The 72,089-nt window shown below is 37.2% G+C and overlaps 1 protein-coding gene across 1 annotated transcript; it reads left to right on the forward strand.

The window, feature by feature from the left end:
* The first annotated feature begins 1,050 nt into the window (after positions 1 to 1,050).
* On the forward strand, positions 1,051 to 57,557 carry DHX15 (DEAH-box helicase 15). The gene is made up of 14 exons (XM_032854025.1): positions 1,051 to 1,283; positions 8,361 to 8,796; positions 13,046 to 13,239; positions 28,547 to 28,706; positions 30,966 to 31,184; positions 36,034 to 36,201; positions 42,862 to 42,948; positions 44,240 to 44,389; positions 44,781 to 44,889; positions 45,377 to 45,568; positions 48,466 to 48,588; positions 53,661 to 53,851; positions 55,615 to 55,784; positions 56,980 to 57,557. Exons 1-14 carry the CDS (start codon positions 1,213 to 1,215, stop codon positions 57,095 to 57,097), a joined length of 2,388 nt encoding a protein of 795 aa, XP_032709916.1. The 5' UTR covers positions 1,051 to 1,212; the 3' UTR covers positions 57,098 to 57,557.
* Positions 57,558 to 72,089: the final 14,532 nt, after the last annotated feature.

The following is a 72,089-nucleotide window of genomic DNA, read 5'->3' on the forward strand; positions in this document are numbered from 1 at the left end:
GGGAGGGGCAGAGGGAGAGGGAGAAGCAGACTCCCCACTGAGCAGGAAACCAGATGTGGGGCTCAATCCCAGGACCCTGAGATCATGACCTGAGCCAAAGGTGGACAATTAACCCACTGAGCCACCCAGGGGTCCCTGAGTGAGCCACTTCTGCAGGTACAATTCTAACCTTTTCCCTCATCATTTCTTTGAAATTTTAAAGTACTTAATAGTAGCCCGTAAGCTGGGAAACTGATATGCCCTGGGGGCAGAGATCCGCAAAAGTTCGTAAGAGTCATTTAACCCTAACAGTTTGCTGTGGCTTTAGGGACAGCTATTATGACAACGTGACTTACCTTTCTCAGCCTTAGTGTCCACATTTATAGAATAACACCTACCTTGCAGTGTTACTTTAAGACTGAGGTCAGAAGTAGGGTTAATACTGTGGAATCACATTACAGTCACACAGAGGAAAAAGAAAAAAAAAGCGAATTATGCCCTTTCTGTTCCAGTAAAAAACATCTACAGGTTGAACGTATGTTATTCTTGCTGGGCAAAAAAAAGGGCAAAACGCATCAAGGCAAGTCCTTATATTTTCTCACCTCAGTTTCCTTAATATAACTGAAAGGGTCTAGGTCAGTGGCTGGAAGTTCAAGATTGAGAGTTACAAAATACTGGGTTCCAATTTGACTCCGCACCTTATCATCTAGCTGTATGATCTTAGTTTCTCAACCTCTCATGGTGTCAGATTCCCCTGAAGCCAGGGTAATAGAGATGAACAGACTTTCTTAACTGGGACTAGACTTTCTTCTCTTTCAATTTCCTAAATCAGAGGGGAAAGAAGGCCATAGGGGTTTACTCCTCTGAACAGCCACACGGCAAGCTAAGAGGCCACGGAAGAGGTTAGATGCCGGAGAAGCAGAAGCAGGGCGGATCACTGAGACCGCGGCAGGAAGGGCCTGGAGTTCCCGCCTCCGATGCGTGCGCGCGCACCACGCACGCATGCACGCACGGCACGCACAGCACGCTGCGGAAGCGCGCGCGCGCAGGCCCAGCCCTCGTCGCCGCCGCCATTTTAGCTCCTGGTTCCGGCCGCACGGTGTAGGCTGTTGTAGCGGGGAGGGGTGGGGGTCCTCCAGAGTTAAGTAGCTGCCCTCGACTGTACCGATACAGCCGCCAGCTTCTTTTTTTTTTTCTTCTTCCTTCATAACTGCCCGCTCGCAAAGTCCGAAGATGTCCAAGCGGCACCGGTTGGACTTGGGGGAGGATTACCCCTCCGGCAAGAAGCGTGCGGGGACCGATGGGTAAGCCAGGCCGGGGGCGCGAGGCAGCGGCTCGGGCTTTGTTGGGGTCCCGGAGGAGAGCGGGCCAGGATCGGCCTAGCCACGGGCCTTGGAGCTCGACCCTTTGTTTCCTTCTGGGCTCGGCTCACTAGCGGCGGGTCGGTGAGAGCGGCGCCACTCCCGGTGTTCGGCTGGGCAAGGGCGCGGGGAGATGTGTGGCGCGGCCGCCGCCCGGCCCAATCGGGAGGGTGGAGAGGCCTGCGTGGCCACGAGGGCACCTCCTCTCGGAGCCGAGCCGGAGTCACTTCGTGGGGAGCAAGAGGGAGGGAGTCAAGCACCTCGTGGTCTGGGTTCCCGGGTGAGGTCTGGAGCCGGGGGAGAAGGTGGGGGAGGGCTCGGCGGGAGTATTCGCTTCCAAGGGCAGCAGGTACTTCTACGGCAGAGCGACCGCGGAGAGGTTTTTGGGGGGCGGCTGGGTGCCCCCCAAGGAGAAAGGCAGGGGGCAGAAAGTGAGGAAAGCGCGTGGATTCTTGTGTAGGTTGAGATGGGGGTGGCGGGAGTCGAGTGAGGCGTGCAGGAGAGTTCTCGGGGAAGGGAGAGTGGAGGGCCTACAGGGAGAAACGAAAACGTGGAGTACACCTGATGGGTTGGAGGGCTGGTAGTTTGGAGCCGCTGCATGTGTAGTTTGGCGGGAGAGCTTGTGCCTCAGTCCATTCAAACACTTCAAAGTAGATAGTAGGCAAACTTCCGCTCTCTGCCTACGCTCCCGCCATCTCCTTTATTTCCTGCTTTGGCTGAAACAGTGGTTATTGGGCAGTCATGGGATGGGAATTAGAAGGGATTTTTTTCCCCCTTTAAGAAGTTTTTGTTTTATATCCCCACTCCTTCATTAGTAGCTTTGGAAACATGCAGGCACTTCTCAAAAATGTCTTTAGTATTTTAGGAAATTGTCGCCCGTGGGGAGATTGTTAGGGAGTTGAAACACTTAGACTCTTGGTGTTTCAGATTGCTTTTCCGTAGCATTTTCTGAAAGTTACAGAGGAATTTAACAATTTACTAGCAATTTCATCAAAATCATTTCTCGACCGTTGTGTGTTTTCATTCCTGAAGTTAAGAGAATTACTTGGGTAGTTCAGGTCAGAAAACAGAAGTGTGCATATCCAAAAACTTTTCCATAATTTAATTGTGTGTGTGTAAAGAATGTAAGGAATCACTGTGTCACGTTATCTATATAAGTTGTATGAATTTTTGTTCTCCCAAAGTTTTTCATTTCTATTGGTTTCCAGTATCTGAGTGTCTGTGTGTCTCTGGAGTGTAAGCCTGGGAAAGGGTGTACTTTTTAATACCTTCCTATGTATTGAATGTGGAAAGCAAAAGTATATCACATTTTAATCTTGTAAAATTTTTAGTTTGCAATGTTAGACATTAGTTTTCTTTCTTTTTAGGTTATTAGTTTTCTCTCTTTAGGATCTTCTCCTCCCCATCCCCCAGCAAAACTTCAGCGTTTTTGGTTAAAGACTCCTTTAGAGCTGGAAGTTACTTTAGAGAGTATAATCATCATCCACTCAAGGGATGACAAAGGGAGATGCAGAGTTGATAAGGTGGCTTGTGCAACCTTACACAGTGTACAGCTCTATCTAGAACCTTGATCTTTTCATTCTCACTTTTAGCCTCTTGCTTTTTTCCATTACAGCATAGAATATGGCTGTAGTTAAGTCAGTGCCACCTATTTTAATGACATTTGTAATGGGTTGGTAAAGTAGGGAACACTTGGTTCTTGGTTCCTGGGAGTAAAAATAAAGTCATGTCACCTGGCTAAGATGCAACTGATGTCTCTCTCAAGAGTTCAGATTGGAACAAAAGACACTGGGATGCAGTGAATTCATTTATTTGTGTGTGTGTGTGTGTGTGTGTGTGCGCGCGCGCATGCGTGCATTCATATTTGTGTGTTTGGGATCAGTGGCTCTGTGTGTGTGTGTGTGTGTGTGTACCTATTGCTCCCTTTTTCTTGCAAAACAGCCTTAGTAAAAATAAGGATTTTTTTTAGGTATAGGATGGTGACCTTATGATTCTCTTGGATATTATATCGTATCTGCCTGTTGGTAAAGGAGAGTTCATCTTTGAAGTAAAGTCCAAGTTCTGAGATAATTCTGGAGAGAAATTTGTATAAACGTTTCTGTATAATTTCTCATACAACTAATTCTTTAGCAGTGGGTTACATTTGTTAATGGTACTTGGGTTCTCCCCTCCCCCTGCCGCCGACAGTTGGATAATTTTGAAAGTCACTTTTGTTGACTGCCATGCAGTCTTTTTTTTTTTTTAATTAACATATAATGTGTTATTAGGCCCAGGGGTACAGGTCTGTGAATCACCAGGTTTACACACTTCACAGCACTCACCACAGCACATACCTTCCCCAGTGTCCATAACCCAACCACCCTCTCCCTACCTGCCATGCAGTCTTGAAGTAGGGGGAGTGTTTTTTTGTTTTTTGTTTTAAACCCTCGTAGTTATTAACAAGTGGTTTTATCTGAGGGAGAGAAGCTTACCAGTCCTATGAACTTCACTGCTGAGCATGGCTGGTTCGTTCCCCAGTACTGAAAAGGAAAGTAATTTGGTGGGAGATTTCATTTAGATTCAAGTCCCAAACTATATGGCATTTCTTATTCTTGCTGTATTTTTGTTTGGAGGTCAGGTAGAGAAGTTGAAAGCTTCTGTTACATACTGACATTACTATTTTTTCATTATCCCACAAATTTTGCTTTAGAAAATTACTTTAGAAAATTGCCCCTATTTCTCAGTCAGCAGGTAAATCTTTTTTTTTTAAAAGATTTTATTTATCTGTGTGACAGAGATCATAAATAGGCAGAGAGGCAGAGAGAGAGAGGAGGAAGCAGGCTCCCTGCTAAGCAGGGAGCCCGATGCGGGGCTCGATCCCAGGACCCTGGGATCATGACCTGAGCTGAAGGTAGAGGCTTTAACCCACTGAGCCACCCAGGTGCCCCAGTCAGCAGGTAAATCTTTGTGTCCTTAGGAAAAGACAACTGACGTATGGAAAACTTTGTGAAAGTAAGGACACTTTTCATTTTTATGTTTGTTTTGGAGAGTACTTCCTAATAAGCGCTTTTTTCCTTAATTGTGGAAAAGTGAAACAAATATAGCATATGTAGAGTACATACCGTGCTCCCAAAACTATTCTGGGTGCTGTATATATATAAGCACTTTTTCATTACAGCCCTATGATACAGGTGAGGTTAAGTAATTTGCCCCAGGGAATACAGAAATGTTCATACATAAAGAAATAAAGAAAAGCAAAAATTTCACTGAAATCCTCATCCTTATCTTTAACCACTCAATGAACATTGTTTTTAGTCTTTGCATGTTTATTCACAAATACAAACTGCAATATTTAATATAGATGAAATTTTTCAATATGGGTTGTTTTGTGCTTTGATTTTTAATTACTAAGAGATGTATCAAATTAGAATAGGTGTACATTATCTTTTTCATTTGCTATATAACATTCCACTCATAAAGGGGTGTCGTAACTTACCTACCCAGTTTTCTCCTCTTTGGTGTTTAGTTTCCCAGTCTTTATTGTTTTACAAGTGAAAGGGATGGAGGATATCCTTGTGTATACATATTTGCATACTTATATCCTTCAGGAAAGTTCTGGGAGTGAAATTGCCAGAGAAAAAGCAGTGTGTATTTAAAATATTCTGATTTTGGGATGCCTGGGTGGCTCAGTCGGTTAAGCAGCTGCCTTCAGCTCTGGTCATGCTTCCAGATTCATGGATGGGATGGAGTTCCTGTCGGGCTCCTTGCACAGCGGGGAGCCTACTTCTCCCTCTGCCTGCTGCTTCTCTTTCTTGTGCTCTCTGTCTGACAAAAAAAATAAATAAAATCTTTAAAAATAAATAAATAAAAATAACCAGTTTTTACATCTTCATTAGCAGTACTGTAGTGCCTGTTATTCCATGTAGAATTTTAATACGGTATTGTAATGTAATTTAAAAAAAAAAACCCTTCAGTGATATGCAATATTTATCAGGCATTTACACTGTCCCCGGCACAACTTTAAGCACGTTACATGTACTGACTTAATTCTTGAAATACTGCGCAAGATCTGTGAATAGCCACATTTTATAGACGAGGAAAGAAATAACTGTGGTCATATAGTTAGCTTCAGTGCTGAGCCAAGATTGAGCTGAGATAGTTAAGAAACATGCTTAAAAATTAAAAACTGTGTCATAACTGTGTCTACCTGCCAGGATTGTGGCTGTGTGATCAATAAAGCACTGTTTTTTAGTCAGTTTTTAAGCATCATATCTCAATGAGTAAATCTTTTTAACAGTAAAACTCCTGTATAATGAAAGTGCCTGTTTAAAAAAAGAAAACAGGCGGGTTGCCCAGGTGGTTCAGTGGGTTAAGCCCTGGACTCTCGATTTCGGCTCAGGTGATGATGTCAGGGGTTGTGGGAGCCAGTCCCGAGTTGGGCTCTATGCTCAGCCAGAGTGCTTGTTCCTCTGTCTTGTCTCTCTCTCTCTTGAATAAATAACTTTAAAAAAAGGAAAAGAAAACTTATACATGGTAGTCTATTCATTATTTATGAAGTAATGGATTTGAGAGAGCCCTCCATAGCTGCATTTTGATTTTTATCCTCCCGCATTGAAAGTAGATAGTTTGAATGATAGGCAAGATGATTGGATTTGGTTTCTGCATCCTTCCTCTTGCTTTCTTATTTTAATCTCAGGCTAGTTTATTAAAACTTATCTCTTTGCAGATAGTAAGTTGAGGCTTACATCTTGCCAGTGGTTGTACAGCTGTGATCTCAGTGCTCCTTTTTTATTCTTTTTGCCCCTATTTCTCAGTCAGCAGGTAAATCTTTGTGTCCTTAGGATGTATTTTATGCTCCCTTTGCTGTCGTTATTTTTGGTAATGAAGTTTCTGGTGAATAGGCCCTTTAAAAACATATCTGTATAGATACTACTATACAAAGCACTGTGTTATGATTTACTTTGTTGATCACTCTCCCTTCCCTGTATTTTATAACTCTGGAAAGGTTAGGTTCATATGTTAAGTGCCTGGTGCTAGGAGTGTAGAAGTTCATAAAACTTATATTTTTGTCGTATTGTTTCTTGGTGGTTATATAATGGTCTTCTGTCCCACCCCGCTCCTAGAGTACTAGAAATATGAATCCTTTGCATTTAGGCCAGATGTTCTTTAAGGGTTCTTTTATGTTCTGTGACCTTTAATATACATGGTCTTTGAACCATTCATGGCTACAGTGCTTCTCACTTTGCTGGGCACATTTCTGTGTACCCTGTTAGAAACTTTGTCATTCACATTTGGGGCAATATAAATAATTAATGATACTTTAGACCAGAGGCAGAATGAGGTAAACAAAGCAAGGATGGTTGATGGCATATTTCAAAGATAGTCCAGGAAGTTGTGAGTCCTGAGACTTGATTTTATGTGTTTATTAGGTTATCTTTTGGGTTTTTATTTTTTCCCCCCTTTGACTTCCTTTCTCTTTGCGTGAAATGGGATGAAAGACTTCAGTCATGGCTTATATGTCCTGTGATTCTGTAGAAGGTGAACAGCGGGATGGGAGAAAGGATCACTTTTTATATATGTATTTTATATTTACATGAAAAGTATGTATATATGGCTCTATGAAAGTATATATGTGAAAGGTGTGTGTATGTGTTTATATACATAATAAGGCTTTTCTTTAAATTCCTCTGGAATGCAATTATATTTTAGGAGGGACAAAATAAAATACAGTTGGTCTGCTTACTATTTCTGTAATTGGGGAACCAACCTAATTCCTGCTGGCTCTAGAATTTTAGCTGTATTTTATCTAGGGTTTTCTGTTGTTCTGCTGATGTGCTGTCATAGAGAATGAGTGGTCTTTCCTACTCGGCTACTGATAATTGGTGCATGGAAAATTTGTACATCTTCTGTGGCTTACGGATAAGGAGTAATGACGTGTTAAGTGGCTTGTCTTTACAGCTCTGTTTTGCCTCACTATTTCAGTCTGGGTCCAGATACTTTGTGGCAAGTTTGCTGTAGGATTTGATTTGAAGTAAACTGGATTAGTAAAATAAATAAGCAGAGATTATTTAAAAATTATTATTTTATTAGGAATCATGTGTGGTAACTGGAAGTAGATAACTAGCATTGAGTACTTAAAGTTGACCTAGAATTAATACAGTGGCCATCTGCAAAATTTTAACATTTTAAAACAACTTACTTTTGTTCAGTGAAGCTTGTTTTTAATGGTTGTATTTCACTTGACTAATGTCCAAAGTATACATAGGTTTACAAAGTTTTGCAGTTGCTGTTAAGGATGTTGTGCAAATGAAGATCAAAGAATGCGAGTGTTTCAATTTTAGTTTTTCTGTAGGACAAATACGTGCTTAGTAAATAAAACTGGGAAAGTGCTCTGAAGTATAACTCGAAAGCAAACTCACCTACAGTCTTTTATTAACTCATATTTGTATTACCATTAGGGAAATAGAATTGTCTTTGTGTCCAGAAGCTGTTTTGAATTTGCACATACCTTTTCATGTAACTTGAAGGAAAATCTGGGGAAATTTGTGATGCCATCCTTTTTGCTTTATTTATTCCTACCTTTTCCCCACCTTGCCCTCAGTCTTTAACTTCTGCTAAGTAGGAAGGGATTTTACTCCCATCAAGTCTGATTTCTCAGACTTGTGTTACCTCAGCTGGTGGTTAAAGGTGTGGAAAGAGACTGTCCCTTAAGAGAACTTGAGGTCTCATTGAAGAGGGAAAGATGTTTATGGATGAGGCATGGAGAATTCTTGATTATAAGGTCTTTTTCATTATTTTTGAAAAATTATTTTTATAAACATATAATGTATTATTTGCCCCAGGGATACAGGTCTGAATCATCAGACTTACACACTTCACAGCACTCACCATAGCCCTACCCACCCCAATGTCCATAAAGTCTTTTTCGTTACTGAGTTTTGCATTGGTTTATTGGTTGTTGCATATTTCTGTTGTGACTATAACACTGCCAAGAACATTTTGGTAAAATTCAGAATCTGAATTCTAAATTTTTATTTTTAGGAAGGATCGAGATCGCGACCGGGATCGTGAAGATCGGTCTAAAGATCGAGACCGAGAACGTGATAGAGGAGATAGAGAGCGGGAGAGGGAGAAAGAAAAGGAGAAGGAATTGCGAGCTTCGACTAATGCTATGCTTATCAGTGCTGGATTACCACCTTTAAAAGCTTCCCATTCAGCTCACTCAACCCACTCTGCACATTCAACACATTCGACACATTCTGCTCATTCAGCACACACCGGCCACGCAGGCCACACATCACTCCCACAGTGCATTAATCCTTTTACCAACCTACCCCATACTCCTCGTTACTATGATATTCTAAAGAAACGGCTTCAGCTCCCTGTTTGGGAATACAAAGATAGGTTTACAGATATTCTCGTTAGACATCAGTCCTTTGTACTGGTTGGTGAGACTGGGTCTGGTAAAACAACACAGGTGAGTTACTATTGTATACCATGGTATATACTATATTAATGTTCATGTTTACTAAATGTTGCTTATTTGATCCTAGTAGTCCTTTACATTGTCTGGTAGAACATCCCGAAGAAGAGCTACTTTGATGTTTAGCACTTTTTAGTGACTGACACACAGTGGGAATCTTGTCGGGAGTGTCTGTTTTCCTGAGTCTAGAGGAAAATAGCGGTGCTGTTTTGTTACTGTTAAGTGTGGCAGAATGATGCTCTCTGACCACTTTGACTCTTGGGTGGTACAAATTTGGAGGTACAAGTTTTGTTTTCCATCGCTTGAGTGTAGAGGTTTGAACCATTGAGGCAGTTTTATTTTTGTTAATCTTGTTTGTTTCTTTGTTTCGTTTTGTAATTGTCTTGAATTGGGTGAATATTATCCTTTTTTAAAAAAATGGAAGAGCTAAATGAAGTCTCTTTACCTATGATCTCCACATATATCTAGTTACACACTACCCCCAGATACATAGCAGTAAGCACTAGTGTCTTTTTAGTAATATATCTAGGATATTTTTCAAAATGGATGAGCCGTGGTTTACTGGGTCCATGTTATAGACCTCTAGGCTGCTTCTGATGGTTGTTTTTCATGAGCAGGTAGATCCAAAGGATTATACTATGGAATTTGAATTTTTACAAATCTGATTGGTGAAAATGGTATTTCAGTAATTTTTAATTTGCATTTCCTGCTATGAATGAGGTGTTAACCATATTTTTGTATGCTTGAGCCTAACCACCAGTTAAAAATTTCAAGGAGATTACAGAAGTAGTAGTCCCTGGCCATTGTAGAAAATCTGGAATATCCATAAGTGTTGAAATGAATTTAGTAAGTCCTCTTACTATGTAGAAATCAGTATTACTATACTGTGTTTTTTCCTGGCTTGTTTTCCATGTTTATTTACCTGTGATACATGTTTATAATAATTAAGCATACTGCATGTGCAAGTTACCATTGTTGTTGTTGTTTTTGTTTTTTAAGTTCCATATGCCACAAACCTATCAATTTGGATATACCGTGGAGACATTTTGAGGGCTACAGTGGCAATCAGAATAGAAGGCTTTTAAAGACTGAGCCTTAGTGAATATAGTTTTTCTTTATAAGAAAAGAAAACTTAGTGTTGATTTAGGAACTGAAACTGATAGGTTTATTTTTATCATCTTACGGAAATTTAAATGTGTGAAAAGATACAGCTTATTTTGAAGATTTAGTATTTTAAAGAATTATTTCAGCTGATATATCTGCTTTGCATAGTACTAATTTATTTAATTAGGAATTGGATAAAGCTAGGCACAGTATCCTTTGTATTTGTTTCAAGAACACTATAAGGAAGTTGTTAATCACCATTTTCCAGATGAGCAAAATGAGCCCGAGATTCGTAAGAATCTTAGAGGTTTAGTGAGTTGCCTGTGGTTACATAGTAGGTTTAGGTGGGCTCAGTATTTAAAGCTTTGTCTCTTTGTTTTATAGCCAAAGTTATATTTATTTCATTTTCCTGTTCTATGGTCTTACGTGGTTAACTTTGTTTCAGAGATGAGTTTCTTTAGTAGCAGTTAATGTGGAAGGTCAAGTGATTTCAAAATGAGAGGTTTGTGATTATTTGGATGAATATTTGTAGTGTTTTGTGTTGTTTGTTTTGCGTACTTAAAATCGCAGGCCATTTCGGTAGTTCAGAGGAAGCTGAACAGCTTAGTGAATTTCACCCAAGTGTTTTTTTGGCGTGCTCCTATTAAAGTTTTTTACTCAAAACCATGAAGAGCAAGCCATTTTGGTTATCTTTTTATGCATGTCAGAAAATGAGACCCTCCAAACAGAATCTAAAGTATTGACTCTAACTTTTGACTGAGACTCACAGTAAAAGTCATTTTACATTGCAACTTGGTGTGTTCATACTATTATCCATGTGTAAGAAACTAAAGCCAGTTCAGGGTGAGCGGAGGCACAAGTTCAGAGAAGAGAAAGCTTTGTATGTTCTGGCCGGTATATAGGGTGTGTATAAAGAGGGAGATGGGGCAGGTGAGACTGGAACAGCAGGCTGAGCCTCAGTGTATCGTGCTATAGATCGGGGAGCCATCAGAGCTTTTCAGTAGGGATTTTTACAAAAAATGTCCTGTCTAGTGAGAAATGTTGATGACAGACTATGTAGGAAGTCATAACAAAAATTTGACTCCTCATAAGGTAGTAGAATGGAGAATAAAGAGTAGATTGGAGTTAGAATGTTAATATTACTTATGGGACATAGGAGGGATTAATAAGTATAGGAGGAAGGTGTGAAATAGTTTTGGTTTTGAACTTGTTGAATTTGGGATACCAGTAAAATATTCATTCCTCAAGTGGAAATGACCACTAGGTTAGGATGGGAAACATATTTAAGATTGTCAGTGTATTACAGGTAACATTAGAAGTCAGGAGAGTAAATAAGACCAATCAGGATAATGTTCTTAGAAATGTGAATAGATGCATTGCCTGCGCCGTTTTCCAAATATTGTCTGGGAAACCTGGAAGGTTCCTGAAACTCAGAGGTCCTGGGATTTTCTTTATATACTTCCAACAAAACAAAAATAGTGCAGTATATTCAAAATTGAAACCGGTAAGAGAATCCAACAGTCTTCTATTAAGCCAGACATTAGAGATATGCAAAAATGCAAAACAATATTCTTTCTGCTAATTTTTTCTTCTCTTTTTTTGTTTGGAAGATGTAATTATTTTTCATAGAAAATGTTTTTGTTAGCATAGGATGGGTTTTTATTGTTAGGAATTGATAAATACTCTAAAAGTTTTTCAGTTTTAATTTCCTCATATAGTAAAGTCTGTTAGTTATTTGGCATCCTTGATTATTTTAAGAGTAAAAAGAAGTCCTGAGATCAGAGTTCAAAAACTGCTGAATTGGCCAAAAATGTTTGTATCTTGATTTTAAAGTGGAAGCAAGTTATCCATTTCACTGGAGTGAATTTTAAAAGCTTTGAACATTCTTGCCTTGAGAATTCCAAATGGTTTTAAATAGCTTTAACTGAATGGTAAATGTTTGTTTGAATTTCATTTTGTTTGGTCTTATAAAGTGCATTTTGCCTTTGCAAAAGGCTTGCTGAAATGAAGATAAATATATAAAACTTAGCTGGAAAACCACGTAAACTTTGGTTTGTGGGTTTATAGACCTAGAGAGACCCTTCTCTTTTAGGGTAGTATTTATTTCTGTTCATTTTAAGTCCTTTAAAGATACGCATTGTTAAGTTCTTCAAGAAGTGATATGGTCACCTTTCTCCCCTTTTAGATATTTGTAAGTGAAAGCAGTTATCCCCAAATTGCAGAAGTAACCTAACTAAAATGTGGCAATGGTACGACAACCAATATTCTTCAAGTGTCTTTGTAATCCTTTACCAAAACCACCCCCACCTGCATTTTCTGTGGCATTTGAGTTTGACAAGCTTTTGGATGCTTTGATGGAGGCCCATCATGACTTTTTAATGCAGTGGATTCCCATTTAATATAGTGATTACTTAGATTTTTCCCGTGGTTCTTACCCAGGTGAGTGAGTGAAGAGCCATGAAATTAGAGGTTCTGTTAGCTTCTGTTGATAATGGAACAAGGGAGAAATGCGCTGTCGTCATGGCAGCCAACCAACTTGTGCTTGTTGGTGTTTTTTCTTGCTTTTGTAGGTGCCATCGAGTTTGAGATTGACAGTTACTGAAATTGGCTTTTAAGATGGCACCTAAGGTATTCCATTGTGCATACTTCTCCCAAAAGTAGAAGAATAGGGTTAGATTCTGCTGGTTTATAAACCAAATTTGAATTGACTTAAAAGACATAGCTTTATAACCACAAGGGTTGTGATTTCTATTTTCACCTGCATTTTGTAATCTAGATTATATAAGAATTTAATAATTTCTGAGAAAATTTGTGGAAACTCACATTTGTTATAAAGTAGAATTTTTTATAAGTTGGGTTTTTTCCAGTATATAGAGAAATGTTTAATGATCTAACAGTTGATGCTGTAGAGTGTATTTAGCACAGCTTCAGTGGACCTAGCCTGCTCTGGAGTATTATATCATCAGTGTATGACCCCTTCTTGGCTTGGAGGGCTCATGCTATAAGTTAGAGTCCTAATACTTTGTAGTGTGCCTAATTGATTTTTGCTTTAAATTATTGGAATGCAATAAAATACATGTTGAATATGCCTGATGTGCAGGCAGAGTAGAATTAATTTAAATTTGAAATTATTTGATAGATTCCACAGTGGTGTGTGGAGTACATGCGATCATTACCAGGACCCAAGAGAGGAGTTGCCTGTACCCAACCCAGGAGAGTTGCTGCAATGAGTGTGGCCCAGAGAGTTGCTGATGAAATGGATGTAATGTTGGGCCAGGAAGTTGGTTACTCCATCCGATTTGAAGACTGCAGCAGTGCAAAAACCATTCTTAAGTAAGTACTGTCTTTAAAAATGCATACTTTGTTTCTCTACTTTTAGTTTTCTGCCACTAGATAGAGGGCTTTGCTAGGGGAGTCTCAAAATCATCCAAATTTGGAATAGTCCAGAGAAGACCTTCTTAGACTTACTAAATGACTTTTTAAGATGGATTCTTTTTTACCAGCAGTATATATAGCTGTTCAAAGAAATTTTTCTTTGAACAAAATTTGATTTTGTTCAAAATTTTCTTTGATCAAAGAAAGATTTCTTACTAGCAGTGTATTTATATAGCTGTTCAGTAGACAGTGAGCTTCAAAGGTCAGATTTTAGTTATTCGGTGCTATATCTTAGGTGAAATGTTACAGCATTTAAATGTGGTAGAAAAGTGATACATTTTAGTGAAAGATAGTTATTTCTAGAAAGAATGATGTGTGGGATGGGATAGAAATTATTTGGCGCTTTTAATGTTAATTATAGAGCTATTACTGTACATATATTATGAGCTAAAAGGAGGAATCTTTTGTTGTGTAATATACTCTTGGAAGTCTCCCCAAAGTCCTTTACCTTTTCATTTATTGCTGTGGTGGGTGCACAATTGACTACCCTGTTGAGCTTCTTTCTAATATTTTCTTTAACTGTCCTAATTTTTTTCTTCTTATACTGTATTCTGCATAAGTTGTGAGATATGTTGCCTGATGGTACTTCTTTTGAAAATCTTCGTCTTTTGTTGCTTCCATTTATTCTGTATATATGTGACATTTAAATCATTTTTAAAAAATGATTTCTTTGTCACGATGTATTCTCCCTGAGGTTTTTTAAAAGACAATTTTGGAACAAAATGTTACACGGGCAGTGAAATGAGTCATTGGTGGCAGAAATATATAGTCTTATGAGGGAAATAATGTATTACAGAAATTTTCAAATGAATGCAGAAGTACGATAGTATAATGAACTCCCACCTGTTTATCCTGCATCTTCAACCATGGGCTGTCCTGTTTCATCCAAATCCCAACTTCTCCCTGTCCCATATAATTTCAAGCAAATGTTAGACATTATATACTTTCATCTGTAAATATTTCAGTGTACGTAGGTCAAAGATGGTTTCTTATATAGCTATGATATTCATAACTTTAAGAATTTCCTTAAAACATCCAGTTATTCTTCAAGTTTCATGTCAGTTTTTTCTAGTTTCTTTGATAAGTATTAGAACTTCAGGTTAAAGTACCACTGTTGTTTTTAATAGCAACTGGATAGTTGTCTATTTAAATCAGCTTGTCTTTGACTTTAAGGCATGATTTTGGTTTATATCTTAAGTTTCTTTGAGTATTTTTTTTTAATTATTTTTTTTAAAGATTTTATTTATTTGACAGAATGAGAGAGTGAGAGAGGGAACACAAGCAGAGGGAGTGGGAGAGGAAGAAGTAGGCTTCCTGCTGAGCAGGGAACCTGATGCAGGGCTTAATGCGGGGACCCTGGGATCATGACCTGAGCTGAAGGCAGATGCTAAACGACTGAGTCACGCAGGTGCCCCTGAGTACATCTTTTTAGTTTAGTGATAATCTCATTGTTCACTTGTAATTATGATATAACAAATGAAGGAGTTACATAAAATCATAACTTAAGATTTCATACTAATTTAATATGCAGATAATGTCAGGGACTTGAGGACAAAAAAGGGCAGATTTTACTCACCTTGAGGAGAAATAATTATTTTGACATTTGATTCACTAAGTATTGAATATTTCTTGGCAAGCCACATTTGAGCAGGGAAAATGGAATTTGGAATTGGGCAAGGAAAGTTACATGTAATACTGGGTCAGAGTGTGTGTGTGTGTGTGTGTGTGTGTCTCTGTGTGTTAGTATTAGGAATTGGTAGGCTTTTGAAAAATGTATGCTTGTGAAAGATTTTGTTTCAGTTAATAGGGAATGACAAGTAACATATAAATAGATTCGATAGATCAAAATGAACGTATTTTTGGCATTGGGGTGTTTTCTTACGTGAAATGGTTCCCAGAGGCTATAACTAAACTTTAAACAAAAAAGCCCACTTAATTCTGGACAGGACTAGCTTAACTGGGATATCTTCTAGAATCTGAAGAGCTAGAAGCTTACCTAATACTGTCTTTAAGTGATACTAAAATTAAATCCTATTTAATTGTATGGAATGTACGGTAGTTTTGAAGTAGGAATACTTCAAATGGAGTGTCGTATGAATCTGTCAATGTATTTGGTATAGTCCTCTATTATCTCATGTCTTGAGAACCCCAGATGTTAAAAACAGCTAGAACTTGAACTTAAGGAGGATCAGTTACATAGTTAATTAGATAGGAAGAGTGAATACCTAAGACAGCCACCAGTCAGTCTCCTCCTTTAGGTATTCTTAAACACAGTTGACCTTTGAGCCACAAAGGGGGTTAGAGCAACAGCTCCTCCCACCCCCTGCAGAAATCTGTGTCTAACTTGACTCCCCCACAAATTACCTACTAATAGCTCACTTCACCAATAACAAACAGTTAACATATATTTTGTATGTTATTTATGTATTACCTACCATATTCTTACAGTAAGGTAAGGGAAAAATCATAAGAAAATAATCTATAGTCCTGTACTATATTTATTGAAAAAAAATCTGTATGAGTAGATCTGTGTTGTTCATACCTGTGTTGTTCAGGGGTCAGATGTGGTTATGAAAATGCCTAGGAATCCATTATTCTGCCCAAAAAAAGGCTTTTAATTTTCACTAAGAATGGTAAAGAGGACTAACTTCTGAAAATTCTGCCTGAGGGACTCAGAATTCAACCATACTCTTTGATTTCATTGTTGACAGTAAACAAATACTTTTTTACTAAATTAAATTTGTTTGAGGGTACTTCAGTTAAAGTAGTGTATCTTTAAATCATCTCTATTAATATTAAGGGCCCAGAGGTACTTTTTCTGGTGTTTGGGACACATACCCATAAATTCTAGATTCTAGATCTAGTATTGTGCTGTTTACAGAGAATTGGATCTAGTATAAATTAGTGCACTCTCTATCAGACTAGCCTTAAAAGTCTGTCTGTCTGGTCCCAGTAGACAAGTTAGTTTTCAAACTGCCACAGCTGTAAATCATTTTTAAATTTCATTTGTTGTGATTTTTGCCTGCTCCCATCACTTTTCTGAAGTATTCCTTTTACAGTATGCTTAACGTTCCTTTTGCCATTTTGGCTTGGAAATTATGAAAAAAGAATCCAAAAAACAAGTAAGATAGTTAAAGAAGAGCACATCCGTCAGTGGAAGATGTTGCAAAGTTTGTGACTGGTCAGTGAAAAATACCTTAATTCACTTTAAGGAAGAAGAGATGATACTCTTGCAGGGGATTTTAAGAAGCACTTTGGAGTTCCAACAAATTTTAAGAAATCTGTTCTTCATTTATTTTGAGGGAGCTGATAATCTTTTTATGGAATAAAACAGTATGATAGTCTTGAACCTTCAGGGAGACATAATATTTGACGTTGGTAATTTTGTACCTAATTAGTTATTTTCTTTTTGTATCTTCTCCCCCAAGCTGCAGAATTCTGAGGTATTTTGATATTGAGGGAACCCAGTGATTTACATAAGTAATGTTTAGTTAGTCGTAAAGTTAGTTAATTGAGTGCCTTCTGTGTGTTGGACAGTGCTAGCTAGATACTAAAAAGCCGATCTGGTTCTTGTCCTCATAAAGTAAGTGCAATTTCACATTGTGATTAGGCTTCTGAAAGAGAATACCAGGGTTTGTATGAAGGCATGATTTGGAAATTCAATTTAGACTGGAAAAGAGAAGATGGAATAAAAGGCTAAGTTGAATAATGGTTTGCCAGGGTAGGGATTGGGGTACAGGGAGCAGAGCTTTCTTGGCAGATGGAACAGCATTTTTTTTTTTTTTTTTTAGATTTTATTTATTGATCGGGGAGGGGCAGAGGGAGAGGGAGAAGCAGACTCCGCTGATCAGGGAGCCTGATGCAGGGCTCAAGCCCAGGACCCTAGGATCATGACCTGAACTGAAGGCAGACACTTAGCTGACTGAGCCACCCAGGCACCCATCGAGCCACCCTTTTTCCTGAAGGGGAGAAAAGAGTTGACTTGAGAAGACACGGCGGTTTGTGTATTCTTTCAAGTATCCAAATGATATGTATAAGTCAGTATTTCCATTCCTCATCACTTGAGATGATATAGGACTGGTTTATGGATAGTATGGATAATTAAAGATTGGTTTCTTTCTTTTGCCTGGTTGGAGTATAAACTCTTTGGGAAACAGAGTTTGTGTCTATATCTGTATACTTGCCTTGTGCATGGAACTTCAAAAAGAAAAAAAAAACCTGATATGGAAAAGGCAACAGAAGAGTGTGAAATTTGTCACTACACTGTAGATTGTGGGTGAATCTTCAACATAAATGTGAAAAACTGATTGGTTTTCATGAAAAGGAATTTTCCTTGATTTCTTGGTGGAGACAGCATGATGATAGGGTGATTTGGTGTATATAATTTATAATTTGGTTTCTATTCTGAATCTTTTGGTTTTGGGCGTCAGATTCATTTCAATTTTGGGATGGGTCAAAGGCTAAGGAATTAATCTGGGGTAATGTTTATGAAGCAAAGGTAGTGTAGCTCTTTTCTTCAAGGATGCATGTTTTGTAAGACCACCATCCTGAGTTGTTTATGGTATATATAGCTTCAGGACAAGCTGCTGGAAAAATCTAGAAAACTTAAGGACAGGATATAGTTTAAATCTATAATCAGGTGATGAATGAGAAATGAGCAGAACTTGGGGTCTCAAGGTGTGATAAACCCCTTGTAAAGTTTGAGGGAGAAAAGTTTTGAACTAACCAGCCAAAGAAGTGCTATTCTCCATAATACGAGTCAGAGACTTTCCACATTTTTTTAATTTCCAAAAGGCAGTTTAGATGAGAAGATGGAAGAAAATCTAAAAATATTTAATAAATATGAGATTCCAGTACAAACACTGCTACAGTAAGGAAGTTGGCTGGTACAGGACCTTTAAGGTTGACACTGGGGAGAATTTACCCAACATTGTAGCAGCAGCTACTCAAAGCAGATTCTTTGGGGCTTGAGTTAGAAGCACCAACTGAATTAGGACTATTTAGAGATTCCACAGTGGGTTTCCAGTAAGGCAGCCTTATTAAAAAGTAGATGAGTTGAGAAGAGAATCAAAGGGAAATATATCCTAAGCCACAGACAAAGATTACGGGGCTGGAGTTGTGTCCTAGCTTTGCTACTTATTAGCTGCGATCTTGGCAATGTTAATTAGTCTCCCCGTGCTTATTGCTTTTTCAGAAGATAGAGCTGATAATAACTACCTCATATGATGGTTCTGAGATAAAATACGTTAATTTGTGTACAGCCTCTAGAATAATTCCTGTCGCCTAGCAAGTGCTAAGTCAACATTTCTACTTTGCTGCTGCTGTTAGGGGTGGTAGATTTCCAGTTTGAGAAATTACTGGATCTTATTAAGCAGTTAACCTAGTTAATTAAAAAGAGACATAAAAACAGCTTAATAACGTTCTTTTTAATGCAGCACTTGAATTACAGTTTGGGGGTTTTAACTTGAATTAAAACTTGGGTATTACTTGTCACTATGAAATGAATGAATGAATCCAAATACTCTTTTAGGGCTGGAGGTAAGCCATGGAAATAGGCCTGGTACTTTAAAGACTATTATTTACATAAACATTAATTATAAACTAATTTATTGAACATATGTTGTAGAGTAGGCTTTGTTCTAAATCAGGTGTAGCACTGGGGTTAGATAAGGTAGTTTTACTAAATCTTTAGAAAGGGGTAGTGATAAAGAACAAATATGGTTATTTACCACTTAAGCATTTTCTGTCAGGCTGAAAACTCATCGTTGTCACCTTAGAGTTAGAATTCTTTGATTTTTTTTTTTCATTCATAAAAAGCTAACTTGATTTCCTAAAGGTATGCATATATTACATTTGGTCTTTGTGTTTATACTTAAGTACTTGCAAGGCTTTAGTTCTAGAAGACTCTTTGTTTATAGTGTTTAACATCTTACAAAATGTTAAATAAAACCTATGCATTTATACTAGCTTTCTGTGAATTTTGTTGAGGAATGGGCAGTCTATTTTGAAAAGGTAATTTGCCTGTTTTTAATTTCTTAGGTATTTCTTTTGCTTGATTACATAGCTAATTGAACCATACCAATATATTTTAGCTGTTTGCCCAGATAAAGCTGTATGCTTTGAATGCTGATCTCAGAACTATGAGGCTGTCTGTACAGGTTATATATAAGTGGGGTTTGCGGTTTTCTGTTTGCTTTCTTTTTGTCCATTTTTTGGTATTAGAAATGCATTGGAACACTGTAGATTCCAAATTGTTCAAAATACTGTGTCGTACCTTTCCATGTGACTGTTCACATCTTGTAGTTTGTTCTTTGTAACCAATACTGTGTATAGGTTGTTGTGATTCTAGTAAGATTAGTGTTGTTTAAATATATCAAGTTGAACTTGACCCTATATAAATGTTTGCTTATCCCTTTACAAATGAAAGGAATATTAAGTACACAAAAGAACTGTGTTAGTGTCACTAGTTCTTCTCTGACTTGGTTGGGGACTTAAGCTGTGAGGCAATTAAGAATGTAGTTTGATTTAGTCACATGAATTATATAGATGATTTCACAAAGGAGAAGGTATTTCATCTGAGCTGAGAAGGGTGGATGGACTTAGATAGGAGATTAACTCAGCTAGGTTTTAAGTAGGAACTTCTAAGTTCCTAAGCTACCTTAAGTTCATATGCTTAATGTCTCAGTGATTTTTCAAGGTACCCTACGCCTGAAGAAATGACTCAGAATTCCATTTATTTATTGGTTTGGTCCTAAAAACTTAGTTGAGTATTTATGTCCTAACAACTTAGTAGCCTTTAAACAAATACCACACATACATTGGAATCAAAATTTTTTTTTAAGATTTTTATTTATTTATTTGACAGAGAGAGAGATCACAAGTAGGCAGAGAGGCAGGCAGAGAGAGAGAGGAGGAAGCAGGCTCTCTGCCGAGCAGAGAGCCTGATGTGGAACTCGATCCCAGGACTCTGAGATCATGACCTGAGCTGAAGGCAGAGGCTTAACCCACTGAGCACCCAGGTGCCCAGAATCAAAATATTTTTATTTCATTCTTAAAGCACCATTATCTACTAGTGTGATGTCAGTTTCTTAAACTATGGAGTTGAGTTGGACACTGCCACCTTTATTTACTGTTCTACACTGATATTTGCCTTATATTTGCTTTTTGTTAGAGCGACTATCAAAAATTAAGCCTTGCAAAGATAGTATCTTTGAAAGGAATACACATAATGAAGTACCTCTGCTAGTGGTTCTGTGGCATCACATATCAGTTACGGAAAACGATAATATAAATTGTTTTGAATCTTAGGCAAGAGCATAGTTATTCTCTGGAAATAGGGTATCATTTAACAAATTGAATCAATTTACTGTAGCAAGTTAAATGACCTGTTTATACCCAAAGAAGGAAGTAGTTTACTCTTCTCTTGACTGGATATATAAATAGATATTAAAGTTCTACAGTAATCTAAACTTGGACTGTGCTAAGGGATTATACATAAACTGTCCTTTAGGTGATCTTATTGAACAACCAAATACCTTATTTTTTTAAACTGCTGTGTTGACATGATCAGGTTTCTAAAGGTTTTTTGTTTGTTTTTTTGATGTAACTTTGTAGAACTATATAAATTGAGAAATACAATGCTAAGTATTATAGATACTGAAGACATTAAGTTAGTGATGAATCCAGAAATAGCCAGATCACCTAAAAGAGGTAAATGACTTCATTTTTAACTGACTTATGTGTTTTTTTGTTTTTCCTTTGAGGATAGTTCTTTATTTTTATGCTTATGGCATAGAAATAACTGATACTGGAAGAAATTGTTGGAGGAAGGTAATTTGATGACTATTGGTACCTACTGAATAACTATAATAGCATTCCCTGTGAGCATGTTTAAAAGTTGGTAATTCGGGGTGCCTGGGTGGCTCAGTGGGTTAAGCCGCTGCCTTCGGCTCAGGTCATGATCTTGGGGTCCTGGGATCGAGCCCCGCATCGGGCTCTCTGCTCAGCAGGGAGCCTGCTTCCTCCTCTCTCTCTGCCTGCCTCTCTGCCTGCTTGTGATCTCTCTCTGTCAAATAAATAAATAAAATCTTAAAAAAAAAAAGTTGGTAATTGACCATTTCATAATGTTGGCATTGTAAAGGATGGGTAGGGTGTGGGTGTTTGAGGCTTCACTATTTATAGTAGTGAAAAGAGCTGTATTTTATAAAGTCAGTATACTATATATAGTTTTTTTCTAATGAAGTTCTTGGTAAGTGCAAGCTGTTTTAGCTTTGTTATTTCTGTGTCTTTTACTGTTGTCATTCAAAAAGTATCCTACTGATAGGGTTGCTTTTAAAGTAATTTCTACACCCATCGTGGGAATCAAACTCACAACCCTGAGATCAAGAGTTGCATGCTCAAATACCTACTGAGCTAGCCAGGTACCCCATCTACTGATAGGTGCTGATTTCACTTATATTGTTCTAGAACAGTAGATACAAAGTTGCCTTACTCTTTTTAATGACTGTATAGTTTGTTTTATTCTATTGATGGGCACTCAGATTTGCAGTTTTTGCTATTAAAAACACTTGCTGGGTGCCTGGGTGGCTCAGTCAGTTGAGTGTCTGCCTTCTGCTCTGGCTGTCATGTCCAGGTCCTGGGATTTGAGCCCTGCTCAGTGGGGAGTCTGCTTCTCATTTTCTCTTTCCTTCTCCCCCTCCCCCTGCTTGTGCTTTCTCTCTCTCTCTAATAAATAAATAAAATATTAAAAAGAAAAACATGTGCTGTCCATAGTACCCTCCTAACAAAACCTGGTACACACATTTTTTCACACATTCACACATATATGCCTGAAATGAATTCCCTACAAATGAAATTGGTGGGGTTACAGGATTATGTTTGAATTTTATTAGATTGCCAGATTGCCTTTCATAGAGATTTATCTACTCTGACCAGTAAGGAATGAGCAAATGAATGTTTGTTTCTGTATCCTTGCCAGCATTGTATTGTGGAACTTTTTTTTTTCTTTGTCATTATTTTAAGTGAAAAATGGAATATTATGGTTTTAATTTGCATTTCTTTTGTATGAAATTGAGCTTTTGCACGTTATTTATGAGCCATTTGTGTTTCTTTTTGGGCTTAGAGTAGTGCTTTTCTCATTTTTCCTGAAGTATTGCTACCTGCTTGACAGTTATTTATAAGGTGCTATTTTAAAATGCATCCCAATCCCAGAGAAGGTAAATTTGAAAAAAATGTACAATATTAGAGGATTAATGAAACTTGGTGTTTGTCCATCTTTCTGTGGTTAGTTGGCTTTTTTTATATTGATTGTAGGAGCTCTTAACAGAATTAGCATTCTGGATATCAGCTGCAATTTTCTTAACAAAATTGGCCTTCAGGATTTAAGTTCCAATTTTTATTCACTTTGCCATGTTTCTTTGCTTTATCATACTTTATGCCATGTAGAAACTTGAATTTTATATAGGTGTTTTGAATTAATTGAAGATGTATTCAGTTATTGAACAATGATTTGAATCCATGTGTTGTAGTATTTTTGTTTTACACATCTTTGATCTGTTTGAATATTTTTAAGGAGATAAAAGGTTTGAGGTAGGGATTTAGGTAGGTTTACACTCTGTGTCTCTCTTAACACATTCCTGCACCAGAGAATGTAACACTAAGTTATTGGGGATTGTTTCCCCATGTAGGCACAGTTGTGCATTAGTTTTTGACATCTACTAAAGTTATGAATAATCTTATACAGAGTTTGTTAAAAATTTCTGGTGTATATTTTGGGAAACTTTCACCTGTGTATCTATTTTCTTTATGAGTTTTTTTCTTTGAACCAGACAAATTGAGAAATTTTTAAAAAAATTATAAATCTATGTAAACAGAAAACTAAGTAATACCTTTGTAGTCTGTAATGTTTTATAATACTTTTTTCATGTTGGAATTGGTGATATTTGTCAGGGTCAGGGTTGGCATTTGGCTTAGAGTTGTGTTATGCCATTTGCATATGCCCATTGCAAAAAAGAAATTCTCAAGATAAGTTCATACTACTCAGCACACTGAATTTTTTTTTGTTGTTTATTTTATTTTATTAATTAAGCAGTCATGGTTGAAAATATAAACTGTTTCTGACTTAATCTTCAGGGATCTTTTGCTGCTTTAGGCATCTATTTAATCTGCCTCTGTATAACTTGATTTAGACTAGTGCATCTCAGACTTTAGCAAGCATCAGACTCATGAAAGCTTGTTCGAACAGATTGCTATGCCTCCTCTTCAAAATTTCTCATTAAGTGGGTCAGGGGTGAGACCCAAGTTTTATATTTTTAACTGGTTCACAGGTGGTAGTACAGATGACTACTTAAGCAAGTTTTTGTTTCAGAACTGAAGAACACTGAATACTAGGGTATCCAGTCAAAGGTAGAGTTTGACTCTCCTATTCAGTTTTCAATTATTAGTCTACTGTTGAAACTTCAAAATTAGGTGGTCAAAGTTTTATTATTGTGACACCCTACATTTTTGTGACTGATGCCTTACTGTGGTTAAATATTCCGTTAGTACTGTGGAAGGTAGTTAAACTTGAAAATGGCTATGGCTTTTATAGGATCAACAGTACCAGGTTCTGCCTTTTTCTGTGCTTTGTGTTTGGTTGCATTTTTTTTTTTTAAGCAGAGGGCTTCATTTATCTAGTAGTAGAGTAAGTCATTGGGTGGTTTTTCTTTTTTCTCAGGGTTAATAAGGACCTTAATTTCACATACACATAAAATTCATGCATAATTTAAAAAGGAAACAAAAGGAAAAACCGTAAAGGATACAGGGGAACAGTTCTGTTAATATACAGATAAAGTGCTGTTCCATACAAAACAACAGAAAGGATCAGAATCAAGTCACTCAAAATATAAAGAAAGAAAATCACCTCAAATACTGTGCCAAAGTTGCCGGTAAATCTGATAGTGGCTTAATTAGGAGACGTGTAGGACCCTTCCGTTATCCTCTCGATAGCATAAGTAAGCAACAGTGACAACAGGTCAGAGGAGTCTCTATGGAAGGACAAACCCGGAGGGGGAAGGAAACCTGGGGGAAGGATAGGTGTGTGGTCTTGATCCCAGCTTCCCCTCTGTTCTTGAAATAGGCCAGGTCAGTTGATTGGTCTTCGTTATTTTGACATTTGACCTATTGAATTTGGGTTTTAATCCACAGCCTCATCCCTTCTTGTTTTTTTGCCTCTGAACATGTCTGTACTTTGGAGCCTCTTAATGTACTTTAAGAAAAGTCCAGTGTTTCTAAAATCAACTGTGTATGTTCATACTGGCACACTTGTAATTTTATCAAAACTTAACAGCACCCATAGAAAGAAAAATTTACTGTGTAATAATGTAACAACAGAAAACAGCGCCTGAAGTCTAGTAAATGAAAGCATGCCATAAAGGAATCAATGATTGTGGTGACACACAGCAAAGAATTGTCCCAAAACTCTCAAGGCCTAACAAACTAGTTAAAAAAAAAAAAAGTATGTTTTTCAGATGTTAAATAAGATATACTAATAGAGATAAGATTAGAATTTTGAGGTGACTGCTGAGAAAGATGTTAGATGGCAGAAACCTGTCAGTTTTGGTACACACTTAAAAGAGAGCATTACTCAGTGTTAAAGTAAGATAGGTAGGAGGAAAAGGATGTACCTGCATATTTGTTTTGGGGGGACACTTTTATGTGACTTCCATCTGGTACTGGGTTGAGGTTATTTTTTGTTTGTTTGTTTGTTTGTTTTTTTTTTTTTGATAGACATAGATCACAAGTAGGCAGAGAGGAAGGGAAGCAGGCTCCCTGCCAAGCAGAGAGCCTGATGCAGAGAGCCCGATGCGGGGCTTGATTCCAGGACCCTGGGATCATGACCTGAGCTGAAGGCAGAGGCTTTAACCCACTGAGCCACCCAGGGACCACTGTTTTTTTTTTTTTTTTTTTTTTTAAAGATCTCTCTTTATATAGAAGATCCAGATATACTTGGGAGGTCTGGCTCTGTTTCCCTGATTTAAAACGTGATGGGCACCTGGGTGGCTCAGTTGGTTAAGCCTCCAGCTCTTGGTTTCTGCTCAGGTTATGATCTCAGGGTTGTGAGAACAAGCCCAGCTCCGGCTCCGGGTTCACTCAGTGTGGAGTCTGCTTGAGATTCTCTTGCCTCTGCCTGACTGGCTCTTGTATGTGCCTGTGCACACATGTGCTCTCTCTCAGATAAATCTTTTTTTAAAAGGCCATCTGAGGGTTGGGGGTCAATTAAATCAGGTTAGAAAAAGTTTGGCTGACTAAGAGCATCTGCTGCAGTCATTTCAGAGGACAAAGGAAGTAGTATAGTACTTATGTTTTAATATTCTATTAAATATTAATATTTAATATTTACTCAGTAGTACTTTTGTTTTAATATTACGGCTTATCTGTAGATCACAGATGAGCTTACAAACTACTTTTTTTCTGTATGTTTCCAACCCCCACCCCCACACCAGGTAACTTTTTGCTATTATATTTATATGTACATTTTTCTTGGACTTTGAGCAGAATATGTTAGTAAAGGAGGGGCTCAGGGATCAGTACAGTGATACTTAGTCTTAAGGTATTTAACTGGTTTTGAGACTCTGGGAAAGTTAACTACTAATAGTGAATTTTCTGCACTGGAAAAGCAGCAATATTGATTATATTTCTAAGAGACCTTTCAAATTTAATTTCTTTTAGAGATTGCATGCATGCAAGTGGGTGAGAGGGCAGAGGAAGAGAATCTCACAGAGGCTCCCCGCTAAGCGCAGAGCCCAACTCAACTTGGGGCTCCATCTTATAACCCTGAGATCATGACCTGAGCTGAAACCAAAAGTTGGTATGCTTAACTGACAGAGCCACCCAGGTGCCCCTACAAATGTAATTTTTTCCGAAACTCTCTATTACACAAACAGCAGACTTCCTACATTCCTGTCGTGCAGGAGAGGTAACACTAACATCTCAGAATTAGATCACTGAGTGATGATCAAATGCTGAGACACCTGTAAGGAGTCTGTCTCTGGAGTCTGGAAGTCAGAGGGTTTAGTTGACCATTTAACTTAGTACATATATTATACGTACGTTCTAATAAACCAGACAAATAGTAGTTTCATTAACATACAGTATCTGTATTCTGCCATTTGCAACATTTCCCCTCAGAAAAATCTAAAAGAATGAGTATTGGGGTTAGCTCTGCTTTTAAATGCCTCTACACTGTTGTGGTTGTGTGAAGCTTGAGTGTAAGGAGGGAAAAGATCAAAATAAAGAGGGTGACTTTTTTTTTTTCTTCTTTTTTTTTTTAACAAGTTTCAAGGAGTTTTCAAGTTAAAGCCTGGTACTTTTATCAGTTCTGTGACTTTTTCACATTTTTAGTATTTGAGATTGAGTTACATTTTTACAATCTGAGTCTTATAAACTGGTAGCAATTTGGTGGTGGTTATTGCCTGTGAGTGCTTGAACTTGATCTAGCTGTACATATTTCACTTCAGATAAGTAATTCACTATTGTTGGAACTACGTGTACTGGTTTAATTTGCTAATTAAAATGCCTTCAAAAAGATTATCCTGGGATTCCATGTTGGAATGAGTAAGCTTGGATACTGAGCATGGTGTACATTTGATAGTATTTAAGCAAATATTTATTATTCAAAGAGTGACCAGTTCATTTTTTTTTCCCCCTAATGAAAGAACAGACAAGAGCTTTGTGGAATCTGAGGAAGTTACTCACAAGCAGATGAAACTGTATTATGTTTTGCTGCTGAGATAATGTGCAAAAGGATTGCCTATTTCATGTCAGTAATTAACAGCTGAAGTCAGGAGAAATTACTAAATGTCCTCAAATAGATCAGAGATATTTCAAAGCAGCTGGAGGCTATAGTGTAGCTGATTCATGCACTATGCCGCACTGTCGTTAAGCCATTGAGTCATATTTTAATTGGCACTGTTTTTTTCTTTCATGGTCTTAATATAAAATAATCTTCAGGTAATTCTGTGTTAATTGCAGAAATGTAGTTTAGTTTAAAAAATATGGTCAAATAAGAAGCCTAAAATATATAGAGTAAGGATGGGTTTGTTTGCCCAAAGTCTTACTAAATTTAGAATTAAGTTCAAGTGAAATAAGGAGAACTGTTCACTTCTGCTGTACATTGTCAGTTTAGTGAATTTAACTGCTCCAGCAAATCACATTAGCTAAAAATACCAAGTTAGTCCATGAAAGATGAGGTTAGACTACTTTGTGAAAAAAACCCCAAAATGGTTAGAAATGAAGTTAGAAATGAAGACTTCTCATTTTTATACTGCTTTTAAATTTGTAAATCATGAATTGAATGAACTGTGACTTTTTAGTCTATACAGGCAGACTTTGTTTTGTCCGTGTGCCAAACTCTAGGGATAGTTGTTTTCTCTTAGTGACAGTAGCAGCCAGAGTAGAATGGATGGGAGATGGCTGGCCCATAACAACCAAACCACCCTGCATCTGGGTGCTTTATTAGCTGTTTTATCTTGAGCCATCTCTAAACCTCCTTTCCCGCTCTGCATTGATTTAGTGGATGTCTTTTTCCTTTTGTATCTCACATATTTATCAACATTTTTGTAGTGCTAATGCTGCCCTTTATTCCATGAATGTATTCCTTTTTGTGCTTGCCATTATGTCGTTGAATTGGAAGGACGAGGCAAACAGATGGTAGACTTTTGTGCTGTCTCAGCCCTTTTGAACCAAGAAAGCCTGTTGTTGGCTTAAGTGGGGAATTACTAATACGGCTTTAAAGAAATGTGCATTTGCATTGTGGTAACATTTTAGTGATATGGTATTGTAAAACAACTTAAAGTGACTTCTTAGTTTTGTTTTGCAAGTTGAACATTTTTGTTTTAAATTGTTTTTGAGAAACTCACTTAAGTGATGCGCTTTGGCATTTGTATGAAACCATGTGCTCATTATATTCCATAAGCAGATTTAATCTCGTTTTCTTATTGCATTTCAGTATTACAGTCTCACCTGACAAAATTTGGTAGTGTATAGCTTGTTTGATACTCTTAGAAATTTTTCTTCATGTTTAATTTTGCAATTGATTATGAAACAATAGCCCATTTGTTTTGGGAAAAATTTTAATTTTGATTTTCCTGATGTCTTTGCATGTCATGAAGTTGAGTTTTAAAATGCTCTAAATGAACCTTGGCCAACTTGTTTTTTGTGAATGTAGGTATATGACTGATGGGATGCTACTTCGTGAAGCTATGAATGATCCCCTCCTGGAGCGTTATGGTGTAATAATTCTTGATGAGGCTCATGAAAGGACTTTGGCTACAGATATCCTCATGGGTGTTCTGAAGGAAGTTGTAAGACAGAGATCAGACTTAAAGGTGAAATAATTTTTTAACTCATTTATTTCATTAAAAAAAGGTATATTTAAAAAAACAGGATATATGCCAATCACTCTAATCACCTATAAAATATCAGTTGTAAAACAAGGAACCAGTAAGTACCTGCATTCTTTTTATTTGTTTCTAAGGTATGTACCTGTGTCTTCATGTGTGTTCTTGGTATGATTTCACTTTTTAGTAATGTATTTTTAAGCCAAATCTTTTCCATTTCTAACCTACCTGTTTTCTAGTGATCTAATAACCCTGCTTACCCTACCTTTCATTAAATATAGAAACCTCAAATCTTTGTCCTACCCCAACATAAACACACCCATTATAACTTGTCATGTTGGGTAATAGGAACAGCTATACCCAGAACAAGCAAGCCTTTCCTCAGAAATGTGTTCGCTTAACCTAGTTTGCTTGGGGTTTTTTTTTCTGTCTGTTATATTGCCACTACCCTGGCCAGTGTTAAACCGTTTATAAGGGCCTAAAATGGACTGAATTTTCTGACCTTTTTGCCTCAAAGAGTTTAGGAAGTGCCTCTCTCTCTCTCTCTCTCTTTTTTTTTAATATTTTACTTATTTATTTGACAGAGACAGCCAGCCAGAGAGGGAACACAAGCAAGGGAAGTGGGAGAGGGAGAAGCAGGCTTCCCGGTGAGCGGGGAGCCCGATCAGGGCCTCAATCCCAGGACCCTGGGATCATGAACTGAGCCACCCAGGCGTTCCATGAAGTGCCTTTTTTTTTTGCTGTGCGTGTCTGTACCATTTATTGGAGCTTGGGCTCCTCGTTCAGTCGTTAGTATATGTGTTACCGGGATTGTACACTGTGCAGAAAGATTCTGGGTGTTAAAACAATTGTTATCTTAGTATGTTTTTGCCTATAAATTAAAATTACGCTTTTAAAGAATGTATTTGAAAAATTAATGCTGTCATTATTGATTAAACTTTATGAACTGTTGAAGTTTTTGTTTTGTTTTAATTGAAGTATAGTTGACACACAATGTTATCTTAGTTTCTGATGTACAGCATAGTAATTGGTAATGACAACTCTGCATACATTATGCTGTGCTCACCTTGAGTATAGCTACCATCTGTGACTATACAACACTGTTAAAATACCATTGCCTGTATTTCCTATGCTGTACCTTTCGCATGACTTATGCATTCCATAGGTGGAAGTTCGACACTTCTACTCTACTTCACTTACGTTTCCCGTCCCTCCACCCCCTTCTGGCAGCCACCAGTTCTTTGTATTTGTAGGCTTGTTTCTGGTTTTTGTTCTTTAGAGGTCATATATAAGTGAGATCAGGTGTGGGTTATTAAAGCTTTTAAGAAAGAAAGTCAAAGTAGAAATTACTGTGTAGTAGAATGTTTTATGGGGTGCCTTCTTTTTAAGTAAACTTTTTAATGGGTCCTGTAATGTGTGATTTACATTGTGGGGGGTGGGGGTGACTGTCCTGTCTTGTAGCCCTACCCCTGAATGGCCTTTTGTGGCTGTGGCTTTTTACAACAGTGTAGAAAATCCCCGTGTAGGAATTTTTCTGAAGAAGTCATGCTTATTCAAAGTGATTTGGAAGAAGGAGAAAAATTATATCTGTGCCACTGATTTTTTTTGTCTTTTTTGCATTTCCTGTTTATTCTTGTGTGCAAGGTTATCATTTTCTGTCTTAATACAGTAGTAATTAAACTGTGTATTAATGTTTTTATCAATCCCTTTTACATATTATGTAAACTAAACATGTTAGGAACATTTTATGAACTTTGGGTTTTAAGGTATTGTTTCATGAAGATGTAGTGTAGTTTATTGGATATTGAGTTTCTAATTTTTTAAAATGTTAGTAACTTTTACTATAGCTCAGCATTTCTGTGTTTGATTTTTTTTTTTTAAAGATTTATTTATTTTAGAGAAAGGGAGCATGAGCTGGGGGGGAGGGGCAGTGAGGGAGAGAACAGAACTTTAAACAGACTCCTTACTGAGCTGGGGGTGGGGAATGATCTCAGAATTCTGAGATCACGACCTGAGCTGAAATCAAGTATCAGATGTTTAATGTCCTGAGCCACCCAGGTGCCCCAACATTTGATTTTTTTATAATTAATTTGTATGAGGATTTTTATAGGTTTTTAAATAACAGATAGAATATATATATTATATAGAGAGCAGTAACCATTACTTGTCTTTTTTCCTTAAGAGCATGTAAGAATCTTTGAAGACAACCTCAAATAATTCACTGTTGTTTTTTTTTTTTTTCCCCAGGTTATAGTTATGAGCGCTACTCTAGATGCAGGGAAATTCCAGATTTACTTTGATAACTGTCCTCTCTTAACTATTCCTGGACGTACACATCCTGTTGAGATCTTTTATACTCCTGAACCAGAGAGAGATTATCTTGAAGCTGCCATTCGAACAGTGATTCAAATTCATATGTGTGAAGAGGAGGAGGGAGATCTTCTACTTTTCTTAACTGGTCAAGAGGTATAGTCATTTGCTTCACTGTTTAGCCTTTAGCATATTAAATTATACAACAGCTATGAACTTGGCATGTATTAACCATGTATTTCTTATCCCAAGTTTTAAGGTTTTTCTTCAAGTTGATTGTATTTATGTATGACCTATATAACCCCTTTGTCTCTGTACTCTATGAATACCCTTTTATACTGTTGGTGTTTGTTAATTATCCTAAGAATGTTAAATGCTTTTAGAATTTCAAGGTTTAGTGATTGCAGTCTCAGTTGTGGAGAGACCTGAGTGGTAAGTAGTGGTGTGGTAATTTACAGTTTTGCTAAAGCAAGAACCTGAATCACACAGTTGCTGTGAAAATCAGATTGTCCTAGTCAGTTAGCCTTTGAGTGACTTGGGTGCCCATTCAACATTAAAACAAATGTTTGTGTTTTGGTTTTGTTTTCCATGAGTTCACTAAGGATTAGAAACATCACTGAAATTTCTTAGTTAGAATTTACCTCATTTTAAGATACACATTTTATTCTCAGGTGCTGTATTTTTAAAATTTATTTCCCATAGGTTTAAAGGTGTGCTGTGACATCCTCAAGGTAAAGTTCAGGAAAGAGCTGTCTGGATAAGAAAGTTTCAGAGTCTTTTACTGGAGGTTTTCTTAAGAGCTTGTCCTTCGTTTTAGTAGGTTTTATGAATTTTCTGGAATGTGCTTCTCAAACTAACACACATGCAGATCACTAAGAACATTTGCAGATTCTGATTCAATAGATCTGGTGGAGCCTGAGATTCCATATTGCTAACAAGCTTCCAAGTAATGCTGAAGCTCTCCAGGGTTGAGTGGTGAGGTTCTAGAGTAGCGCTGTCCCCTCAGACCTTTCTTCAGTGCTGGACATATTCTGTGTCTGTGCTGTTGAATATGGTAGTCACCAGGAATCTTACGGCTTTTGAGTATTTGAAATGTGGCTGTGAGAGGAGGGATTAAATTTTAATATTGCAGCATTTTTATAATTTAAATAGCTACAGGTGCCAACCCTTCTGCTTCAGTCTTTGTATGACCCACAAATTAGGGATTGTTTTTACATTTTTCAACAGTTTTAAGTAAGAACAAAAATGTGCAGCAGAGATGATACATGGATGCAAAGCCTAAATTGTTTTGGCCCTTTACAATAAAAGGTCTGGCCCTTGCCCCAGAACATTTTTTCTGAAGTTTGGCCAGTGAACTGCCTGCTGAAGGGAGGCTAGCAGGTTCTTGGCCCTCTTCCAGACTTGCTGAAATAGGTGAAATCTTTGGTGAAATATAGGAATCTGCAACTTCAGTGAGGTCTGTGGGCCCTTTTTATATTTCCCTAGGTTTAAAGGTCACTGTCCTAGAGGAATGTTTAAACCCACATAATTCCTGTAGTACATTAGTGACACAACTATAAACACTGTTGTGGGGAGTTGCCCTAGTTCTCCCAGATGGCAAATCAGAGGTCTCCTGTGTGACTGCCTGCCTCCATTGGAATGTGAATTATTTTATTTGTATTCAGTTTCTACAGGAATGTTTGATAACACATAACATACCAGCAGATGCTATTGTTTTAAGAGCTATAAGTGTTGAGTAATTTTTTTTCCTTGCATTTCTTCAGTATTTATGTGAGCTATGATTTGTACCCCCATTGGCCATAGTTCTTTACTGTACAACAGGATTTTTCAGCTTCAGCACTATGTACATGATAGGTTCTGATCAGTTGTTTTGTTGTAGGGTAACCCGTGCATCGTTACATCTTTGGTCTTTACTCATTAGATGCATAACATTGTCTCCCCCAGTTGTAACAACCAAAAATGTCAGCAGACATTGCCACGTGTACCCTGGGTGGAAAATCATTCCCAGTTAAGAATCACACTTGTTCTTCTGGGAAATAAAATGTGTTGCAAATTGAGTTTTACAGATAGATCTATGTTGGTACTAGTCTTTTTAATGCATTTTGAATGGAAGAATTTTTATATATTTTGTAAGCAAGAGTACCAAATGCTTTTTTGATGGCATATAAATGGTATTTATGCAGTAATGCAGTCTTTAGACAGTTGTATTCATTTTGTCCTTTTGTGCCTGGGCTCTAGTTCCTTGCTTCATCTAGAGGACTGCATAGTGTATTTTCTTAAACGACTTTTAAAAATAGCCATTATGTTCAGATAACTAAGCATATTAGAATTTTATCAGAAGTATCAGATGGTCTCATGGTGAGGACCTGAAAGGCTTTTCTACGCTTTAAGTTCTTGTACTTGATGTTTTGGCAGCTGTGCTATTGTTGGGGAAAGGAAGGGAGCAAGCCCCATGGTTTTCAGATGTGTGCTGGAGTATGTTTCCAGTAAAGTTATTGACTGTGATTGTGAACTAAGTTTGCGTGTGTTCTGCTACATTTTAAAAATCATCTTTAGGTGACTAGTCTTGAATTTGAAGATCTTTAAGGAGAAAGGAGCAGAGTACCTAATGTATTTTGTTTCACTGATTGTGTTTAGTAAAACTGACTTAAAGATATATCATATTACTGTTTTTCTTATCTGTGAACCTGTTTTATTTTCACGTGGTCAATTAAATGGTAATTTCTCAGAATTAGTTATTCTTGTTTTCATAAATTTGAATAGCACCTGTAAAATTCAGTTTTCTCATGAAGTTTTAAAATGATTTTTAAGAGCATTTTACCGTTTTGCCTGCTTAAACAATAATGCATCTGTAGTAATCTGAGTTAAAATTTGGGAGTAGGAGAGCAGTCTTGGTGAAATGTTGAGAAAGATTTTTGAATTCTAGAATAGTTTTTGGTAATTCTATGTTAATACATAAAATCTGGACTTGTGATTAAAATGAAGTGTGTTGCCTAGTAGAAGTCCTCAGGAGAGCTACACTTCTCAATTAGATAAGAATGATTATAATTGAAATATCAGTTGTTTGTCAGGGATTACGTGAAGATGTTAAAACCATTCTTTAAGCAGCACGTTATTTTATCTTTAATTTTGCTGAGTAAAATGCCTTTTCCATATGCACTGCGTTCAGCCTCCTCAAATTAGTGGTCCAAATTGATTTACTCACATATATTAATAATTTTGGAGCTGAAAGTCTTAAAAATTCTTGAGCTTCTGTCTCAGTAGTTAATATTGCTCATAACTAAGCAACCCTAAGCAGATGGTTGCTTTACGCTGCTGAATGTCAGTGAGCTTTGTTCTCTCCTGAACTTAATGTTGACTATGGAAGTTTGGTAAACTTTAGGGAAAAAGTTGTTGCAGTTTTAAAACTAAGTGTTTAGAACCTTGGTTGTGTGAAAAACAAGTGGTGTGGGACTTTTTTTTCCCCTCCCATCACTAGGGATATCTTTATATCCCATGCAGTAGTGATTTTGTTTTAGCTGTGTACATATTTGACAGATTGGAAAGTATAAAGTTAGAATTATCTTGCTAAAATTCTGGAATCTGAAAATGTACACTGGGGCACTTCGTTTTCTAAATGAAATCTGGAGGTTTGGAAACTTTGAAACTTTTGTTTTCTAGTCAAATATCTGGTTAAGTTAGCTAAATTAAAACAGTATTCTGAATATCGGCACCAGTTTTCCTGTGTTTATGTTTTTATTTTAGAAAAATCTAATTTGGAATTAAATTCAAATCTTTTTTATTTGGAAGAGATCTAATTTTGTATTTGCATACCAGCAGGGGGCATTCTAATCTAGACACAGCATTTAAATGCTTTTTTTTTTTTTCCTAAAAATACTTTTTTTGTTACATTTTTTTCTGTCAGTAGCATTCTTTCATTTTCTTTTAGAAACTTCAGATTTCAGAGGGAACTGTGAACATCAAATCCTTAATAATAATTTTCTACATAATTTTCAACCCCCTTACTGCTTTTTAAGAGAACTGCTATGTTTGAAACAGAGGGTGAAAAAATTATTTGGTCTTAAGTATCCAAAGACTTTGTATTTTTTAACATGGAAACAGAGTTACACTTTGATAAAATCATTTCATGGAAGATAATTTTAGTTTAATATAATAAAAATACAGACTACATTTACCTGATAAGAAATTTTTCCCCCCTTTTTTCTTTAATCATTCTGATTTTTTAGTAAGAGATAATTTGTTGATAGCTTCTAATTGGGTCGTGCCTTGGACAGTCTGCCAGATCATTTAACATACTTCTGAATTTAAACGAATTAATGCTTTAGTAAAAAATTGTTGCTCTCTCCCCATTTCTCCCCTTTTTAAGTCCCTTTGCCACTCCTTTAGAGCCTCCACCTAACCTTTCTTTCTCTGTCTCCCACACACTGAGTATTTATTGAGTCCTCTCTTTAAAACGTAGAGATGAATGCAAATGCATTGGAAATTATTTTCTGTGGTCGGGAAATTTTTGAAGATGCTGTAACTTATTTGGGTTAGCCTACTTCTTAAATATCTGTGTTAATACTGTAAAGGTGTTTGTTCTCATTAGGCACAATGAAGCAAATCTTCCATATAATCACATTAGTGATACGTGACATTAAAGCCTAATTGGCTTATTTAAAATATCTAGCCCATCAGTTTCTTTTAGATTGTAAAAATTTAAAAGGTTATGAGTGCAGTTAAATATTCCTCGGTGAATAATTTTAATTTCAGTACAATTTGTTGAGAATTTAATTAGGACTTTTGACTAGAAGAAAAGAGTGTGGAGTGCGAATAAATAGTTGTCTTTTGAGTACAGAAATCAAAATTTCTTCAATGGTTTTGGAAATCCCAATGAAGTTTACTAACTTAGTTTTGATTTACCAAATTCAAAGTAAACTTCATAGAACTAATAAGATTATGATAAATACTTAAATGTTTCAGTGTGTATTTGTTTTGTTTTTACACTCAGCCTTTTATTTTGTAGGAAATTGATGAAGCCTGTAAGAGAATAAAGCGCGAGGTTGATGATTTGGGCCCTGAAGTTGGTGACATTAAAATCATTCCATTATACTCTACACTTCCTCCTCAGCAGCAACAACGCATTTTTGAGCCTCCGCCTCCAAAAAAGCAGAATGGAGCAATTGGAAGAAAGGTTAGCATTGAAATATTCTCTATAAATGTTTCATTAACACAGAACTGTGAGATATGTAACTTGAATTTTTAAGTACTAAGTTACAGGTGGTGGTGATCTGAGTTGCGCACTACAAAATAATCTGTATTTCAAAAGTAAATAGAAAAAACGTGTATTTTGGTGGAATTTTATCTTTTGACCTTAGAGTAGTAAGAGCATGTACTGTTTTCCATCCCCCACATGAAACCCCTCCTTAGTAAATGGGTGCTTGGTTAGGGTGGTTTAAGAAAAGCAGGAGATGATCAAGTGTTGTCTTTCTCTCCATTAAGTCACTTGGCAAAAGCTAAGCACTTTTTTCTTCAGTGCCTTGGCTTCTGCCTAGAATTTTCTTAAAGACCTAACCAATTGTCATGTCTGTAGGTATGAAATACTAACTGCAGATATCTGATAATAGCATTCATCGTGCTGCATTGCATAAATATGTGGGTTTCTTTAGGGCAGGAATGCAGATTCTCTTAGTATGGATGTCTGCCTGGCATAGGAAGGGGCAAGGGTTTTTCTAAACCCGTTTCTGGGCTCTTTGTTGGGAGGGGAAGGGGTTGAAGTTTGAAACAGCTGTGCTTTTATTTTATTTTGAGAGCTGGAGGTTCTAGTAGGTTCTTCAAAAATAAAATTATATTGTTTGAAAAGATTTGAAAAACATTAGTGGAATTAGTCATTTATTAGGTTAAGTAGCTGCTGAATATGAATTTTGGTAAGATTCTTAAGGTTTTGTGGGTTTTTTTTTAAAAGTGGATATTATTTACGCCATCACTTTGGGGGATTATCATCAAGGATTAAGTTTTGTGTATACAGGCTACTAATATATCTAGAATAAACTAGTCCCTCATGGTAACTGCTGTAAATTCCTTGAGTATATTCCTGTAGAAAAAAACTTTTGACATATTACTTAGGTATGATTTATTTGTCAGTTAGATTTGGAATTGATTGCTTTCTAATTTCTATATTCAGGACTACCAGATTCCCACAACTTTTTCTGCTGTTTATTTCAGTCTTTTTGCTAATGTTTATCATTATTGAAAAGTTACACATTATAAAGATACTTAAATATATCAGGGCTACTTATATCTTTATATGGCTGTGTAAGTTAAATGAACTAAATACATTTTTCAAATTGAAGGAACCACCAAAAGGATATACAACATCAGCCTAGTGGAATGTAAACAAGCGATTGATAGGAAAAAAAAAATCAGCTTCTGAGATTTTCGTAGATCGGCTGGAGTAGTGAATATGACTTTTAAAGAAACAGTGTGATCATAGCTTCATTATGTCGAACTTTCCAATTATTTTTGTCATAGTGCTGTCTGTAAAACACGTTAAAACTTTTTTTTCCATTTAAAAATGTTAAAAACATTTTACTTTATGTGCATTCTCAGCTTTGGGGAAAACTTGAAGTTTTAAGTGATAGCTTTATGTAATTTTGAAGTTGAAATTTTTGACTGAAAAGTGCTTATTCTCTTTGGAATTTTTAGCTTAACTCTGTATCAGTGGATGTATGTAAATAAAGTAGCTGTTTTCTTAAACATTTTTATAATAAAGAATAGACTGCAGGCAGATAATTTTTAATTTTTCTTAAAATCATGTACACTCTGTATATCTGCATTTAAGATTAGATTTTTTTTTTTTAACCACTGAGCAAGATTTGCCGTATTTTTGTGTCTTTTCATACCATTTTTAGGTTACTTTGAGAAGTATGGGCCTGAGCTTATTGAAATGTATTTCTCAAATCTGAGTTCTTTACTCTGTTAATTATTAGTTTACTGGAAATTGAGTTTCAGTCTGGTATAAGTCCAATACATGATCCATTTTGTAGGATCTACAACTTAAGCCCATGAATTAGAATTGAACTGTATTGCCTTTTGTGTTCTTGTAAATCCTGAGGATACTGAGGAGAATTTTGTCTCACTGAAAACAGTGATTTAGCAGTAGTTGGATATATGTGTGTTGATGGCCACAGATGATGAGGGGACCACTGGTGTCCCCAGTGGGTGGGCTCACCTTGGAATCCCATTGTGGGCTTTCAGTTCAGGGTCAAACCAGGGGTCATAGTGCTGCTTCATCCACTGGTGGTATTTCATTCAGCTAAAACAATAGGATCTCTTGGTGGGGAGTCATGTTCTCTCTTGGCATGAGTCAGCTTCATCTTAGACACTGAGAACACTGTCAAACACACAGATGCGTACAAGCACCCATTCCCCTTCTTGTGCCCCCCCCCCCCGCCCTGCCCCCAACCATGATCCCAGGAGAGGGAGGGAGGACTTCTTGGCAGTTGGTTTGTCAGTGTCATATGGGGCATGTTTAAGGGAAAATGAACAGTCACAGAGGAGGATTCACTCATCTAGTCATGTTTTTGGTGCTGGACGGGGAAACCACCTGGAAGAAGGTAGGAGTGTCAGCTGAGAACCAGAGCGAGCAGAAAATTATTCTGCCCAGGCGCCGACTGGCGCAGGAAGAGCCCGTGACTGGCAGACCCATGGCTCTGGCTGGGTTAGACAGCCTTTTGAAGGATTGTTGGGACTATGGGGAAGGAGGATGGGGAGGAATTAAGATGCACACAGGTTATGTGAGGGAAAGTGGCTGCATACTGGAACAGGAAGAACTGGCAGTTGGTTGCTGTTTTCCTATTGTCTTTAAAAAGAAATGTCACAACTTTGATAATATCCTTATAAAATGAAGGACTGGAGGCCAAGGCTTGCTTCTTCTGTCATGAATTCATTATTCTGCCAGTTTATAGAACGGCGCTTTTATTCACAAGTGTGAATTCACTGTCAGTGACTGATATTCACAACTGATTTAAAAGTGCGACGGAATATTTAGGGATGTATGGTCTGCTTCCAGTTGTGTAAAACCAAATATGATTTGATTGATTTCTTTGTTAAATTTGTTTTACTATAAGGATAATAGCATAAAGTAGAATGTAAGAAGTTAAAATTTTGGAACAAAGAGAATATTTAATAGCAGTTTTAAAAATTCTACCATAATAATAATAATTCTGTATATTTGGACACCTTTTGTGAGGTAGAACCTTATTTGTTATCTTACTGATTGCATTAATTTATGTAAAATAGAGTTTATAATGTGATTAAGGTAAAATCTACAAAGCAGCTTTTTAGTATTAAAGTTTTAAAATGTAGACTATATTGAAGGTAAAGTTTTATGGGCATTGGGGACTTAACTAGCATTCCTTTTACAAATAGTTACTGAATTCCTTTTATGTGAGCTTCTAACAGCACTGTTGGTGAACTGTTTAAAAATTTTTAATGATCTAGAAAGGTTGAGAATGCATGTATTTTTGTGAGGGTAGATCATTTTACTTGTTTTGATCATGCTTGACATTTACTCAGATATTTGAGGTTAAGTTCAAGCTACAGTTTTGTATAAACATTAAAGTTTACTCATCAATAAATTACTTATGTACATTTTTTAAGTACGTCTTATAATTGCTGTTTAATAGATTTGATGTTATTAAAACCTAGTAGCTATTCTTTGATTTTGTTTAGTTTTCATTAATTTTGTCCATACAGATAGCTGATTTTTCTGTGGCTTATCTTACAGTTTACTAATTAACATGGCTCAAAGCATACACTGCTCAATAAAAAAGAGAAATGGCCCTTGTGGAGGTGGTTCTGTAGTTTTAAAGAGAGGCTTAATTATCCACTATCTGAAGATAACTTAGTGTGGTACTGCTGGGAGGTGGACAAATAAAGAAGTTAATGTCCTTACTGAATTGGTAACCCCCACAGAGTTCCCTGGGGACTAAAAACCAAACTAGTTGAACCTAAATGCATTATTGTGTCCAAATAGAATTCAAGTAGAGCAACTCAAGTACTCTCAGTTCTCCTACTTTGAAGTGGAATTACTGAAATAAATGAAAGTAGATTTCATTGCAAGGCATGTTATTGAGGGGGAAGGGGATAAATCTAGATAAAGTTTAATCTTAACACACTTAACATAAACACATAAAATGTGTCAAACTTTTTTCCACAGGGTTTATTCTGTATTTAGGGGTTATTTGGGTTATTTACCTGAAATAATTGCTTGGTCAATGAGGTTTGAACACTTTTTAAGGCTCTTTGAACACTTATTGCCATGTTACAGTCTAGAAATCTTGTACCATCTATATATATTTCCACTGGTCATATGTCAGTCCCTTGACATTCAGGATCACTTTGTGTTCTGACCAGTTCCTAATTAGATCATGTGTCACTTACCATCTAGAACATACCTATGGCTTGCCTTAGTCCATTGGTAAGTTTTCAAAGGAGCTAGAAGACTTTTACATCTCATTTATTTGTTCTTGTGTATTATGTATGTGCGTTTTCGTTAGACCTAGCTAGTATTACTTCTCCAGCTCTAGTAATAGAGTCATTGGCAGAAGCACCATGAAAGTCATACAGTTACATGAGTTTTTCCGTTTTTTGGTCCACAAACCTACTTCCCATGGTTTCAGAACCCTGCCCTTTTTCTCAAAGATACTTTAATACCTGCTAAATCAGTATGGTAAATAAGTCCTACTCAGAAAAAATTTTATTATGTTAAAGCTTTTCTAACCAATTTACTTTAAGCCCGGGAAAAAAAGCTTGAAAGTAGTCATACTTCTCTAAGGTCTTTTTTAACACTACTGTTTTAGAGTTTGATAATGACATGGGGTTTGCCAGGTTGGCATAATCCTGTTAAACACTTGTGGAATCACAAATCCACATGTCTTCGTAAGTATTCTATAGTTTGTCACACACATACCATATCCAAAGACGCATGACCACTGAGTAAAAGTATTTTGTAAAGAAAAATGATTTTCAAGTAACTGTAAAGAACCAGTTGAATCAATAAATTTTTATCACATTAATTGTATTCTGTTCTACAATAAACATGTGAAATGTATTTTTTAAAAAATTTCCTCCCTGGCTTTAAGTATGTATCCAGAACTGTAACAGTTTCACCCCAGAATTCCAGAAAACCATAAGACCTCTTATATAATCAGAAGCATGTAGCTGGTTCTGTAATAGGTTTATAAGGACTTTCTACATTTATTACCTAATTTTATTTGTTAATAGCTTTGTCTTAGCTAGATTAATACGCAGAAGTTAGGAAATTGAGGTTTGGGAGTCTTAAAACTTTTCTGCTATAACTTAGCTACCTAGGTTTGCTTCCCCGCTCTGCCACCTACTCCTAAATTCATTGCTCCTTCCAGCACAACACACTTGACTTTGTAGAAGAATATTAAACTCAGGATATTTATTCAAATTCACCTGTCAACCTTATATGCCTTGCTTATGTTGGCTTTGGTTTTAATTATTGAACTGTGTGCGTGTTGTCTAAATGTACTGAAAAATATATTTCAGTAACATCAAACGACCCGTGTTTCTTACCCATTTGCTAGTCTGCAGTCTTTGCAACTGCCCAATACAAAAAGGAAGGATTCTGGTTTTATATGTGAATGATTCTAAAATATTACCCCATCAGTGGCTCTCTAGTAAGTTTTGGCAGTATAAGTCCTTTTCGTTTCTTAGATGTGCCTATAGGCATTTTTGCTTACATGCCCTAGTTTAAGCACAACCTACTATTGCTAGTGTTCTACCCTTTTTTCTCGTGGGAGATCCCATCTTATCGTTGCCAACTCACTTAAGTGCCGTTTTCTTGGTAAGTTTCCTTGGTCTTTGCTGTGGAAGTAAACCCTTCTTAAGTCTCAGAGTGAGTCTTTGGTGTCATTTATACTGTCCATGTCTGAGCTTCCTTTACAAGCTGTGTGAGTAGGCCCCATATCTGACTCATCTTCTATGTCATTTGCTTGCATATACAGGCATTTTCAATTAATGGCAGTTTTCTGTTCCTTAAAATCAGGTGTTTAGAGGAAAAAATACTGAGTATCCCATTTTCTTATTGTTTAAAAAGAAAAATTATGTGACATGTTATTCTCAAACCCCAACCAGTTTCCTAAAATAGATCTAAAGTACATCGTACACTTAACATACACACAACGATCATATTAGTATGTAAATGCTATAAACATTTTCCCCTGGCAGTAAAAGGTTCAAGTGATTAACACGTGGTTTGTATGCCGTGACATCTTTGAGACCGTACACTTGCTAAAACATCTGCATTCGATTCTGATGATCTGCCAGTTCTTGGATTATAACTTGAGATTTTCTCCCCCCATTACCTCCTGTGCCATTTTTGTTTAAAATGTTGAGTTTTGGTGATGCAAAGTTCCTTTGTAAATATTTCCAGAAAATATTGGAAGATATACATGTTGTGTGGACTTTGGGTAATAACCAAAATAGTGTTCTGTCAGAGAGACATTATAAGTTAAGCTTACACTGTTTCATCGATATTTTTCTTTTGATGCTATCCTTACATTTAAATAATCAAAACAATGTGATTGACTGATAACCTGGAGTACTATCTTTCTTTGAAAAACGAATTTGCTATGATGGCCTAAATGAAATTTTGATTTAAGATCTTAAATATTAATTTCTTTATATTGCATTGGCCATTGAGGATGAAACCTTATTTTTAGTTTACTTACTGGATTGAAATTCATCAGTGAAACTTCATGGCTTACTGTTATCTCAGTTTTACTTGATTTACTATATAATTTATATACCATTAATTTCTTAACAGGTAGTTGTGTCAACTAACATTGCAGAGACATCTTTGACAATAGACGGTGTGGTATTTGTGATTGATCCTGGATTTGCAAAACAAAAGGTACATACTTTAGTACTTCAGTTGTATTCTTTATTGAATTTGTGTTAGCTTAAGAGTTCTTGATGTTTACTCATTTAGTGACTACAGTTTACTTTTTAGAATTACTTTTCTCTTGTCTTGTGTTTTATTTTCAGGTGTTGGTGATAATGAACCTTTTCTGTTCTTATATGGCTCTCATGTATTAAGCCCATGCATAATGTTTAATCCTAGGGTTCTGTATTTTTTTCCCTGTTAAGGTTAATTTGGCTTTTGTTGGTGGTGGTGTTGGGTTTTTTTTCGTTGTTGTTCTTTATTTCTCTGTAGCATTGGCAAGTATTTTGGTTTCTGCATTCATTTAAGAAGTATGGAGGTTGGGGCGCCTGGGTGGCGCAGTGGGTTAGGCCTCTGCCTTCAGTTCAGGTCATGATCTTGATCTGGGTCCTGGGATCAAGCTCAACATCGGGCTTTCTGTTTGTCAGGGAGCCTGCTTCCTCCTCTTTCTCTGCTAGCCTCTCTGCCTACTTGTGATCTCTCTCCCTGTCAAATAAATAAATAAAATCTTAAAAAAAAAAAAGTATGGAGGTAGTAATAAGAGGGATAGGATTGTCATTCCTGTAGATTGGTCACTTACCGAAGGAAATCAGAGTTTCTTTTATGTGCCAGGCATAGTAACTGAAAAGCTGTTAATGTTAACCTCTAGTTGAACAGTGCTGAAAACCAAGCAGTTTGGTCAGAGGAAGTGACTGCTCAAGAAATATTGGGGATGTTCTGTAATTCACAGATCTTCGATTACATTTAGTTACATTTTGTAGGTGTAATTGGGAGAATTTGTTGCATGTAGTATTCGTGTTTCTGATGGAAATTTTTCTCTTTAAAGTGGCAGTGTGTAACCTTTTTTGGACTGAGTTCAAAATATTTTTCTTGATGTTCACTCTGAACATCAAATGTTGAAATTGACAGATTCTTTTCAGGCAGAAGCCTGTTTTAAAACTGTCTGCTCTATGAAAGCAAGGTAAAACTAGTAGAACTGAAATTATTTTCAATTAGGAAGAGTAAAAGTGTTAGAAGCTTTGTGTATAATAGGTAAGAGCCTTTCCATGTCAGCTTGAATCTTCAGAATGATGGAGTCAGAATATCTGGAAGTTAAGGCACAGGGAAGATATACCTGGTTCCTGGTTTCTGTCTCTGATTTACAGCCTTCATCAGTACTACTTTATTTTGAGATTAGCTGTGGAGTTTGCGTACTTCGGTTAGATTATAGTTTTGTGGTTAACTGGAGGAAAAATTCTTAACATTATTTTCATTCCAATAGGTATACAATCCTCGAATTAGAGTTGAGTCTCTCTTGGTAACAGCCATTAGTAAAGCTTCAGCTCAACAAAGAGCTGGTCGAGCTGGGCGTACCAGACCTGGGAAATGCTTCAGACTTTATACAGAGAAGGCTTATAAAACAGAAATGCAGGTAAGGGGTTTTGCTGTATCCTTCCTATTTGTATGGAAGGTTAAGTTGAATTTGTTACCAGAAGAAAATTGTTCTATTTACTTCATCTTGCCTTTGGCACCATAAGCTCCTTACTTTTTCCCCTAGTGAGATTTATGTTGTAATCTACCAGTACAGCTCTCTGTTACAGTTCTAAGTTGAAGGGAACAGTGGCAGTAACACTTTCAAACCTGTAAAGATAGTTCACAGGAAATGTCTGATTTCTTTCTGGTATTTTTCTCATGTTGATTGGTGGTTTAGAAGTAATGCCAAAGTAAATAGCTAAAGAGGCAGAGAACAGATATGTTTTGTTTTCTGGAGCAAGAGGATTAAGGCATGTTTAACAGAATAAACATTCTTGTTTTTTTGCTAGGATAACACCTATCCTGAGATTTTGCGTTCTAATTTAGGATCAGTTGTGTTACAATTGAAGAAGCTTGGTATTGATGATTTGGTGCATTTTGACTTTATGGATCCACCAGGTATGAATTCTCAAAGCATATTTTAGCAAACCTTTTCACCAGAGTTCAGTGTCTCTGCATCTTACTCATTACACACATACCCCTTATTTTTTTCTTCTGGTATCATGAGGAAGAGTCTCATATAGTAGCATTAAAGCTAAAAGAGTGACACTATCTGAGAAAGTTCTTTTTAATTTGTTTCTTTCTTAGGAATAACTGAATATTCTGGGAATTATTGACTGGGCAGGAAAATCCGAAATTTTCATTTTTTTATGTTGGTATTGTTTTTTTTTAATATAGGAAAATGACAGTTTTAACTATGCAGGAAAATTTTGCAAGTTTATGTGATTCATTGTTTGCTAGATCTCTGTAACTGAATTTGATGACAGTTTGAGTTTTGAGTTTGGTCCACTGTAGAATGAAAAATGAGATGGCTTCTAATAGTTTGTACTTTATCACATTTTTGCTTATTAAAGTAGTTTGTCTAATAGATTGTCTTTTTCCCCAGCTCCTGAAACTCTGATGAGAGCCTTAGAACTTTTGAATTACCTGGCTGCTTTAAATGATGATGGAGATCTGACTGAATTGGGATCCATGATGGCAGAGTTTCCTCTAGATCCACAGCTCGCTAAAATGGTTATTGCAAGTTGTGACTACAACTGTTCTAATGAGGTCCTATCTATTACTGCTATGTTGTCAGGTAATAGAGGGAAAGGAACTAAAAAAAGCCCAGCTCTTCACAGTTTGGGTGGACTTCACATTTGGTTTTGTTTTTTAATATCTAGTATGATAGTGGATTTTATAGTTGGTTTCGAGGAACTCATTTTGTTTCCTAAATCTCTTGTAAAAAGATTTATAAAGACATAATATTTTCAAAAGTAAAGTAATTGATTGTGCACAAAATATAGTAAAAGCATTGGCTCTCTTGAGTGCGAATAAAAATTGCAATAAGAAAAGAACAAGTCTGAGCACAATTGTAACGGAGTTCTTTGGTAGGTTCATCAGTTTTGTGGTTTATTACTGAAAGCACAAGAAGAAATTCGTTCTAGTAGTTGGCACTATTAAGTGAGCCTGGGACAAACCCAAACTATCATTTAAATTGAGCTTTTCCTACATATATAAATATGTTTTCTAGTGGCAGTCAAGCAAACATGAATTTCAAAGTTAGTATTAAATAAATAGAAATAGTTGTGTGTAATTTTAGGCTCAAAATCTAACCAGATGAGAATTCTTTTACAATGGCAGAAAACACTTGATAAAAGGAATATACCTAATAGATAATACTGCTAATTTTGGAAATTGGAGCATTAAGCTGAACAAATCATGCTGTTTTTAGTTAACAATAAAGCGTGATCCACAGATGAATTATAACTTGGAAATTAGACTTTCCAAAAAGAAGAAATATGATTAACAACTTTACACTGATTCTTATAGCTAAAAATAGAAGACATTTCATGTTTTTACTGATGATCAAAGTACTTTATACTACTAGTTCCAGTACTGGGGAGAATGACTTCAGTTTCAGAATGGTTTATTCATCTTTATTATAACTTAATGCCTCAAATAATTCAAAATCTTATTTAGAATTAAAGGATAAATTGAAAAATTTCCTAAATATAAAATTTTGGCTTAGTTTAGATGTATGGTATGTTTTAATGGTGTGAATTTTTTATTTAAGAACTAGCTAAAAATGTTTTTTTGCAGAGTTATGACTGATCAGACTCAGAGCAGATGGGCAGGGCAGTATCGAATCATTTTAATAAAATTGTAGTTTCACTTGCGGAGGTGGTGGTAGGTTGTTGTCTGCCTTTCTTATGTGTTTTTGTTAGATGCTCCCAGTTGGTATTTACCCAAGATTTTAGTTTGCAGAGAAAGTGTGGGGCAAGATTAACAGATTGTTTGTGTATTTATTTGTTTTCTGCTCAGTTTTTATTCCTGTTTCTCTTATCAGGGATACTATATAATTACCATCATATGAGTCTAGATTACTAGCTCTTTAAAAAACTGGTCATTGTGACGCAGTTGAAATCTTCCAACTATATCTCTTATTTGTAATAAGGAGCTCTGCACAACACAAGGGTTTATTAGCACATCAAGATTATGGACATTTATGTGTAGTGGTTATTAAGCATGGCATTTGTGGGGGGAATGTTAAAGGGAGAGGAAGAAGTCATGGAACAAAAACAGTTTGCCGAGTTTATACTGCTTTGTTTTCCATTTAAATAGTTTTTGAAATTTTCAGGTCCTGATACAAAATAGTACAATCAAGGGCCTTCTAGGGTGCTACTTATTCCCACTGTTAATTCTGGGAGCTAGTTCATATTTACTTTCACATCTTTGAGAGGTTTCTGTACTTCTATGAATTACCTTGCTTCAGTTACATTAAGCAAGATATTTAATTTATATTTATTGTGATCGTATGTCATTGTCTTTATTTGGCTTCTTTGGTATCTTTTTAAAGGGGAAACTGTATGGGAAAGTAATTTGATACTGTATTTGATCTTGTTGTTGATTATTCCCATTATCTTCTATCTGGACTGATCATTTATACTTTTTTATATTGACAAGGTTTTAAGAGCTTTAAAAATGTGTTGACAAAGTCCCAAGCTGTTAAGTATTTTTACTTTCATACTGCTTTTATTACTATGGAATTGCTAAAGTGAATTAAGGAAAGTTGTATTTTAAAAATGTAGTGCACGCTTTGTAACAACTTAAAGTTTTATGTGAATTAACATTGAGGCTCTAAACAAATACTGTAGTTACATATTTTGGTGACCCTTGAAATAATGACTGTTTCAGACTAATTGTCAACTTTTTAAATACTGAATTTTGCTTTTTATATTGAGGTTTTGATTCAAATAACAGTTTTTTTTTTTTAACTTGGGACGTCATTTTCTAATCTTTTTATTAAAATGCTGGAAAACTAGGCTGAATATCCGCAGCCTTTTTGAATTTTCTTAATTCAAAGGCGGTTTAACCTTCCACCACTACTGCTATCATCAAAACCCAAGATTTCATGATATTTTATGTTTACATATGCTTCTGCTCACCGGTGCTAATAGTGATACCCACCAGTTGGTAATAGCCATAGCACTAGGGAAAAAATTACAGTAGAAATGTGGCAATAGACTGGTTAGAAAGTTGTTTTTAGCCCTGCAGTGGGCAAATAGAGCTCATAACTTCCATAGCCATTCAGTGGATTTAGTGGATGGCCTTTTGAAAAATTACATTTAGCTTAAAGGCTATTGACACCATAATTCTGGTTATTGGTAGAGCTATCGGCACTGGTTTTTGAAATAAGTCGAGCTTTCTATTTCTAGTATCTTGATGGCCTTCAGAATAGCTGTTTGATGCCTACTTTTAGATCTAGTTAAAATAATCAGGTACTCTGTAGCTTTGAAACCCTCTTGTCTTACAGATGTGGTTAGGTGTTGATGTACCAAATCAAGGTAGTAAACAGTCCAAGATGCAGTTGGAGGCCATCCTGCCCTGCCCTATGCTCTGTGAACTGACCTAGCTAGGCCTTGTTCCTCTATCTGTGAATGCGTGACTCATCGATATGGGCGTTTGTGTTGGGCCCATACCAACCTTGTTTAGTCCCACAGTGTTTTGTTCGCCCCACGGAGGCCAAGAAAGCCGCAGATGAAGCCAAGATGAGATTTGCCCACATAGATGGAGATCATCTGACACTGCTGAATGTCTACCATGCTTTTAAACAAAGTAAGTGTAAATTAGATTGAAGGCACTCTTTTGTCTAAATGTCACTTGCAGCATATAAGATGTTTCTTCATCTTACTTTCATTTATTATCTGTGACAACTTTACATTAGAAACCCAGAGGTACTCTAGAAAAAACTCCTGACTAGCATTTAAAATAGAAATTGTCTGTCCTTTCCAAAGTTGTTTACTTATAATCAGGGGGAAAATACCAGTTATAGAAATCTGGAAAATACAGAGCAATAAAAACAAAATACAAAATAGTATAATATTTACCACTGACCTATAATTTTTATGTACCTTTTTTTCCTATTTCTTTTCATTCACATCACTTATAGAATCTTTACTGCTTAATAATTTTACTAATAAATAGCTCTTAAGTAAATATAAAACTAACAAAATAGAAAAATGGGCTGCAGATGTGAATGACCATTCTCAGGTTATAAGTGGTCCATATACATGAAGAGAAAGATCAACTCTACTTGTAGTTCAAGAGCATTTTTTATTGAGAGGTGCCATTTTCTCACCTATAAAACTGGCAAAGCTTATAGAAAAATCGTCCTGAACTCTGTAGGAGTGGGTTTAGTGTAACAATCCTACATTAGAGGTGGAAATATAAATTGATGTGGTCTTTATGAAAAGCAGTAGATTTTATGTCACTGAGACCTGAAGAAGTTCACACCCTTTGACCCAGAAATAATCTATGAAGTTATCTTTCAGTGTCCAGTGAACACAGATATAATTAAAAGATTTCATCCCAGAATTATATGTGATAGTAAAAAGGGTAGGGGGGAACTGTCTTAATGCCCACCAATAAAAAGGTGGTTCAGTGATTTATTCTGTACTGTTCTAGCTTAGCTTTTCTTTTCTTCTTGTCTTGTCTTGTCTTCTCTTCTCTTCTCTTACATTTATTTGAAAGAGAGAGAAAGAAAGAACACAGGTCGGGGGCGGGGGGGTAGGGAGAAGCAGACTCCCTGCTGAGCAGGGAGCCAAAATGAGGGGCTTGATCCCAGGATCCAGGGATCATGACCTGAGCTGAAGGCAGACAGTTAACTGACTGAGCCATCCAGGTGCCCTGTTCTAACTTTAAATCGTTTTCAGAGACTGTTTAGTGACATGAAAAACATTCTTTCCATTTGTTTGAGAACAAGGAAATACAGTGGCTCAAATTCAGGTTTTACGCGTCGTTTTATTTGTAACTCATTTTTGTTATCTTCTAAAAATCTATTTACACTCCTAAAATTGTCTGTTCATTTTGGTACATCTCTTTTGGGTGGGGATGAATTTATTTATCTCAGAGTCCAAAAATGCTGCAGAGCCAGTAAGTGGAACAAAGAGCATAGCTGCCAAAGTGCTGCATGTCTGTGTGTTACACATGAACTTCACTATGAGTTGAATAGAATTGGTAAATATCAGGTTAAAATAAAAAATGAAGGCCAGTACACAGTTGACTTCAGAACATTTATATTATTCCTCTTGTGTCCAGTGTACTGATAATGCATAATGTTAAAGACTGTTCCTGATAGGTTAGGTCAATCCAAGAAATACACTATATTCCTGTGTGTATCAGACAGGTGGTGTCATGGTGGTTGGTGGTGGACTATGTGACCACCAGGCACATAACCTGTTAACTGACGGGGAGGCTGCAGAGGGGAAGGTCTTGAGAAGGAGCAGATTCATGTCCATCTTGGTTCTCAAAATCCTTTGATATCATTAAAATACTGTTTTAAGTGGAAATTAAAAGATTTCTAATGGAGCAGCTTGGGTTTTTACCATGTATGTATCACAAGACATTTTAATGTTCTTTTAAGTTAGGAGATTGTGTTATTTTGTTATTTAAGTTCTCTTTAAATAACTATTAAGTTTTTTAAGTTATATAAGCGCAGCAGTTGGTGTATTTGGATTTCATCAGTTGCTTTGAGAATGAAGTTTATGTTTGATAGTATAGAGCTGTGTATTTAGATTTTAAGTATGAATGTAACAATTCAGTTTTTGAAATTTGCGTTGTTTACTGTTTCACATGATAAAATTAGTAAATAATGCTTTTTTCTTTACATATTGGTAGTTGGAAGCTTTCTATGAAAATATTGAACAGTAGATAATCTATAAAAGCTTTATCCTACCGCTTCTTAGTAAGACTACGAGAAGGAGTGTCATGAATTAGAGAGGTAGCATCCATTCTCTAGATGCTTGATCCTTGTCTACTACACGCTTCTCACTGCCATAGGGATGGTAAGCTGTTGGGTGTTTTTAGACCTTTTACTCCATATACTTGTAATAAATAAGGTCAAAGTAAACAGAATGAACATTTAATAGAAGTGTCCCCAGTAGTCAAAGGATTTAGCCTTTAATTACTGCCTGTCATTTTTTCAAATAAAGGGAGCTGTTTAAAAAATAATATCGGACTTCCAGATCTCTGCATAATATTTGAACATTTCATATCCCTTTATTGAATTTGGAATGTTTTCACTAATGATTTTTAAATGATGCTATGTTTGTTATGTTGTTAATTGAAACGTTAAGTATAGCAACCGTGTTTCAGATACTGGTCAAGAGGAACTATCTTATCGGAGACAATGACAGTGGCTGATTACATAGAAAAGCTAAAATTCATATTGATATACTATATGTTTATTTAAAAAATAAATTTAGAGAGGAGAGCGCGCATGGGCATGCACGTGAGCAGAGGGGTGTAGAGGCAGAGGGAGAGGAGAATCTTAAGCACACTCCACTGTGAGCTTGGAGCCCATTGTGGGGCTCCCTCTCAGGACCCTAAAATCAAGACCTGAGCTGGAAGTTGAGAATTGGATGTTTAACTGACTGAGCCACCCAGGCGTCTCTGAAATAACACTTTTGAGAAACAACTAGATTTAAATTATCTTGGAACACCTTGATTTGTCTATGTATCTGATTTCACTCTGAAATGATTTGACTTTAGATCTTAAAAGTAGTTCTGCTGTATTGGTTAAGAAATTTATAGCTAGCATTATTTTAAAATATTTCCAATTTTGGATTTTATTTTTCCCATTTATCAACTTATTTCTCACAAATTTAGAAAGTACTTGTAGTACTGCCAGATAGTGTTTATCTTGACCACTTAAAATTGCCATTTTGTTACCCTAAAGAGTATTCTCTTTAGGGGTTATGAGTTCTGAACTTTAGAACCTCAGAAAAGCTATACTTCAGATCAGAGTATGCAAATCAGCTGCCCTTTTCAAGGGCCCCCTTTCTTACTGTCTCAGTGTGGACATTTCCATTGCGTTTCAGCTCCGTACGTTGCACCAGCATAAGCGAGGATGCCTCTAAAGCATACTTTCTTCTCTTTGTGTTATCTCCTGAAGATACTTGGTTGGTGCTTTGTTTTAAATGTCAGTAAGTTCAGATGGATACTTATTCTCATTCTACATGGGTTAATGACTTTTACACATCAGTTCTTTAATTTAAAAGATCCATTTTACTACCTCACCTGCCCACCCATCCTTTCTGAAATGTGGCTGCATTTTGTAACGAGCAGACACTGATTAATATATGTTGTTCCTTTGAAAAGCAATTAAGATGTTGTATGTTACAATTGGTAGAATCCTAGAACTAAGGAGAAAAGAGTGTGCCAAAGATTAATGTATATTACAGAAGCTGCAGAAGGATTAACATAGTTCCGATTTTAAGATTCCCTCCCTCCGCCCCCCATTTCACAGTAACCCTCTTAGGTTTATTTATCAAAAGGCCTATGAAGTAAATGATGAAGTTTTCCATTGTGACTCTCCAGGACATAAAAATGTCACTGTATAATATTTTATATTATGCTGCAGTTTGAGCTCTTTGCTTAAATGAGCAAACAGTGGATTGGTTGGAAGCTTGTCAAGGATTCATCAGTAGAGAAATAGCCCTTTGGTAATAAATACATGCAGTGAAATTATTTGAAGTGTTTAGCTTTGTTTATTAATAATAGTAAGACTTGCTTATTAAACATGAGTGGGGATTCCAGAATCCTTATAAACTATATCACTTGTATTTTTTTTTTTTACTTTTATAGTCTAGCTCTTTAGTTTTTTATTCCAGTTTTTATTTTAATTCTAGTTAGTTGGCATATAGTATTATATTAGTTTCAGATGTTCAGTAAAGGGATACATTCATCCCTGTGTTTATAGCAGCAGTATTTTATAATAGTCAACATATAGAAGCAGCCCAAGTGTCCATTGATTGATAAATGGGTAAAGATGACATGGAGGTGTGTGTGTATAGGGGAATATTACTCAGCCATAAAAAAGAATGAATTCTTGGTATTTTCAGTGATAAGGACAGAGCTAGAGAGTATAATGCGAAGTGAAATAAGTCAGAGAAAGACAAGTACCATATGATTTCACTCACTTGGAATTTAAGAAAACAAGCAAAAGGAAAAAATAAGATAGGATCAAATCGAGAAACCGACTCTTAATTATAGAGAACAGCATGATGGTTACCAGAGGCGAGGGGGCAGAGGGAGGAGTTAAAAAAAAATAGGTGGTTGGGATTAAGGAGTGCTTTACCACTTATATTTTAAATCTTGTTTGTCCTCCATTAAAAGGCACGTGGGTTGCAGTGAAACTTTTAAATATTTAGCTCTAGATTTGTGCTCTAGCTCAGAAGTAGTTAAATAAAAATTATGTAGTAGTCATTTGAATTCAGTTTTACGACTTCTAAATTATATTTGGTAATCTTAATCTAAGTCTGTCCTTCTTTGAAAATGAGGAAGACATGACATTTTATCACATTCCCTCAACCCATCTTTGTCTGTTAGACTATATGAGAAACAACCAGGTGGGTGTTAATGGGTGATGTAACTTCATCAAAAATACTTTATTCAAAATCACAAAATCCAGTAGCCAGAAACCTTAGTGCTATTTCTAATTTTGAACTTCACTATAGATTTTTAGGAAAGTTGATAACATTGTGGTTCTTTTATAACACTGATGTGTCTAATTCTCCTTTCTATATTACTTATTTTATTCTTAGTAATGATTTTTCTTTTTAATTAGATGATATACCTATATGGATAATTCACATCCCCTCTTTTTTCCCCTCCCTCCAACTTTGTAGATCATGAATCGGTTCAGTGGTGTTATGACAACTTCATTAACTACAGGTCCCTGATGTCAGCAGATAATGTACGCCAGCAGCTATCACGAATTATGGACAGATTTAATTTGCCTCGTCGAAGTACTGACTTTACAAGCAGGGACTATTATATTAATATAAGAAAAGCTTTGGTTACTGGGTATTTTATGCAGGTATGTGGCTAATACATGCATGCGTGTATAATTAAATGTTTATATAATAGTGTTTGCTTTCTATAACAGCCCTTTAAATCTACTTAAACAAGTTAAAGAATGTCTTTGAATATTGATTTTAATTGTTATGTCCGGATTTTGGACTGAACTAATAATATACCAAGAAATTTTGTGTGTCTAAAAAAATGAGTGACAGATTAACTCATTAAATGACAAAGTTAGTAATCCATTTATGTAGAAATTGTTTTGGAATTACTCTTTAATTAGCAGTCTTTTTTTTTTTTTTTTTTTAAGATTTTATTTATTTGACAGAGAGAGAGATCACAAGTAGGCAGAGAGACAGAGAGAGATGAGAAGCAGTCTCCCTGCTGAGCAGAGAGCCCGATGCGAGACTTGATCCCAGGCGCCTGGGATCATGACCTGAGCTGAAGGCAGAGGCTTAACCCACTGAGCCACCCAGGTGCCCCTTAAGGGATTTTAAACAAATTATGTTTAAAAACTCATTCCCTGGTGGTAAAATTGAAAACAATCAATCCATTACTTGTGATTGGATTGATTTTTTTTTTTTTAAAGATTTTATTTATTTATTTGCCAGAGAGAGAGAGGGAGAGCGAGCACAGGCAGACAGAATGGCAGGCAGAGGGAGAAGTAGGCTCCCTGCCGAGCAAGGAGCCCGATGTGGGACTCGATCCCAGGACGCTGGGATCATGACCTGAGCCCAAGGCAGCTGCTCAACCAACTGAGCCACCCAGGCGTCCCTGATTGGATTGATTTTAATCATCACTTCTGTTTCCTGTTTGTTCATTCTCTATTTTGGCTATGTCTGTTAAGCAAGATGTGGCCTGCCTCAAACAGTATAGATTTCTGCTTCTGTAAAAGTTAAACTTGGTTAGAAACAGGGCATCCAGTATAGTACCTGGCATCTAAATAGGTGCTTAGTAATTATTTATTGAAGGAAATGGAGTTCATTTTTCTGTTCTTTATTAATAATTCTTCATTTCTGTCATTCATACACATTCTTCATATTACTATAATTCTAGAATTGGAAAAGGCATATCATCATCTGTTTCAGTGTTAGCTAATTAAATGGTAGATAAGTTCCACCAGTTGATGTGTTTGATTATAGATAGAATAAATGGAGGCAAGAAGCACGTGCACCTTTCTCTGCTCCATTCTTGTTATATTTTCTTTGTAGACTACCTTTTGCTTTATTTTTCCATCTTAATCACGAATGTTCCAGTAATTGTTCATCTAATACACAGTTGCCCCCTGGCACTAAGGATCCCACTCTAGATAGATTAAGGCAAGAAGGACTAGATAGTGTATATATAAGGCTCCACGGGCCCATTAGGTCACTGTTCAAACTGCTTAGCCCTGCCTGCCCTCGCAGTGCAGATGTGGCCATGGGCAAATCCACATCCATGTGTTCCAGTGAAACTTTATTTATGGACCCTGAAATTCAGATTACATGATTTTCATTGGTTACCAAGTACTGTTCTTTTGTTGTTGTCCCCGCCCCCCAATTCTTTAAAGACAGATGGACCATTTTTGGCTGATAGACCTTAACAAATGCAGACAATGAGTTGGATTTGGCATGCAGTAATTTGCTGATCCCCTGCTTTATAAGACAGTGATAAAAATAATGAATACAAAGCAAAAGTTGAGGCCTGCCTGTTCTAATTGTATAGGTGGCTTTATACCACTTTTGCTTTATAAGTAGCACATCAAGAGCATTGTATTAATTTACTGGATTTTGGTTTCAGGTGGCACATTTAGAACGAACAGGGCATTACTTAACTGTGAAAGATAACCAGGTGGTTCAGTTGCATCCCTCTACTGTTCTTGACCACAAGCCTGAATGGGTGCTTTATAATGAGTTTGTTCTTACAACAAAGAATTACATCCGGACGTGTACAGATATCAAGCCAGAATGGTAAGTACCACCCTTTGTTCTAACAGTTTTTGTTAGCATTTTTGCTCAGAATGGAATCTGACTTTGTTGCACTAGTCCTATCCTGGAACTTAATGTTCTTTCTCATCAGCTCAGGATATGTGCTCCCATGTTTAGGTATGGGGCCTTGATCTGATAGTATGTTTGATCTCTTAGAATCTTTGCTTTGCTAAGAGGATGGTGGGATTGTTGGTATGGGCATGGGCAGGATTTGAAGCCAAATATAAAATTATAGTTGACTAGCTTCAGGAGTGTCCTAGGAGCTATTTTGTTGTGATCAATTCAAGTGTCCTGGTACTGTACTTGAAACAGTCTTTTATCATTAGCTCTGAACTATTTATATGTTGATGCTTTAAAGAGAGTCAGTAAGCAAACATAAAAACTACATGTCTTGTTGTATCTTAGCATATTTGATTTGTAGATTGTTATAGGAACTGATTGTGTTATTTTAAGCAAAATTACCACCACTCCCCTTTTGTATGTCTGGTTTTTGGTTTGGTTGGTTGGTTGGTTTACCAGAATCCATTCTGTAACTTACCATAGGAGATGTCAGCCAAGAATGGTGGGACTGAAAGCACTAATTTTAGTTGCTGTTACTTGCTAGATATTGTGAGGCTTCTTTCCTGCACAGATTTATGACTTTTGACACTTGTGTAGGACATTACCATTTTATCTTAAATTCTTTGTTGAGAAAAAATTGTATGGCTAAACATTAAAAAAGATTCAAGTGAATTCTTTGGGGTGTAGATCTATATTTATGGTTAGTAAACTTTGAGAAGATACAATCATTTGAATGCAAAGATATTTCTCATATAGAACCTGTACTACTATAACCTTGGTTGGTCAAAATAGTGTTCTAGAGTGAAGAAATTAAGACCTTATTTTAATAACTTTATGTTAATGTGAGAAAGGTTTTTGAAAGGATTTGTCTTGAGCTTTTTTTTTTTTTTTTAAAGTTATGGAAAGTCCAACATCAGAAAATTTTACAGCTTGTGAAAGTAATGCACTTCTAAAAGTAGTGTTTGTATGGATTAGGCGTTTGCAGTTGTAATGTTGATTTGGATTTGTAGATTTACCTTTGTTCATCAGTATATTAATGAGTAATTCCTATCCTGTTAGCAACTCTAGTCTTTAATTAAATGATAATTTGGTAATTTTTCCCCCCCCTTCTGGACAGGTTGGTGAAAATTGCCCCTCAATATTATGACATGAGCAATTTCCCACAGTGTGAAGCAAAGAGACAGTTGGACCGCATCATTGCCAAACTTCAATCCAAGGAATATTCACAGTACTGAATTCAGTGCTTAGAACTGAAGTTATTCAGAGGACAGCTTTAAAAGATGAATGAACTCAAAAGTTCAAGTTGTGCTCTTCACGTTGGTTCAATAATGGCCTTTATTTGAAAGCTTTTTAATTTTTCTTTACAGTAAATATTCCATTCTGATTTCATAAATTAAACATTTATGCCTCCCTTTTGTGTTGACACTGTAGCTCATACTGGAAAAGTCGATCAATGTTTTGCAGTTTATTGAAAGTAGTTCTATATATAACAATGTTATAAGCATTTCTTTAGAAATGGTTGAAAATGCTTCTAAAATGTGATTATCGACCATGGTATGCATGATCGTTGTAATTGTTGACATTCCTTTTAGAAGTTGTGAAATGTTACAACTTGTGCTTATGTAGACACAATCTTCTGTCTCAGTACAGAGGCACTGACTTCAATAAAGTCTATTTATACTAATTTCAGCCAAAGCACTTTGATATCTTTGTTCTAGTCTCTCTAAATATGGCTTCTTCTCAAGTGTGGGGCTTGTTTTTTAATTGTAAGTATACTATGATTTCGTATTTAGCATCTTTACACAAAGGCTACTGCTCCTTAGATAAAATGGTCATTAAAGCAATATTTTTAAGGTGATAGCATGGTACTTTGTTAATTAAACAAGGTGTGATCTAATGGGATAAAAGTGTGTGTTTTCATTCAAAATTGGCTCTCCAAGGACTGAATAACGAAAGAATAGCTTTCTCTTCGTCTTAAAGTTCATTTCATAAGGCTGATTTGTTACCACATTTTTAGCAGATCTTTTTATTATACTTAGAGAAACCTTCTCAACACCCTATCCTCTGAAACAGATGTTTATTTGTATTAAATTAATAGTAGGGAATGATGTTACACTGTAGATCTTAGAGTTGGATATTTTACACAGTGTACAAGAGTGATTAGTAAAGTGTGTTAAAATGTAAACTTGGCTTTCTGTTCCCTGTAACAGGTAGTAGACAAGTTAAAAACTTTTTTAACAGCAAATGAGGTGTTCGGTGTGATCCCTTAAGGGGCCTGTAATAAATCCGTTCCTTTCACTTGAAGAGTAAATACTGTACTCCTTAATTTCTGGACTCCCTTTTTCTATTCTTACCCACCACCCCATACACAAATATTTAAATGTTAAAGGAAATGTACAGGTGTTTTTAGTTAGAGTTTAAATATATTTTGTAGCATATATCTTATGTGCTTTAACGGAGTTAATTGAGCAAATTAAAGTTTTTCAGGCTAAATACTTTTTAGTATATAGGTAGCTGTTATTAAATTATGCTGGTGGCTTTTAAGAGTTAATACATTTCTCTAAGTGCCTGATGTTCTTCCCATGGGATAATGTACATGGTGAAATAATATTTAGGTTGCATTTAAATTGGTTAAAAATTTATCCCAGTTTAAGTATTGACAAATTATCTGCTAGAATATTTTTATGTTAAGAAAGTCTCGGCACTTGGTCAGACTGTTACTCCTAAGCAGGCAGCTTTTGCCAAAGTATTAAACGTTGCATTTTTTTTCCCAGTTGCATATTTTTATAATCTGACCATTACCTAGTTTTAAATAGATCTCAGTGTAGTGTATGTGTTGTTTAATCTTGTGCTTTTTAAAATTCTAAATTAGACCATTAGGTTTTCTTAAAGAGAAACTTAAGTTGCAGAGCTCTGATGTAAAGAAGGAAGTTTGGCATTGGCAGAGTTTCTAGGAACAGTGAGTACTCTTTCCGTCTTATAAGTGATGAGTGTGCACTGGGAGTGGCCATGGAAACAGTGGAGCAGGTTGAGCTCTTTGATTCCGTTGTCATGCCCACTGCACCATGGAGTTTTGTGAGGCTGGCCATATCTGACCAAAGCTTTGAGTCTTACGCACTGAAGTTTTTGGCAAAAGAATGGCTTTAAAATTTGTGTCCTCTAACCCCTTTTCCATAGGTTTGGCAGCAGAATACAGAAGCAGTTATAATTTCCCTTGTTTCCATAGGTGGTTAAAACTATCAAATGAATCCCCAGTGGTTCTGTAGAAGAAAATTAAATTTAAAGATTTTTCCATAATAATTCAGAAAATCTTACTGAAGATTTTTTCTGAAGAGGTCTCCTCACTTCTCAAAATAGTAGAGCTACTTTTTGTTGTGAATGTAGCATAAGAAAGGAAGGCCTTTGGCTATAAGTTGTAGAAATGAACACAACTTGGGGGAGTAGGACAGGATAACATACACTCTACAGTCAGTCCACTAAGCCACAGCCCTTACGAGTCATAAGTCCATATGACTTAGTCCTAGAACTTCAGGTTTGTAAGGTAACACAAACACCTTGAGATTCCCTTCTGAATAATTTTAATGGCCATCCTTTCTGCTCATACACGTTAAAGCAAACCATTACTTTCAAAGACATCTTAATAGTTCTGCTAGAAATGCTGAGCTGAAATTTTTCTTTCTGACTAATTGTTTCTAATTCTTGCTTCTAGAGCAAAGTTAGTTAAATAAGGATGTTTGTTTTACTGCACGATGCTATTTAGATACTTAACTGTCTTCTTCCTTTACCCTGATTTAGGCTGAATAGCCTGTTTTCCCCTCACCCTTCTCTTTGATACCATTTCTAGATATCTTGAACATCCCTGATTAACCTCTGCTAGATATTCTCTGGACCGTAGTCAGTTCTGTGGTTTTAAACTGGGCAGAGAGCAGTGGAACTTGTATATTTCTCAGGGGACCAGACATGACATCACTTCTGTTAATGTAGCTTATGATTACATTAACCTTTTGAACAACCACAGCGTACTTTTGGCTCATGTTAATTTTAATGTAAATTTAAGGCATCCAGTTAGGGGCGCCTGGGTGGCTCAGTGGGTTAAAGCCTCTGCCTTCAGCTCAGGTCACAATCCCGGAGTCCTGGGATCAAGCCCCGCATCTGGCTCTCTGCTCAGCAGGGAGCCTGCTTCCTCCTCTCTCTCTGCCTGCCTCTCTGCCTACTTGTGATCTCTGTCAAATGAATAAACAAAATCTAAAAAAAAAAAAAAATTTAAGGCATCCAGTTATGTGGTAATTTTGGATGTGGCTCAGGGCTGGGAAAAGACTGTCACAAGACCGTGGACAGTGTTCATCTTAGAGACCTCACTCCTACTTTTTAATGCATCTCTGTATTGCTCGTTAAATAATGTTTAAAAAATTTACACACACAAGAACAGTGTCTTCCTAAATAGTTGGGTTAGGAATATCTCAAGTACATTTTTTTTAAAGGTTCTAGAATTATAACAGTGTGAAACCAACCTACAACCAACATTGTTTCAGATGCTGTTTTTATCAATACTGAGTTTAAAAGTAAAGTTGACAGGTTTGGTAGGTACATATTTACACAGGAATTTGAATTTTATATTTTTTATATTTTATTTTTATATTAGAGAAAGTCAGGGAGGAGTGGTGTTCCCAGGCAGTTTTTGTGGTGCATTAGCTAGTGCTTGGACCTGTGGACAAAATGGCCCTGTAGGTACACTGTTGCACAGGTGTTATCCTTCATTGCCAAGACAAATGCATTTATTGAGACCTTGTTGCTGCGGTGACTTCTAATTACTTCTCTTGGTGTACACTGGCTAGTTGATGGAAACTTTGCTGTTTGGCTTAACTGAATTTTCTAGCTTGGACTTGGTAATTGCTCATTTTGAGGGTATTTGAGCCTAACCTAGCAAACACAGTTCTCTGCAGCCACCTCCATCAGCAGTGGTGTATGGAGTGTAGCCCAGCCTGGATTTGGGAAGTTTCTTAGATTCTTTTTTTTTTTTTTTTTTTTTTAATGAATACGTGGGCCTCTTATTCTGTATTAAAAGATGCTATTTCTTGTAGAGTCTTCATTTGTAATTGTAGTAGGTTGTAGTAAATGGAACCTGATGGAGAACTCAAGTTGTAAAACTTGGGAAAACCACACTTAAATAACTTGGTTTTTGTTGTTGAGTTAAAGTTTTGGATTGGAAGAAACTTGGAAAGGCTACTTTTTACAAAAAGTTGCATGGTTAGGATGGAGATCAAGAAAGAGAAGGGATACCTTTTTAAAGAAAGGGACCCAACTTATTAACAGGTTGTTGGGCAACGTTTCAACCAATGTCTTGGAAAAGACAGGTTGAAGCCAAGCTTGGTGGTGTTAGCCTTGGAAATGAGAAGATTTCCTTAGATTAGGGCAAAAATGTCCTTAGATTAAGATAGTTAAGGAACCTTAATTCAAATGGCCTTTTATGGAGCCTGTAAGGGAATCAAGTTCAGGCTTGAGGGAGAGGAGTATTGTGTGAATTTGACTCTGGATTCCTTCTCAGGTTCCTCTCCTGTGGTCTACAGCCCAGGAGTGATGAGCAGGGAGAAAGCGGCCCAGGTTGAATGCGGCTTATGAAGGCGTGGAGGAAAGCGGTAACGTCTTCGAGATCTTGTCGTTAAAAAGAATCATTGGGTGCGCCCTCAGAGTTGGTTATGCATCCAGTTCTTGGTTTCGACTCAGGTCATGATCCTCCCGGTTGTGAGATTGAGCCCTGTGTCAGGTTTCATGCTGAGCATGGCATCCGTTTGGAATTCTTTCTCTCTCTGTCCCTCGTGTTTTGTCTGTGTTGCATGTGTGTACTCTTCACATAAATACATCGTTAAAACCATTAAAAGAATCATTGATAGCTGTCCCTATAAACTCATCTAGTACCTGTGAATTTTCTTCATGCCTTGTGCTTCTGTGCAAATGTTTGGTTAGTAGCATTGGTGAACATTGTATACACAGTACTAGTTGTGATGTCTTTACTGACAAGTGTTTTCATTTCAGCTCATGTATTTGTTTTTCATAGGAATTGTTAGGCAGTTGAAATTTGTCTTAGCCAAATTAGAGACATGATCAGTCTGAAATGAGGCATGCTCTCAATTTTAGGGGGTGACTTATTTTAAAACCCTTAATGGGAATTTATTTTAATGCTTACAGAGGTGTGAGTTGTTTTATTTTAGATTTTATAAAGAAGTGGAATTACTAAGGTTAGATGGTGGGGAATATTTCAGCTTTATGGCACTAGCTCTATTTAGTATCTTATCAAAGAACCTTGTCCTTGATTCACAGGGAGGGTTTACCTGTCAGTGCTAACATTCTTCAAAAGGGAAACATTCTAATTTTTAAGGAATGATAAACTCATGCAGTAAATTGTAACAAATTATTGGAATTTCATCTTTGAATTGTGATAGTCTATGTATGCCATTGCTTTAGTCTCAGTTCTTGGTACAAAAATGTACAGGACTATTTTATAAAACAACAGAAATTCTTAAAGCTTTATATTTGGCTATTTTATGTAATCATTACTGCCCAAAATTAATTATATCAATGAAATTTTTTTTATAATATAGTTCATGTTTTATTATTTACTTTTTTGTATTTAAGAAGAGGGGCTGGACTGATGATGTTAAAGGTATTTTTTAAGTTTTGAATGGCTGCATTTGACTAACCTTCTGGAACATTTAATTACCTTAGAGAAACATAGGACTTTGTACAAAAAGTAATGGTGTGTACTGCTTTGGAGTTGTTCTCTTAAAGTAATGTTATGATCAGGACCATCTCATGTCAGTTTTGGTAGGAGATACTTTATTTGATGGGTAAGAACACATTTCGCCATTTTTGTTAGTGTGGAGAAATGTAATATTGGGTGTCTTTTCGTACAGATGATTTTGACATGAATTGATGGCTCTTGGATAGTTGTGGTCATGTTTTCACCAAGAAACAACAGTGTAGGCTGAAGGCAGTAGAAATGATCAGGGATGGTGGAGGAAAAGAGAAAGCAGTCAGTAGCAACTTTTAAAATAGTTTATAGGAACTCTTCAGAATCCTTCATTAGAACTGAATCTTATAATGTGGTATATTGCGTTATTTCCTTTTTTTTTTTTTTTTTTAAGGAGAACTGAAGCCCAAGGTCATGTGGCCACTTAACAGCAGAACTGGCTATTCCTCATTTTGCATGAGGGCCCCTGTGCTAAATGTTTTCCCTGAGCCGTATAGCAGGGAGCTGGGATATATCAAGTCTGGTTGGAGTCCTTGACTGATCCTTAGATTATAGTGCTTGTCATAAGTTTGGAATATTTTCCACATTATAAAAATTTTTTTTAAAGATTTTATTTATTCATTTGACAGAGATCACAAGTAGGCAGAGAGGCAGGCAGACAGAGAGAGAGGAGGACACAGGCTCCCGGCCAAGCAGAGAGCTGGATGTGGGGCTTGATCCCAGGACCCTGGGATCATGAGCTGAGCCAAAGGCAGAGGCTTAACCCACTGAGCCACCCAGGCGCCCCATCCACATTATATATTAGGCGTATTTGTGACCAAGGTGGGTCTAGTTTTCCATTTTGTTTTAGTGTTCATAAGAAAATGGAGAGGGAACTTTACTGTATCCCTGATCTTTCTCTTCTTTAGGTAGAACTTTAAGGGTCTGAAGAGGACACCTGTTTTAATTGGTGACCTACTTGTTTATTATAGTGTGGATTTTCAGCACAGCCCTTTCTTGATTGTGGTTTTAGAATGGCTCACGGAACATAATCTGAAGTGATACCTGAAGTAAACATAATCCAGAAGTCAATTTGTTCTGTTTTGGGGTTAGAAGTATTTCCAAACCAAAGTGAATCACGTTTATTTCCTCCTGCTTTCATTCATACTAAACGGCTTTTCCCCATGACTTGGAGTCATGGTGAGGATAGATCATCTTTCCCACTTCTGTACTTTCAGTCTGAGTATTTGAGGCTGTTCTACTCTGTTGGGCTGTTAGTTCCTGAAGAGCTGGAGCTATGTTGCATGTCTCTATATCCCTAGTACCTGACTCTAGGCCTGGTATATAGTAACTTTTCAGGAGGTATTTTTCAAAATAAACCGCTGTGGCTTTCATGTGTTTAATGTCATTGTTTCCTTCTTACTGGTAGTGGTAGAACTTAAGACTCCCTCCTACTTTTTACCCGTTAGGCTAAAAACCAGATTGTTCAAGGGCATGCAACGGAGTGAGGCAAGAATGTGATAAAATGAACTTTCATAAACAACAGTCAGATTTTATTTTATTTTTATTTATTTGTTTTTTAGTCAGGTTTTAAAACCCATCTCTGCCCTTATCAGGCAGTGAGATTGTGGATTTGTGACAGCTAACCTGCTTCCTCATTTGTAAGGGGAGGCTTGATTATAATAGTTTGCCCAAAGGGTTTTCACTAAATAATATATAACACCTGGTCCGGTGGATGCCCATAATTGACAGCCTTTCCTGTTCCACTGTCAAAAATACGATTTTAGGGGCACCTGGGTGGTTCAGTGGGTTAATAAGCCTCTGCCTTCGGCTCAGGTCATGATCTCAGGGTCCTGGGATCAAGCCCTGCATCCGGCTCTCTGCCCAGCAAGGAGCCTGCTTCCTCCTCTCTCTCTGCCTGCCTCTCTGCTTACTTGTGATCTCTGTCAAATAAATAAATAAAATCTTAAAAAAAAAAATTAAATGGGTATTTTGTGGGACCTTAGTAAAACTCCATTCTTTACATAGAACTTAAAATAATTATTGTGACCTCCTTTCATCTGTCTTATTTCCTGACTCTCAGGATTCTTAAAGTCACTTGGAAAAAGATTGCCCTGTGTAAACATAGAGTACTGTGACCAAAACAAGCAGATTTGAGTAACCTGAATGCTTTCACTCTTGACATGCTAGGGGATGCTTGCAGGAAGTATTCAGAAAGAATGAATTGAAAGGAATCAGGAGCTTTTTATGGATAATCTACGTTGTATTTATGGATTGACAGCACAAGCCTCTGTGACAGTGTTTATAGATACTGTGACCAATCATGTGTTCATTATTTGTTATTATTAAGTTATATTTGAACAGTACAAAGACGAATGGTGACCTGGAAGTTTTCCATGGCCATTGGATTTCCCATAGAATTTCTAGGCCCTCTAGATTTATCTTTTAAGTTACTGTTCAAAGTTTCACTCTCTGTTATAAAAAAATGGAAAGCTTAGGGACACAGTTATGTGGCAGTACATCACTTCCCAGGGCCCGTCCCTCTTTTATTTCCAGGTCATCATCTAGTTTTTGAATATGGCATTGCCACCTTGACTTTTTTTTTTTAACTGTTCAGCACTAAAATATTTTAGATAAGTCCTTAGTGTTGAGGAAACCCTGAATCCTAGAGCCAGGGTGGTTAAAAGCAATGCAGTGACAGGCTATAAAATAGTGTTGTCATAACTTAATCAGTGGCTAGTAAATAGGGTAGTTGCCTTCTGACACCATTTTGAGTGAAGGCAGTTTAATTGCGTTGCCTCTGTTTAGATAAGCATTTGGGATCCACAGTCAAATGTATGAATGCTGTGGTTTAAAGTATTTCCATTATATAAGATTTGATTTCTTTTTTTTTTTTTTAAGATTTTATTTATTTATCTGACAGAGATCACAAGTAGGCAGAGAGGCAGGCAGAGAGAGATGAGGAAGCCCAGGCTCCCTGCTGAGCAGAGAGCCCGATGAGGGGCTCGATCCCAGGACCCTGAGATCATGACCTGAGCCGAAGGCAGAGCCTTTAACCCACTGAGCCACCCAGGCGCCCCTAAGATTTGATTTCTTAAGTGATTTTTTTTCTTGCTAAGTTCTACTTTATATCAAAATTTATTTTGGACAGTGTCTTTCACTGTGTACATGGAGAAAGAAGCATCACCAACAAATGTATGTAAATCCAGTGACTGTAAGAAATTGAAAATTTGCAAACACATGATTGACAGTTGGTGATTTTCCCCCATGCTTCACCCCTTCTTTAACCGCCGCCCCCCCCCCGAGATCCTGTGGAAACAATTCTGATTAAGAATTTTTAATTTTTTAGTTGTGTTATTTTTCCTTGAATATGACTCCTTCCCTGTTGAGTGAAGATTCTAGTTTCTGGGCATATCGCATTCATGCTTCTAGCCTCATTGCTTCCTGCAGCATAAACAATAAACACTTAAACCACTAAACATTTGCCTGGATACTCAGAGGAAGGCTGCAGATATTTGAGCTAATTTTTGCATGCTTTGTCAATTCAAATTTTCTACTAGGTTGAAAATACACTTTGGTTTGCACTGGTGATGGGTTTTATCCTCTGATGATTCAACCTTTTCGATTTTTGAAAGAGGAGTTTTAACCTTAGCAGTCATGTAGCACTTTAAAATTCAAAACAAGAATTTGACTCTTTGACTCTTAAAATGATACTGTGTGTTTTGTTTCTATGGAATGGGAGGGCCAAATGGATAGTTAGTTTCTGTTGCAATTGCAGTAGCTGTCATAAAATCAAAGAAAGTGCTGGAAGGGACCTCAGAAGTCCTTGATTTTAAACCCTCATTTTCAAAGAAAACCAAGGCCCTGAGATAACCAAATTCTCTTCAAGGTCATTCAGTTTGTTATTTTGTCTCTTCATTCTAAGTCATGGCTTTTCCCCTGATACACAGTTACAGAGTAGACATGGTGGCTTTTAATTGCACCTGATTTCCTGCTTTCCCCAAATAAACAAAAATGGCTTTTGAATTATGCCAGTGGCATTAAGAGAATGTGGGTAATAGTGATCAAAACTTCTGTGTGTGCATTATTTTAAGTGATTTAAACATGGAATAAGTTTTAAAACTTCGCTAATTTCAGACAGTTCCTCCACCCCCAAATAATGTGATTAGAGTCTGGTAATAGCTATAAAATTTTGGCCCTTTATAACTAAAGATCAAGTTTGTTTATTTTTCATTAAATTTTTAGGTAATGCATTACTGTTTCTTGACTTTCTTAAGGAAAAATCTCTTGCTCTCTGGAAGAACACATTTCAAACATATTTTGTTTTGATTTGTCCTGCCATGTTTTGAACACCACTTTGATGTTCAGGTCTTCTGCTAATTAAGCACTTAAAGTGCATTGAATTTAAGTCCATTTTCACAATAGCCCAGCCAAGGAACATGAGGCCCTGTGAGGCTATGTAACCTGCCCAAGATATAGGACTAGTGAGAGCTGGGATTTAAACTTTGGTAATGAAGGTAGGGAGCGGGAAGAGCATACCCCAGAGCCCCATTAACTTACCCCTTACCCATGTTCTCCCCATAACCTACCTCACCCCACTCCAAACCAGTGTGAAGCAGACCTGGATTGTCATATCTCTGTGCCACTTCAGCCATGGTCTCTTGAACGCTCAGGCTTTATGTAGAAATTGCAGTTTTACTCCACCCTCCCTCCCATTCCTCCTGTCCCTGTCTTGCCAGGTTTGGCAAATGTAACAGTACACCCAGCCACATCGTTTGAATTTTCAGTCCTTTTCCTCCCATCACCGCTCCAGGAATTTCCCCTACTTCCTGATAGGCACGGCTATTACGCATTTTAAAATATCTTGTTTGGGGTGCCTGTGAGGCTCATTTGAGCATTTCACCTATTGTGCTCAGGTCCAGCTCCTGATCTCAGCTCAGGTCTTGATCTCAGGGTCTCGAGTTCAAGCCCTGTATTGGACTCCACACTGGGCGTTGGAGCAAAAGTAAAATATCTTGTTATATTTATTTTCTTCTGCATTTCCAGGTGTTTTGTTGTAGGAAGCCTTCAGGTTATCTGTCTCTAGAATAGTTGGATATGGAAGTTGACCACTTCTTAATCTTTAGTCAAGAGAAGGGATTGAGGTCCCATCATTGTGCTGCCTAATGAATTATTTGTACAGATGTGGAAAAGATAAATATTAATTGATGTAATCAGATGAGTGAACGTTTAGTAAGCTCTCCCTGACATATTAACATACTTGGGCCAGCCGATTTTCTGTCCTTTGCAAATCTCACTTGAATTATATTGGCATAATTAAGTGGGGTTGATAAACCATCTCTGTTTATTTTCTTTCCCCCTGAAGCTTGACACCTGGTGGTCAGGCTTTGAAACCAAAACACGTCTTTTGGGGGTTAACTAAGAAAAATAGAGACTGTTCTTAGCCTCCTGCCTCATAACTTTTTATCTCCACTGTAGAGGCGGTAGCTGAAATTCTGAGCCAGGGGTCAGACCAGGAGAGCCACCCAGTTCTTGAGATTCATCTAAGTTACCCCTTGATGGGGCTTGCCTTGAGGAGATGATCCTGAGCCACTTCTTTATTGTCCTTGTTACTTGATTGCCAAGCCTCTGTTCATTCCCTCATCTTTTAGAGAGGGATAAAGTGGAGTCTTGTCTTTAACACGGGGTCAAACTCTAAAGACAGTCCTTAACACTAAAATCATATAGTTCAAATTAAATCTCCCCAAGAAGGGGAGATGTTGAAGATGTATGCTGGGCTATTTCAAGGGGGAGGGTGGGAAATGGCCATTTCCCCCTTCAATATCGGAAGATTCCAGTTTTTAAGCTGAGAATTGATTAAATTGGCCTTCGGAGGCCATTTATTTAAAAAATCAAGAGAGAGTCCCACTCATAGAAGACACACACACACTTCCAAGAGGTAGGCATCTCTTGAGATAAGCAAATGACAGACTCATACTTCCAATTCCATTGACTGGAGACACTCTCAGAATAGTGGGCAGAGTTGTCCAAACTTTATTCTCCCCTTTCGCTGGTTTTGTCTTGTTTCTGGTATTTAGTTGATGCCTTATAATTGAATTATCTCATTTAACTAATTAATCACTAGCTTGGATATTGTGAGAATTAAGTTGGGTAGTCATTGTGACAAATACTTTGTAAACGGTAAGATCCCCGTGGTGGTCATAAATGGACTTCTTCAGTTACCTTTGGTTCCAGGCCTATGGTCGATTTCTACCCTCGAAGTTAGGTATGGCCATGGTGACTTGCTTCAGCTGGTGGCACAGAGTGCAAGTGCCAGGGGGCACATCTGAGTGGAGGCTGTCGGAGCACAGTCAGTGTGCGCTTCCCATGCTCCCTTTCCCTTGGCTCTTTCTAGAGCAAGGTGACACAGCAAGGTTCCCAGATGGCCTCAGCTGGAGATGAACAAGAAATAAACTATGTTGTAGAAGCCTCTGAGGTTTGGGACTGTGTTCTTACATTATCTCTTACCCTATACTGACTGAGGTTCACAGACTCCCGTGGGTCTTACTTGCTATTGTGCTGTCTGACTTATAGACTTAACCAACCAGGGCTTATGGTAAAGGCACAGTTGTGAGTTACATTTAAAATGAAATTTTTTAGGGCCTACAGGACTGGCTTAGTTGGTGGAGCATGTGACTCTTGGAGTTATGAGCTTGAGCCCCACATTGGGCATGAAGCCTACTTGAAAAAAATTTTTTATAAAGCATAAAATGAAATCTTTTGAACTTAAAATGGAAAAATATCCAAGATCCTTCAAGACTATGTTTCAGTCATATCCTGTTTCTACTAGCCTAACATCATGGGGTCTTTTTGGTCAGACAGACTTGCATTCAATACAGGGTCCACTGAGGAAATTACTTAACCCTTCTTGTTTTGCTATCTGAAATGGGGATTAAGTATAAAAGTATGTAATGTATTTAAAAGAACATAGTCCCTAGCCATTGATCAGGTACCCAAAAGGTTATTACTGTAGTTTATTTGTAAATGACTAGGGACTGTGTATCAGGTAGAGCAGGAAAGAAGGGTCTCCATTTGCAGGGAAGCAAACCCATCCTTGAAAAAGAACTAGCCCAAGTTCTCCTGTCTAGGCCTAGGATTCTGTTTCCTCTTTCAGATCTAATTTTTTTGTCATTCCATGCTGACTCCCCTGTAAATTTCAGTTTAGTTATGCCACATAGTGTTCCTTAAACGAGCCAGTGGGAATGAGTTGGGGACCTTTCTGAGGACAAGCTCAGCACTTTGGGAATGAAAATGGTAGGCTATCTAAGCACCCCAACTCCAGGTATGCCTCTAGCTGTAAATCTGCTTCTGAAATATTCCACTGGGTAACATGGCTCAGGGCTTGGGGAAGTGAAGGCGCTTTTCAAATAAATGGTTGTCTGGGCCCTTCGGTCTCAGTGGGGGCATTAGGATTCAGTGGTGAAAGGGTGGGACATTTGGAGTACTTCTTAAGGCCCTGGCTCCTGTCACTTGCACAGCTGTGTGACTTTGCATCTACTTGGGGGCAGCAGGCAGCTTCTAGAAGCTAGAGGAGGCAAGGAAACAGGTTCTCCTCTAGAGCCTACAGATGGAATGTGGGATCTGTTGACACCATGATTTTAGCCTGTAAGACCCATCTTGAACCTCTGGCCTCCAAAAGTGTAAGATAATACATTTATTTGTTTTATGTGATACTTGTTATAGCAGCAGTCTGAAACTGATACAGCTTGTATCACACTTCATGCATGTGCCTCCTGGTCCGCCCCTACCACCACAAAAAGAGAGAAAGAAAGCAAAAGAGCACAGGTCGGGGGAAAGGTGGCAGAGGGAGAGGGAGAAGCAGGCTGCTGATGTGGGACTTGATTCTAGGACCCTGGGATTGTGACCTGAGCCTAAGATGCTTAAAACAACTGAGCCACCTAGGTTCCCGTGTTTCCCTTTTCTAAAATGTCTTCCCCCAGGACATGGATTTCTTCCTCACCTTTACCTTCATAGGTCTCTCTCTACTCATGTACCACCTACTCAGAGGGACCTGTTTCAGATAACACACTCTCATATCACTTTCCCCTGCTTAATCTCTTTTCCACTAGCACTGATCACAATGTGACCATAAATGTACATCTATTTTATACACAGACACACACAAGAGCAGAGTTCAGACTTGGTCCTCATTTTGCCTGGCACAAATTAGGGGTCCATAAAATATTTGTTGACTGAGTGAAGGAAGGAAAGGTCTTGTTGGTGTGATAGGACTCCTCTAACTAAAAGGCTTCCTAAATGACGTTCCTGCTTCACCTATATTCTTAGTGTTGTTTGTATATTTCTTCCTCAAACCTTTCAATAAAACAAGGGCTCTCTGCTTAAATGACAGAATGCTTCAAACACACAGCAGGTTGCCAGCAAGAAATTGGCATTAGTTCTTCACTGCAAATGAGAAAAACAAAAGTGCCTGGTCCAAGACTGGCAGCTTTTTAAGACCATAATTGTGGGGATTTGGGCCACTGTGCTGGGCCAAGGGCAAAGGTGAGTCCAATGGCTCACCTGAGCTTCCCAGGAGGAGCAGGTTGGTTTCATCCTAATCACTCTCCGAGATCAGCAGAGCTGGGAGGATGCTGGGGAGATCATCTGGACTCACTCCCCGCCTTTGCTGTGTGACTATTGAAACATTCCCTGGGCTCTGGAGTGTAAGAAAATAGTTCCCCTTTCAGAACATTCCTTCTCCCGTTCCCATCTGGCCCCAAAATTCCCAGCCTTCAGCGAGCCACTTGATAGGTTTTATGATACCCCTGGGGACAGAGAAATCCTGGCTGTCTTGGCTCGATGCAAAGGCAGTCAGTCGTGTTGGTGACTGTTGCAGACCTGTGGGACTAGCTCTTGTGCCTGGCTACCCAAGGTGTTTGTAGTTCCCCTGCTACAGGCAGGCTTGAAGTGGCGGTGGCCCTAGAAGCAGCTTTGAGTCACGCTGGGGTGGGGAAGGTTGTAGATGAATACCTCATTCTTCACCTCTTCATTGGGCTGATTCTCCAGCCTGTTCCCCACTATCTCCCAGGGGTTCCCAGGACAGAGTTCCATTTGCCCAGGCACTGTTAAGCTTGCCAGTGGCCCTCTTACTGGCCTCCTTCCCTTCCATAGCAGCACTTTCAGGGATCACATCCCAAATACCATACACCCAATTGTCTCAGGGGCTGCTTTTGGGGGAAGCTCAGATTGGAAATCAACCCTCAGCTCCACCATCACCCGTTGGTTCCCTCCCTGGGTTACCCTGCTGCCATCCACACAGCTGCTCATGGCCTTCCCCACCTCATCCCATCCTGACCTTCTCATCCTCCTCCAGCCCATTCCTTCCTCAGCAGCTAATCTCCCTCTTCGCGCTTGGCTCATAGTCACTGCCTTGGGGCAGCTCTGATACTCAACTTCTGGGGGAGTCAGCGTGGATAGGGTGGGTATCTCACTCCCAATGTGACCCTAAGTTCCTGGTGGCT

This window comes from Lontra canadensis, unplaced genomic scaffold, assembly GCF_010015895.1.
Source record: "Lontra canadensis isolate GAN:19392208 unplaced genomic scaffold, GSC_riverotter_1.0 scaffold1, whole genome shotgun sequence".
Lineage (NCBI taxonomy): Eukaryota > Metazoa > Chordata > Mammalia > Carnivora > Mustelidae > Lontra > Lontra canadensis.

Excerpts from the sequence above, each read along its gene's own strand:
- DHX15 (XM_032854025.1), top strand. The coding sequence starts at position 1,213 with ATGTCCAAGCGGCACCGGTTGGACTTGGGGGAGGATTACCCCTCCGGC. Across the intron at positions 13,240-28,546 it reads AGTGCAAAAACCATTCTTAA|GTATATGACTGATGGGATGC; the intron begins GTAAGTACTGTC and ends TTGTGAATGTAG. Across the intron at positions 45,569-48,465 it reads TATTACTGCTATGTTGTCAG|TCCCACAGTGTTTTGTTCGC; the intron begins GTAATAGAGGGA and ends AACCTTGTTTAG.